Source organism: Budorcas taxicolor, chromosome 11 (assembly GCF_023091745.1).
Source record: "Budorcas taxicolor isolate Tak-1 chromosome 11, Takin1.1, whole genome shotgun sequence".
NCBI classification, from domain to species: Eukaryota; Metazoa; Chordata; class Mammalia; order Artiodactyla; family Bovidae; genus Budorcas; species Budorcas taxicolor.
Genome location: NC_068920.1, coordinates 120,140,357 through 120,212,445, shown reverse-complemented (window position 1 = coordinate 120,212,445; position 72,089 = coordinate 120,140,357). Strand labels below are relative to the sequence as shown.

General features: G+C 44.5%; 1 protein-coding gene across 1 annotated transcript; it reads right to left on the bottom strand.

Annotated features, from left to right (window-relative positions):
* Positions 1-35,296: 35,296 nt before the first annotated feature.
* Positions 35,297-67,051, bottom strand: B3GNT2 (UDP-GlcNAc:betaGal beta-1,3-N-acetylglucosaminyltransferase 2). The gene is made up of 2 exons (XM_052648928.1): positions 66,869-67,051; positions 35,297-37,758 (listed from the first exon to the last, which is right to left on the bottom strand). Exon 2 carries the CDS (start codon positions 37,747-37,749, stop codon positions 36,556-36,558), a length of 1,194 nt encoding a protein of 397 aa, XP_052504888.1. The 5' UTR covers positions 37,750-37,758; positions 66,869-67,051; the 3' UTR covers positions 35,297-36,555.
* Between the last annotated feature and the right edge of the window lie 5,038 nt (positions 67,052-72,089).

The window sequence follows — 72,089 nt, the reverse complement described above, 5'->3', positions numbered from 1 at the left end:
AAAATAGCCAAATTTACAGAGAAAGAAGGGCTTCCCAGGTGGTGCTAGCAGTAAAGAACCTGCCTGTCAATGCAGGAAAAGTAAAAGATGCAGGTTCAATCCCTAAATTGAGAAGATCCCCTGGAGGAGGGCATGGCAACCCACTCTAGTATTCTTGTCTGAAGAACCCCACGGACAGAGGAACCTGGTGGGCTACAGTCCATACGGTTGCAAAGAATCAGACACGATTGAAGTGACCTAACATGCACACAGAAAGGAGAATGATAGCCTTGCCCAGTGGTCTAGTGGTTAAGAATCCTCCTGTCAATGTAAGAGACACAGGTTCAATCCCTGGTCCAGGAAGACCTCACATGTCACTGAGCAACTGAGACCCTGTGCCACAACTCCTGAAGCCTTAGCGCCTGGAGCACATGTTCAGCAACAAGAAAAACCACCGCAATAAAAAGCCCGCACGACAATGAAGAGTAGACCCTGCTCGTCCCACCCGAAAAAGCCCGTGGGCAGCAATGAAGATCTAGCACAGCCAAAAATAAATAAATACGTTTTTAAAAGAAAGGAGAATGGTGATTACCAGGGTCTGGGGGAAGGGGGAATGGGAAGTTATTGTTGGAATTTCAGTGTTGAAAGAGTAAAAGAATACTGGAGAAGGATAGTGGTAATGGTTGTACAACCATGTGAATGGACTTAGTAGCATTGGACTGTACACTTAAAATGGTTATGATGGTAAATTGTATATTTTATTACAATTTTTTTAAAATGCTAGATACTAAATAAATAAAAATGCTAGATACTATCCAACTGTCTTCAAAGTGGCTTTAGCATTTAACTCCCCCACCCCTCATACATAGGGCAGGGCTGGTGTTGCCTATAATTGGTTGAGACCAGTGCTAGGTCAAGGGTTCCCAAGTGGTGGCACAGAAGGTCTTGGTGGATATATACAGACCAGCAGTACCTTTATAGGATCCGTAGCAGAAAGGTCTGGTTTTAGAAACAGAAGGAGAATCCCCAAGAGGGAGGGCTAAATAGCCATTCCCTCATCTTCCTGGAGTTTCAGCCACCTTGGGGCTTCCTGTCCTGTGTCAGTCACTTCACCCCCATCATCATGCCTCAGGACCCTGCTGCTCCTCTTCAGTTGTCTGACCTAAGTGAGGACAAAGGTCTAGGGCTCTGCTTCCCCTTAAGATGATCCAAAAATTGGAAATTCAGCAGAAAGTTTACTGTATGACCTTTCAAAGCCACATGATTCTGTGTAACCACCTGCTTGTGAGTCATCTGATTTTCCTAAGGGATGTAACTTGTTTGACCTTCAATTTACAACTGATTAGGCCAGGCTCTGTGAAGTTATACCTAGGGTGAAAGAATATGTTTTGCAAATAACCCTTTCCAGTAAAGATGTAAATGACGTCTGTCTGGCAGAAAAGATAGGCCCAAAGTTTGACTACACTATGAGGACGTTAACCTGCTTTGTGCCTAACTCAGCCATCTTATTTCAGCATTTTTCTTTTCACTGGCTGTATATACTTCAGATAATCCTCCTTTGAACTAGCTTTGCCATCACGCTGGTTTCATCCTTCATGAGCTAGATAAATATTCAACAAGGCTCACCGTATGCTCAATGAAGAGCTGTTTCTAACTTTTTAAAAATCATACTTTGACATTCTTAGCCCAGCTGTAGCAGGCTTCCATGATGACTTTGCCAAACATGAAAGAAAGAAACAAGAAATTCAAGAAGTATAGTATCAAAACCACCTGGCTTCTGGTCTTACATCTGCTTCATGATTTGCCTTGTCCCCAAAGACAACAAGTGGTTGCTGCAACAGGCCACAGTGGCCCACCTGGGATTCCATCCCAGCTCCTTACCATCTGAACAGAGAGGAACATCTGACCAGCTGCCAACTCCAGCCCCTTTGGTAGCTCCAACATTAGACCACGAAGAGTGTCAAAGTCTACCACCCAGGTTGGGATGCCATTTTGAGATCTGGGGCTCAACTCCTTCTCAGATGATGAGCACTGTGAAGACTGATCCTGGCTGGGTCCTCCCTCCTCTGAACTCTGGCTGGGACTCTCCCAGCACCCAGCAGTAAAACCACATCCTCATTCACCTGACTTAAACATGGGCTGGACATCCTCCACCTCAGAGAGTGGCCTTGTCCTTAACCTCTGCATCTTGGTGGTTCACCCTGTGCCTTCCCAGAGTTTTATTCCCTCTCCTGACCTCATTCCAGTTTCCTATTTCCACTGAACACCTTATGTCATGCGCCACAGTTGTCCCATTCTCTGGGTCCTACCCCTGGAACCCAGCTCCCTGTTGATTTCGAAGAGGTATCACTTGCCCAAGGCAGCTGTATGCACCTGCATGCATGCTAAGTCACTTCAGTTGTGTCCGACTCTTTGTGACCCTATGGATCATACCCCACCAGGCTCCTCTGTCCATGGGATCCTCCAGGCAAGAATACTGCAACCTAATACATGGGCTGACATGCCCTCCTCAAGGGGATCTTCCCCACTCAGGGAGTGAACCCACGTTTCTTACATCTCCTGCATTAGCAGGTGGGTTCTTTACCTCTAGTGCCACCTGGGAAGCTGAATACACAGGCCTTTATAAAGGCTGGGGAGGGGTCACCACATTCACATCTGCTAGTCGAGTTGGTGAGTATTCCTGCGCTTTTGAGTGTTTTGCTGAGTTCTGCTTCCCAGGCCTCACTCTGTGCTCTCTGGACATTAAGTCCTCCATCCTCCTTTCTCTAAAACTCTCTGCCTTCCCTCCCTTCTCTTCTCTGCCCCTCAGCCCATCCTCCAAGGCTGCCTCTACGGATTCAAAGTCCTTCCCACCCCACTGGGGAAGGCGTGGCCCCACGCATTTGGCCTGGACCGGAGTGAATGCCCACCATGAACACCGAGGCCATCCAGGGACTCACCCAGACTGAGAACCAATTCCCTCTCAGACAATAAGACATACTTCTCAAGAATGAGAAGGTAGTAGCAGTTGTTTCTTGTTCTAAAAAGCAAAATTTTTGTCTCCCACCACACAAACAGAAAAATGGAAGAAGGGAAGAAGAAATTTTTCTGGCTCTCAGGGAAATTACTCTTTAATTTGCCATATTTAGATATGCCGAGGAAATCCGAGGTCATTCGTATCCTACCCCAGGCACATGGACTTTAGTCTTTAGCTGAACCAGGGGACCCTTATTCTGAGAAGCTGCTGAAGCAGTCAATACCCACAAAGCAGTGTGAAACCTGCTAAAACAGCAAAATATCCTGCCCTGGGTATGGCCTCATCATCTCCATCTTTTAGCCAGCAAACATATCAAGGAACAATCAAGCAGCATGTTGCTATTTCTTAAAACTAATTCTGCATCTCATCAAGGCTTCATGTGCAGTACAGGCATACCTCATTTTATCGCATTTTGTTGTACTTCGCAGATACTCTGTTGTTTACAAACTGAAGGTTTGTAGCAATCCTGCCTTCAGCAAGACTGTCTGATCCATATTTCCGATAGTATTTTCTCACTTCCGTTCTCTATGTCACATTTTGGTAATTCTCCCAATCTTTCAAACATTTTCACAGTTATTATGCTTGTTATAGTGATCTGTGATCAGCGACCTTTGATGTTATTACTGTCATTTCCTGAAGACTCAGGTCATAGTTAGCATTTATTACTAATTAAGAATCTCTAAAACAACAAAATTCTGTAAAGCAATTATCCTCCAATTAATAAATAAATAAGAATTTCTAAATTAATTTATGTACTTTTTAAAAGACATAATGCTATAGCACACTTAATAGACTACAGTATAGTTTAAATATAGTTTTATATGTGCTGGGAAATAAGAAAAATTCATGTGACTCTCTTTATTGTGGTGATTTGGAAACCAACCTAGAATATCTCCAAGATATGCCTATATTACACATATATTCTTTACTACTTACATTGTCAAATCTTTCAAAAAGGAGACTTACTTCCCTTGCATGGAGAGGCTGGCCTAAGAAAGCTCCATGTTAACCTTCCTGCTGATTTTAAATATGGGAGAAACCAGACCATATTAGTTTACTTGAGCTCCATAACAGAATACCATAGGCTGGGTGACTTAAACAGAAATTTTTTTCTCACTATTCTGGAGGCTGGAAAGCTCAAGACCAAGGTGCTGGCAAAGCAAGGTTCATTCTGAGCTCCTTCTCTTGCCTGTCACTGGCCAAGATGTTTTCTCTTCTTTTTCAATTTCTACCACTATGTTCTCTCTTCCTTCTGTGCACACAGGGAGAGAGAGTTCTCTGGTTTCTCTTACAAGGGCACTAATCCCATCATGAGGGCCCACTCTCATGACATCATCTAACCATAACCACCTCCTGAAGGCCCCATCTCTAAATATCATCAGGCTAGGGGAAAGGGCTTTAACCCATGAATTTGGTCGGGGGGCACAATTCAGTCTATAGCAGGGTCTCAGCCTTTAAGGCAGTCTCTTCAATTCTCAATCACATGATATGAAATGACAGCCAAGACCATGGGTTGCATTTTAAATTACATGATTAGAAATGGTACAGCATCTTAAATATTATTACCCTACCTTCCAAAGGTTTTTTTATAGTTCTCTTAGGGTACTTCATTAGAATAATAGGTAGTAGTATTCCTTTGAATTTCAAAAGGTCTGCCAAATGGCCTTCTTCTGAGAAAAAGAAATGTATGCTAGCAACAGGAAGATGACAGTAAGTTCCTCTCTGTGATGATCTAAAAATATCACATAACGCTACATGTTAACATGCACTAAAAAAGTGCAGTGACTTTCTTTTCACCCTTTTATATCTCCATTTATAGACTGTGATTCATAAGAATGCTCTGTCACTATAAAAGTGTAAAACTCAAATTTCAGTGTGACATTTTTATGATCTTTACCAGGAAAATAGGTAAAGGTAAGACAGTAGGTGATTCTTTATCTTTGGTCTGTTTTTTCTTTTGTTTGTGGTTACAATGTTGACTGCACAAATCATTTATAGAATGAATGAGTGACTGAGTGGCTCAGTCGTGTCTGTCTCTTTGTGACCCCATGGACTATACAGTCTATGGCATTCTCTAGGCCAGAATACTTGAGTGGGTAGGTTTTCCCTTCTCCAGGAGATCTTCCCAGCCCAGAGATTGAACCCAGGTCTCCCACACTACAGGCAGATTCTTTACCAGCTGAGTCACAAGGGAAGCCCAAGAATACTGGAGTGGGTAGCCTATCCCTTCTCCAGCGGATCTTCCCAACCAAGGAATAAAACAGGGGTCTCCTGAATTGCAGGTGGATTCTTTACCAACTGAGCTATCAGGGAAGCACATTTATAATAAGAGTAAATAATGATAGCTGACATTGATTGAATTATTAATAGCAACTTACCAAGTGTTTGCATTCCCTATCTCTTCTAATCCTCACAAAGCCTCCTGAGGTAAAAGGTATTATTATCTATTAAACCACACACAAAAAATTAAGTGTTAAGTATTTATAATTGCCTCCTTGCTCTTTGCCTTCTAAGAAGGTACATTATTTGGCTGCTCTTGGGAACAGGAAATAGAGAAGCCGAGAGAAGGCTAAATTCGAATAAAAATATGGAGACTCTGAGAGGCTGTAGGGAGCTGAAGATTAAGAGGGGAAGGAGAAATTGAGAACAGCAACTAGGGGCTAGAAGAAGCCTGGCAGGGGCCGGTAGGTTGGAGAGATGGCTAAAGATAAAAGAGGAAAGTGTCAGGTCACTACCTATCAAGGGGAGGAGAATTTGGGGAAAGAATGGGATATTTGGAGAGGATTTCTCAAAGTTCTAGTACATGAAGTATAACCTATTCCTTTTTCTATAGCTTCAGGAAAATCTCAGAACACAGAATCTGCCAGATTTCATCTAATCTAAAATACCGAGTATCACATGTAATCAATGGCAACATACATCATTCATGTGCTAGGAAGGAAGGAAGGAAAGCTATCAATTACAAGTTCCCATGTGTTGAAAACACGTCCCAATTTCTAAGAAAAGGGTAAATTATTCTTTAATCCTTTTACAGTCAGATTTAAGTGGTTTTTCCCCTTGTTTTTCTAATGTGCCATTATTTGATGAGGCCAGATCTGAGCTTCCCAGGAAGGCTTGGTTATATTTTAGTGAGATCTATTTCTCAGATGAGAAAATTGAGCCTCAGAAAAGCTGAATTTACATACCCTCAAGTTCATGACTCATAAATGGAGAGCCAAGATTACAACCCAAGTCAGCTTGACTCTGAAAACTGTGCTCTCTGGTTTTCAAGAACAGTCAACAGTCGGCCAGCATTTTATTAAATCTGTAGTTGTTTTCAGTCACTTAGTTGTGCCTAGGTCTTTGTGACCCCATGGACTGCAGCACACCAGGCTTCCCTGTTCCTCACCACCTCCCAGAGCTTGCTCAAACTCATGTCCAATGACTTGGTGATGTTGACTCAAATCTCCAGTTAGTAACAAAAATAACTTTTTAATGAAAAAATAACAACTTTATATAACCTCTTTTACACATTGCTGTAATTTATAACCTCCTGCCCCATCTGGAGCAAATTTGAGAAACTGTGATTTGGGTTTTGTGGCTCAAGAATTTCTTCTCTTCTTCTCAAATTGTTGTTGTTGTTGTTCAGTCACTAAGTCATGTCCAACTCTTCTGTCACTCCATGGACTGTAGCTGCCAGGCTCCTCTGCCCATGGGATTTTCCCAGGCAAGAATACTGGAGTAGGTTGCCCTGCCCTGTTCCAAGGAATCTTCCCGACCCAGGGATCAAACCCACGTCTCCTGAACTGGCAGGTGGATTCTTTACCACTGAGTCAACAAGGAAGCCCCTCTTTTCAAATTATCTTGAATCAAATAAGCATAGGATGGTTAAATGTCCACATAGCCATCAGGAGGTTCGAAAATCAAAGAAGATTCTGTACCTCTACTATGCAAGCATTTTCTTTCCAAGATAATGAAAGGAAAGCCTTTATGTGATTCACAGAAATGGAAGAACATCAAGCTAAGATCTAAGGATGAGTTCTAAGTCCAAGACCAAACATATAAAATGTCAATAGATGAATAGACCATGAACACGGGGAAAACTGTTCAACCACACCGATAATTACAAAACTCTTGGCCTCTCCACTTCCAAAGCAGGCACTTAACAACATGGTTTTCCAACACGAACTGGTGCTTTTAGTAATTTGTGGATCTTTGCTCACTTTCATCTTCCATCCAAGCATGCAATACATTCTGCTTATTAAAATCCTTCAAGGTGGGATCAAAAGCTGCCTTTTGTGAAAGTGAAAGTGAAGTCACTCAGTTGTGTCTGACTCTTTGCGATCCCATGGACTGTGGTCTACCAGGCTTCTTTGTCCATGGGATTTTCCAGGCAAGAGTACTGGTGTGGGGTGCCATTTCTGAGTCCCTCCCACATGCTCCAACAAGATTGATGGCTCCTTTCAGAAACTCTTGTTGTGATTCTGATACTCTTCCTCTTTGTTTTACAGGGAGTTGATGAAAGACCTATATCTCTCAAGTAGATTATTAACTCTCTGAAGGCAGGTCTGAAGAATCATTTCCATGTTTGTTGGCATGTTTTTAATAATTTCATGTTTATAAAGCTTGAACACAGTGACTACTGAGTCATAGGGGAGCTGACTGGGGTACAGAGCAGGGGCCACAGTAAGAGACTGCAACAGTTCAGTTCAGTCGCTCAGTCGTGTCCGACTCTTTGCAACCCTATGAATCGCAGCACACCAGGCCTCCCTGTCCATCACCAACTCCCAGAGTTCACCCAAACTCATGTCCATTGAGTCGGTGATGCCATCCAGCCATCTCATCCTGTGTTGTCCCCTTTTCCTCCTGACCTCAATCCCTCCCAACATCAGGGTCTTTTCCAATGAGTCAACTCTTCGCATGAGGTGGCCAAAGTATTGGAGTTTCAGCTTCAACATCAGTCTTTCCAATGAACACCCAGGACTGATCTCCTTCAGAATGGACTGGTTGGATCTCCTTGCAGTCCAAGGGACTCTCAAGAGTCCTCTCCAACACCACAGTTCAAAAGCATCAATTCTTCAGCGCTCAGCTTTCTTCACAGTCCAACTCTCACAACCATACATGACCACTGGAAAAACCATAGCATTGACTAGACGGACCTTTGTTGGCAAAGTAATGTCTCTGATTTTGAATATGCTATCTAGCTTGGTCATAACTTTCCTTCCAAGGAGTAAGTGTCTTTTAATTCCATGGCTGCAATAACCATCTGCAGTGATTTTGGAGCCCCCCAAAATAAAGTCAACCACTGTTTCCACTGTTTCCCCACCTAGTTCCCAAGAAGTGATAGGACCAGATGCCATGATCTTAGTTTTCTGAATGTTGAGCTTTAAGCCAACGTTTTCACTCTCCTTTTTCACTTTCATTAAGAGGCTCTTTAGTTCCTCTTCACTTTCTGCCATAAGGGTGGTGTCATCTGCATATCTGAGGTTATTGATATTTCTCCCAACAATCTTGATTCCAGCTTGTGCTTCTTCCAGCCCACCATTTCACATGATGTGCTCTGCATATAAGTTAAATAAGCAGGGTGACAATATACAGCCTTGACGTACTCCTTTTCCTATTTGGAACCAGTCTGTTGTTCCATGTCCAGTTCTAACTGCTGCTTCCTGACCTGCATATAGGTTTCTCAAGAGGCAGGTCAGGTGGTCTGGTATTCCCATCTCTTTCAGAATTTTCCACAGTTTATTGTGATCCACACAGTCAAAGGCTTTGGCACAGTCAATAAAGCAGAAATAGATGTTTTTCTGGAACTCTCTTGCTTTTTCCATGATCCAGCAGATGTTGGCAATTTGATCTCTGGTTCCTCTGTGTTTTCTAAAACCAGCTTGAACTTCTGGAAGTTCACGGTTCACGTACTGCTGAAGCCTGGCTTGGAGAATTTTGAGCATTATTTTACTAGCATGTGAGATGAGTGCAATTGTGCGGTAGTTTGAGCATTCTTTGGCATTGCCTTTCTTTGGGATTGGAAGGAAAACTGACCTTTTTCCAATCCTGTGGCCACTGCTGAGTTTTCCAAATTTGCTGGCATATTGAGTGCAGCACTTTCACAGCATCATCTTTCAGGATTTGAAATAGCTCAACTGGAATTCCATCACCTCCACTAGACTAGCTTTGTTCATAGTGATGCTTTCTAAGGCCCACTTGATTTCACATTCCAGGATGTCTGGCTCTAGGTGAGTGATCACACCATCGTGATTATCTGGGTCATGAAGATCTTTTTTGTACAGTTCTTCTGTGTATTCTTGCCACCTCTTCTTAATATCTTCTGCTTCCGTTAGGTCCATACCATTTCTGTCCTTTATCGAGCCCATCTTTGCATGAAGTGTTCCTTTGGTATCTTAATTTTCTTGAAGAGATCTCTAGTCTTTCCCATTCTGTTGTTTTCCTCTATTTCTTTGCATTGATCACTGAGGAAGGCTTTCTTATTTCTCCTTGCTATTCTTTGGAACTCTGCATTCAGAGGCTTGTATCTTTCCTTTTCTCCTTTGCTTTTCACTTCTCTTCTTTTCACAGCTATTGTAAGGCCTCTTCAGACAGTCATTTTGCTTTTTTGCATTTCTTTTCCATGGGGATGGTCTTGAGCCCTGTGTCCTGTACAGTGTCACGAACCTCGGTCCATAGTTCATCAGGCACTCTGTCTATCAGATCTAGTCCCTTAAATCTATTTCTCACTTCCACTGTATAATCATAAGGGATTTGATCTAGGTCATACCTGAATGGTCTAGTGGTTTTCCCCACTTTCTTCAATTTAAGTCTGAATTTGGCAATAAGGAGTTCATGATCTGAGTCACAGTCAGCTCCTGGTCTTGTTTTTGCTGACTGTATAGAGCTTCTCCATTTTTGGCTGCAAAGAATATAATCAATCTGATTTTGGTGTTGACCATCTGGTGATGTCCATGTGTAGAGTCTAGATGAGCTACCGCATGCCCGAGGTTAGGGGAGGTGGCCAAGAGAAGCAACCCCACGTCCAAGGAGTGGTGGCTGTGCAGGTGCAGGAGGGCCACGTTCAAGGTCAGGAGGGGCAGCCATGAGGAGATACCCCACATCCAAGGTAAGAGAAACCCAAGTAAGACGGTAGGTGTTGTGAGAGGGCATCAGACGGCAGACACAATGAAACCATAATCACAGAAAATAGTCAATCTGATCACACAGACCACAGGCTTACCTAACTCAATGAAACTAAGCCATGCTGTGTGGGGCCACCCAAGATGGACAGGTCATGGTGGAGATGTCTGACAGAATGTGGTCCACTGGAGAAGGGATAGGCAAACCACTTCAGTATTCTTGCCTTGAGAACCCCATGAACAGTATGAAAAGGCAAAATGATAGGATACTGAAAGAGGTACTCCCCAGGTCAGTAGGTGCCCAATATGCTACTGGAGATCAATGGAGAAATACCTCCAGAAAGAATGAAGGGATGGAGCCAAAGCAAAAACAATACCCAGCTGTGGATGTGACTGGTGATAGAAGCAAGGTCCGATGCTGTAAAGAGCAATATTGCATAGGAACCTGGAATGTCAAGTCCATGAATCAAGGCAAATTGGAAGTGGTCAAACAGGAGACGGCAAGAGTAAACGTTGACATTCTAGTAATCAGTGAACTAAAATGGATTGGAATGGGTGAATTTAACTCAGATGACCATTATATCTACTAATGTGGGCAGGAATCCCTCAGAAGAAATGGAGCAGCCATCATGGTCAACAAAAGAGTCCAAAATGCGGTACTTGGATACAATCTCAAAAATGACAGAATGATCTCTGTACATTTCCAAGGCAAACCATTCAATATCACAGTGATCCAAGCCTATGTCCCAACCAGTAATGCTGAAGAAGCTGACGTTGAACGGTTCTATGAAGACCTACAAGACCTTTTAGAACTAACACCCCCAAAAGATGTCCTTTTCATTATAGGGGACTGGACTGCAAAAGTAGGACGTCAAGACACACCTGGAGTAACAGGCTAATTTGGCCTTGGAGTATGGAATGAAGCAGGGCAAAGGCTAATAAAGTTTTCTCAAGAGACTACAACATGCCACCCCAAATTATGCCTCTGTGGTTTAAGGACTACTTTGAGAAAAAGCAGACAGAAGAGATGCACTGAAAACAGAGTAGAAGTTGCCCTTTCATAAGAGAAATTAATGTCTATAAAGGAACTCTCTCCATTCGTACAGGTGTCTTCCTCTCCATAAAGAGGAAGAGGGCACCCTCCAGGAAAGAGGGTAGACATAGATCACAGGACACTTATCTGTGAAGAAGGCACAGACTCGAATCTGCATGAAAAACCTTACCCTTATTTACTTACCTTTCCTGGCCACTTCCCCATAACTTGCTTCCTACACAGTTTTATTCCTCTGTTTTAGCTTAAGATGGTATTTATGCTCAAGTTCTAGCCACCTCTTTGAGTTACTCTTTCCTGACTTACTCTTCCTATATATATATGAGATACATGTTAAGAAACTTCTGTTTCTCCTGTTAACCTGTCTTTTGTAGCAGAGGCCCAGCTCAAAACCTAGAAGAGTATTAGAAAAAGATGTCTGTCCCCGCCCATATCACCCAGTTAATGGTAGAATCAGCCAAAGCAGAGAACTGTTACCCAGTCTTCCGTGGAGCACCAACTCCAGATGCCGCCCCTTGGGTGCTCCAAGAGCTATTCTTGCTAGCAGTCACGGCAACAAATACATAAAACACCCCAAAACTTAGTACCTGAGGAATAAGAGGAAACGTTGAGAGGAGCAATACTCTAGTTCCTTTTTTTTCAAAAATTTTTATTGAAATTATCAACCTATTGGTTGAAACGGAAAACAGAATGAAATCAGTTGCTAACATTTTGGCCCTTTTTTGGAGGGGCTGAACAATTTGAAAATAAATTGCACATCAAAACACTCTATCACTAATTATTTCATCATGCACCTCCTAAAAATAAGGACATTTGCCTGTATAACCATAATAATATTATCAGTAATAATAGGGAGGGGATACCTATATAATTACAACTGATTCCCATTGTTGTTTGCCAGAAACCAACACAACAGTACAAAGTAATTATACTCCAATTTTTAAAATTTTAAAGAAAATTTGGTAATAATAAAAATAAATAATAGTGATTTCCTAACATCATCTAACATCCAGTTCAAATTCGAATTTTCCCCAACTGTCCCTCAACCTGTCTTTCACAGTTAGGTTTTGTTTCATTTTTTCCAACTAGGATCTAACCAAGGTTTATACCTTGCATTCGGTTCTTTAGCTTCTTTTAATACAGAATGATCTCCATTGTTTTATTACATGTGACACTGACTTTTTGAAAGGTCATGTGTCCTACAGAATGCCCCCTGTCTCTGTGTGAATTATACAGTTTAACCTGTTCCTTTATCACCTCTGTTTCCTGTTGAATATAGGTTGAGTGACTTGGTTAAGCCATTTTTGGTAAAATTGTCTCACAGGTGCTGCTTTAGATTTCAGAGAATCCACCAGAATACAAATGTCAGGTGTCCCAATCTTGGTGACTAGTTTGGAATGCAAGGCTGAGTCCTGATCAGCAGATACCTACCTTGCTTTGCAATGAATAAGGATCTTGTGGAGTGAGTGACACCTTGTTCTACCTTGTTCATTTCATGTGGTTCTCAGTTCCTAGCACAGGCCACATCCAGCAGATGGATGAGTTCTACCTTGGTCCTACAAACTACCATTGAGCCCAAGCACCCAAATCTCATCAAAGGCATCTCCTTAAAGGATTATTCTGGAGTGAAGGAGACCCTGCAGCCCTGAGGGAAGGCAGGAGAGAACTCTGGAGCAGGTGCTGAGGGCTAACAAAGTTTCTTCTGCCAAGGCCTTGGGCTGGGTTCCCAGATCCAGCTAAGAGCGTGGGAGGAGCTGCCTTCTTTCAGAGACTGCTGGGGGGAGGCCACCCAGAGCTTGGGAGAAGACAGAAAAACAAAGATCTAAAAGTTGGGATTTCAAAGCTGGGAATAGTTTTCTATCCGCAATAAGTAGACTTGGAATCTCCCCTTTTTCTTGGAAAACCACCTGCCTCAATCATTAAAGTTATGCAAATGTTAAGCAGGAAATGTCGGTGATAAATTACTTATCATAATGTAAAAGGATGTCTCTGCTTTTGCAGAGTCAAATTTCTTCAGAGCTTGTTCCCTTAGGAGAAATACCATTTTGTTGTTGTTCTAGGGTGTGGATGTGTATGCCTCTGTGCTGTTGCCTAAGTATGGTCTGAAAATCCTCTGTACCTTAGAGTGAATCTTTCACTGTGGTGAACACATTATCCAAAAGTTTCTTGGTTCCTGGAATTCCTAAATACCTTAAACCTCTTAGCAATAAGGATGGGGAACGACCCACCAGTCTCTACTTATCTTAAACAACCATAAGTCCCTCCCCAAGTTCCCAGGGATAGACAATGCATGCTAAGGATTTGCCCTGTGTGGGGTCTGGGGAAGCACTGGGACTGATTCTGCATGGAAAGGTGTGGTTATAACCCAGGGCCCTAGACCTCAACGTTTTGTCCCTCTTGTCATCTTTATTAATTAAATATTTTTGCCTTGAAAGATTATCTATTGCAAACTAAAATATTTACTGCCATATCAGTAAACAAAGGTGGTTTGCAGCCATCAAGCCACTGCCCTAAAAGAACTCAGGTAGAAACCAGATGCCCACCATCCACAGCCAACCACTGCAGCCACCCCCCTATGCCACCTGATGGTGTACCTGAGGAGAAAGCACAGGATACTGGCCCCAGATAGCTCAGGTGAATATCAAAGGAATGATTTCAGTGAGTCCAGACGCTTGCATTTTTCCATACATAGAAAAGCACTAAAGTCCTTAAGATATCTGGTTTTGGGGTTTCTTTCCCTTCTTTTTTAGCCTCACTCCAGGGCCTGTGGGATCATAGTTCTCCTGACCAGCAACTGAACCCACACCCCCTGCAGTAGAAATTTGGAGTTCTAACCACTGGACTACTAGGGAAGTCCCTCTGGTTTTCTTTAATTAACAATAATCTTTTGATGTTCCAATTATGTGGTCTTCTGTTGCAAAAAATCCAATATATCCTGGCTCTCCCCCTCGCTTCTTCGGAGCAGTCTCTCTGAATTATCTGAGATGCTGTGTCCTAAACTTAAGTCCTCAATTCTGTCCACCAAATAAAACATAACTCTTAACTTCTGGGTTGTGCATTTTTTTCAGTCAACACTATTAAGATAATCATATAGCTCTTTTGCTTGAATTTGTTAATATGGTGACTTGAATTGACTCATTTTTCAAATGTTAAATTAATCTTGCAATGCTCGGATAAACCCTACCTGGTCGTAATTATCCTTTTCAGATACTGTTGGATTTCAATTTGTTAAAATTTTGTTTAGAATTTTTGTACCAATGATTATGATAAATAGTGGTCTGTGGTTTTCTTGCAGTGTCTGCCCAGTTTTGATATTAGAACAATGCTGACCTTACAAAATGAAATGGAAAATGCGCCTTCCTCTTCAATTTCCTTGAAGAGTTTATGTGGAACCAATATTATTTCTTCCTTAAATGTTTGGTAGAATTTACCAGTAAAGTCATTCAGCCCCGAATCTTTCTTTGTGGGAAAGGTTTTTAACTACAAATGCCATTTCTTTAGAGAGCTTTTAGGGTTGTCTATTTTTTTTCTCGAGAGAACTTTTGTAGTTTGGGTCTTTCCAGGAATTTGTTCTTCTCATCTGAGTTGTCAAACTTGTTGGCATAAACTTGTTCATAATGTTTTCTATGTTCCTGCTAATATCTGTGGAATCTAGTGATGTTATCTCTTTCATTTCTGATTGGTAATTTATGTTTTGTTTTCCTTATGGCCTGGTAGGATGTTTATCAATTGTATTGATCTTCTCAAATAACCAGGTTTTGGCTCATTAGTTTTCTCTCTTATTTTCTGTTTCATTAATTTCTGCATTGATCTTCATCATTTCCTTTCTGTTAGTCATTCTGGCTTAGTCTCCCTTTTCCAGTTTCTTACTGTGGAAGCTGGGGTCACTGACCTGAGACCTTTTTTTCTGAAATGAGTATTTAGGGCTACAGATACTGCCCCCCCAGAGTGCTGCTTTCACAGTGGCCCACACATTCTGATAGGCCACGTTTTCATTTTCATCCAGTTCAAAGACTTTCTAATGTCCCTTTTGATTTCTTCTATTACCTATGTCTTATTTAGAAGTGCGCTATTAAGTACTGGGGGATTTTCCAGAGGTCTGATATTGATTTCCAACTTAATACCATTATGGCCAGTGAAGATACCTAGTATTTTTAAAAAATATTTATTTGGCTGCACCAGGTTTTAGTTGCCGCATGTATGATCTTCGATCTTCCTTGTGACAGGCAGGATCCTTTTTCAGTTGTGGCAAGTGGAATCTTTATTTGCAGCATGCGAACTCTTAGTTGCGACATGTGGGATCTTGTTCCCCGACCAGGGATTGAACCCAGGTCCCCTGCATTGAGAACTTGGAGTCTTAGTCACTGGACCACCAAGGAAATCTTGATACCTAGTATGATTTTAATCTTGTAAAATCTGAGACTTTCCTCATAGCCTAGAATATGGTCTATGTTGATAAATATGACATAATCACTTGAAAATGTATGTTCTGCTGTTATTGAGCGGAATGTTTTACATAAAATTGGTTGATAATGTTGCTCAAATCATCTATATCCTTAATAATGTTCTATCTTTGTACGTATGCTTAGTCGCTCAGTTGTATCTGACTCTTTGTGACCTCATGAACTGTAGCCTGCCAAGTTCCTCTGTCCATGGGATTTTTCAGGCAAGAATACTGGAGTGGGTTGGATCTTCTTGTCCCATCAATTATTGAAGGGAGAGTACTGAAACTTCCAACCATAATTGTGGATTTGTCTGTCTCTCTTTGCTGTTTTACCTGCTTTTGCTTCATGTATTTTAAAGATCTGTCAAGTACATAAATATTTAGAATTTTTATATCTTCTTGATGAATTGACCCCTTTGTCATCATGCAGTGACTTTATTTCTATGAAATCAACTTTGTCTAATATTAATATAGCCACTCCAGCTTTCTTTTTTTAGTGCATGCGTGTATATTTTTTCCATTCATTTTTACTTTTACCTTATTACCTAGATATTTAAGTGTGTTTCACACAAGGCAGCATATAGTTCAATCTTGATAATCTGGTAAGATTGAACTGATAAAGTTGAATCTTTGAAAATCAATCTGACATCCTTTATCTTTCAATTGGGTGTGTTTAGACCATTTTCTCTTAAAGGAAATCAGTCCTGAATATTCATTGGAAGGACTGATGCTGAAGCTGAAACTCCAATACTTTGGCCACCTGATGCGAAGAGCTGACTCATTTGAAAAGACCCTCATGCTAGGAAAGATTGAAGGCAGGAGGAGAAGGGGACGAGAGAGGATGAGATGGTTGGATGGCATCACTGACTCAATGGACATGAGTTTGAGTAAACTCTGGGAGTTGGTGATGGACAGGGGGCCTGGTGTGCTGCAGTCCATGGGGACATGACTGAGCGACTGAACTGAACTGAACTGACTGAGACCATTTTCATTTAATGTGATTATTGACATAATTAGGCATTAAGTCTATCATCTTGCTGTTTGTTTTCTATTGTTTCCTTTTTCTTCTTTTTCTGCCTTCCTGTAAATTAATTGAGCATATTTTATTATTCCATTTTGTCTTCTTTATTGGCTTATTAGCTATAATTCTGTTTCTTTAATGGTTACTTTAGGGTTTATAGTGCATGAGTACATGCTCTGTTGCTCAGTCATGTCCAACTCTGTGCAGTTCTGTGAACTGCAGCCCGCCAGGCTCCTCCATGCATGAGATTATTCAGGCAAGAACATTGGAGTGGGTTGCCATTTCCTTGCTGTTGATCAGTCGTGCAGTCATGTCTGACTCTTTGCAACCCCATGGACTGCAGCAGGCCAGTTTTCCCTGTCCTTCTCTATCTCCTGGAGTTTGCTCAAACTCAAGTCCATTGAGTCGATGATGTCATCCAACCATCTCATCCTCTTTCGTCCTCTTCTCCTCCTGCCCTCAATCTTCCCCAGTATCAGGGCCCTTTCCAATGAACCTGCCCTTCATATCAAGTGGCCAAAGTATTCGAGGTTCAGCATCAGTCCTTCCAATGAATATTTAGGGTTGATTTTCTTTAGGACAGACTGGTCTGATCTCCTTGCTGTCCAAGGGACTCTCAAGAGTCTTCTCCAGCACCACAATTTGAAAGCATCAATTCTTTGGCATTCAACCTTCATTATGGTTCAACTCTCACATTCGTACATGATTACTGGAAAAACCATAGCTTTGACTATATGGACCTTTGTCAGCAAAGTGATGTCTCTGCTTTTTAATACACTCTCTTGGTTTGTCACAGCTTTTCTCCAAGGAGCAAGCATCTTTTAATTTCATAGTTGTCATTTCCTACTCCAGGGGATCTTCCTGACCCAGGGTTTATATCTTTAACTTATCACAAGCTACTGTCAAGTGACATTATATCATTTCGCGTATCATATAAAAACTTTACAATAGTATACTCTTATCTCTCTGTTTCCAGGCTTTATGCAATGGTTTTCATGCATTTTACTCTTACATATGTATAAACCTACAACAGATTGATACTGTTTTTGTTTAGCCGATCATCTTTTGAGATGTTAAGGCATACAGCCCTGCTAAAAGAAACTTTCTCAGCCTGTGATCTGCAATCTATATTGGGACTGACAGGAAATGACTGAGGCCCCAAGCCTTTCTCAAGAGCTTCCTTTTGATATTTCTCAGACAATATGAAAAGCTTGAGAGGCAGCATCATCAAAAAGATCAGATTAAGGACACTACCTTTCTCTTCAGTCTATTGTTTCTGATGGTCTCAAGTAGCTGCCCTTATGCTAAGGAAGAGAGAACTGCAGAGAACATCAACAGGTAAACGAGATTTTAGAATTTTTAGGTGGATTCATGTCAATGTATGGCAAAGCCAATACAGTATTGTAAAATAAAATAAAGTAAAAAATAAAAAAAGTCAAAAAAAATAAATAAAATAAAATGCTTGCCTAACTCCCAAAAAAAATAAAAAAATAAATGACGTGAGATATTTCACTGTGGTTACTTGCTCATATAGCTGACTTGAATTGCCAATGAGACCACAAGTCAGGCCTGCAAGCTGGTCTTGAACCAGGGGATTCCATCTGATTCTCCCAAAGTCTGGCATTTGACCTTGTTTCCTTCAGCACTATCCCCTCCCCCAGGCTGGGCTTCTGATTTGCTTAGAGCCCAACATCTGTCATACTAACCTGCTCAGCCCTCCTCCTCACCAGTCTCCTATTCCAAAGCTCCAAATAATCCTCCACCACTCCTAACAAGGTCTTCTTGACACCATTCTTGGGCCCAGAGGTCTACCTGCTGGACTAGACTTACAATAGGATCTGTGCCCCAGAGTCCACCCTGCCCCAAGGCCAAGTCCAATCTCCAGGTACCAACTCCTCTAGTCAGGCCTGAACTGCCACCCTCAGCATCCAGGTGTTGAAAGAGGAGACTTCAGGTGTCATGGAGTCCATTTTGCCTGGCCAGGTAGGGTCCTCAACATAGGGTCAACTATTAGAAAGGTACTTCTCACAATTAACTGAAGTGTCTCTGGTACAACTTCCACCCGAGATTCTGATTCTGCCATCTTCTCCGTTTAAAGGGAACTTCCCTCTTTCCTACTCTACCTGATCACCTTACAGACAGAAGATCCCTTTCATCACCCGTTCCTTTTGCCTGCTCTTCTCAAAACCAAAGCACTTTTAGTTGAATTAAATTTAGAAAAAAATATATATATATTGCCCTTCTAAGGATATGTAAGATACAGTTGGACTCAGAGCAGGGAGAGTAGAAAGAAAGAATTTCAATCTTTCCATCAAGAAATTCTCTGTCCTACTTGATGGGAACAGGAGCAGAGCCAAACTTTCTAAACCCTGAAGCTGCTGCAATTTTGTGACCATCTTAGAGAACACAAAACATCAAATACACACACACACAATTTCTTGAAATAAGAAAATTTCAACGAATTTAAAAATTGTATATAGCTTGGAAATAAAAGGATCATAACATCCCCCCAAATTACATACTTTTATAAATTGCCTGAGACACCTCTATCGTACTTTTTCCCTGTATTTTTTGGTCTGTACACTCTGATCATACGTCACAGAATAATAATTTTGTGAAATGATTTTTTATAGAGAGAACAGAAGGATAACTCACTCAGTCTTTCTCAGCATGTTTGATGAAAACTTGCTTTATATTGATAGTTTACAAAAGTCTCTCCATAATGCTATGTATATTGTTTGATTTTTTTCCCAAATGTGGGGAAAATTATCAAGTTCCTTTTATATAGGAGCTAAACTAATTCCAGGGACTTACAAGTTTTCTTGTTCAGTGACTCACTTTATGCTTGGAATTGACTACATTCATCATCCATTTTGCTATCAGTATCTTCATAGAGGCTCAATATGAGTTTCATGTTAACATCAGTTTTTCATAGCAAGACAGCCAAAACTTAGAAGACTATATAGGTGTGTTTGGGAGGGGTCAGTTCAGGCTGAGGGAGAAGTATGAGCACAGGCAGGCCCAGCAAAGAGAAGTTCCATGGATCATGCAAAGGGATCAGGGATGATGTCAATGAGTGATAAGACTAGGCTGTTAGACCAGGTTGGAAGGTAGAGAATAGTGTCAAATATAGCAAGTATCTGAAGGCAGATTCTCATGCCTTCAAGAAATCAAGTCATTGATGAATCACTGAGAATATGAAAATCAACCTAGTCTAGCATTAAATCCATGAGATGAACCTCAGATTGAATCCTAACTCTGCCAAGCACCAGCCTGTGAAACCTTGCCAGCAACATGGCTTGACACAGAAGGGACTGCAAGTCACATGCATGGACATCCCCAAGTCTCACAAAATGTATCTTCAAATCAAATTTCCCTTAGTCAGTCCTCAAAACGTCCTCACTTATAGCCACACAGCCAGGCTCAAGAGGAAGGCTGAAGCAGGAAGAAGCCCCAGCCCTAACTGACTGCTGTTAAAATACTTCCTAAACTTTACAAAAACATGACTGTGTGAACACATGGCTAGCAGCAATCCCAGAGCTGTGCAAGTGAGGAGCCCACAAACTCAAATTTCACTAGCTTCCTAGTAAATTTATCTCTTGGTGGAGAGCATAAAACAAAACACAAACACAATGTATTAGTTATCGCCTGTAGAATAACAAATTACACCAAAACTTAGTGCTTTCACATACACTTATTATCTTACAGTTACTGAGGGAGAGGAATCAAGGCTGCAACCATAATGTGTTGGCCTGGGGTCTGTAGTCTTATATGGAGGCTCAACTGGGGAAGGAGCCAGTTCTAAGCCCATGCATGTAGTTGTTGGCAGGATTCACTTCCGTGAGGGTTTTTAGACTAATGGCTCCATTTCCCAGTTGGCAGACAGGCCACTCTCAGTTTTTTGCCACATAGGCCTTTCCAACACAACTTGTTCCATTAAAACTACCAAAAGGAGGACATCCCTAGTGGTCCAGTGGTTAAGAATCTACCTGCCAATGCAGGGAACATGGGTTTGATGGTCTTGGAAGATCCTACATGCCAAGGGACAACTAAGCCTGAGGGCCACAACTACTCAGCCCACTTGCTGTAGCTCCTGAACCCACATGCCCTAGAGCCCATGCTCTGCAACAAGAGAAACCCACAGACTGCAACTGGAGAGTACCCCCCCACTCACTGCAACTAGAGAAAGCTCGAGTGAGGCCAGAAAGACCCACTGCAGCCAAAAATTAATAAATAATTTTAAAATACATCTTTCCTTTAAAAAAAGAAAAGCTATTGAAAGGAAGGTTTGCTAACAGGAAATCATTTATAATCTAATCATGAAAGTGACATCTCCATATCTTTGTCACAGTCTATTAGTTAGAAGCAAGTCACTAAGTTCAGACACTTGGAGGCGCCAAGAAGCAGCTGGTCTCTAGAATAATTTTCTATCTCCCTCCACTGGCAGGGACACTGGACAGGACACAACATGGCTGGTTGGCCTACAGGCTGGGGCAAAAATTAGAAGTGTCTCATCCACTGTGACCATAGGCAGGGTTGGAGACTGAATGCCAGACCCCAGTCAAATGCCCCAGGCTAAGATTCAGGTCTCAAAATGAGTCATTAAATGCAGGACTGGGACAGATATCAAAGCTAAGAGCAGAGGCAAATGGGAGCTGGAAGACTGGACAAGAAGTGATACAGGTAGTCAAGGTAAGTGATTGGCACCTACGGCCAGGTATTTATTATTTTCAGGTTATCCTTGTGCAGGCAGCTTGAGTCCATGGAAGGGGCCAGGATGGGCTTCCCTGGTGGCTCAGGTGGGATGGTAAAGAATCTGACTGCAATGTGGGAGACCTGGGTTCGATCCCTGGGTCAAGAAGATCCCCTGGAGAAAGGCATGGCAACCCACTCCAGTATTCTTGCTTGGAGAATTCCATGGACAGAGGACCCTGGTGGGCTGAAGTCCATGTGGTTGCAAAGACTCAGACAGGATTGAACAACTAACATTTCACTTTCCAGGGGCCAAAATAGGACAGATGGAAAGGACACAATAAAGAGTTAGCCAGAGGGGAAAGGAGTGGGGGAATGAGTGAAATAGGTGAGACAGATGGACAGATAAGAAGTACAAACTTCAAATTAAAAAGAAAATGAGTCATGAAATGTATAGTGTGGGAATACAGTTCATATGATGATGTAATATCTTTACATGGTGAAAGATGGTAACTAGATTTACGTAATGTATAGAAACAGCCAATTACTATGTTGTGCACCAGGAACAAATATAGTGTTATAGTTCAATTATACTTCAAAAAACAAACACACAAATAAACTCAGAAAAAGGGATCGAATCTGTGGTTACCAGAGGTAGGGGGTGGGGAAAGAGGGAGCTGGATGAGGTGGTCAAAAGATTTAAACTTCCAGTTATAAGATAAATAAGTACGAGGGGTATAATATACAACATAATTTTTATAATTAACTGCTCTATGTTATATATGAAATTTTTTTTTAATTTTTATTTTTACTTTATTTTACTTTACAATACTGTATTGGTTTTGCCATACATTGACATGAATCCACCATGGGTGTACATGCGATCCCAAACATGAACCCTCCTCCCACCTCCCTCCCCACAACATCCCTCTGAGTCATCCCCGTGCACAGAAAATTTTTAAGAGAGTAAATTCTAAGAGTTTTCATCACAAGGAAAAATATTTTTTTCTTTTTCTTTTCTTTTTTGTATATATGAGGTGATGAATAGTCAGTAAACTTATTGTAGTAATCATTTCATGATGTATGTAAATCAAATCATTATGCTGTACACCTTAAATTTATATGGGGCTGTATGTTAACTATGGGGCTTCCCTGATAGCTCATTTGGTAAAGAATCTGCCTGCACAGGAGACTCTGGTTCAATTCCTGGGTCTGGAAGATCCACTGGGGAAGGCATAGGCTACCCACTCCAGTGTTCTTGGGCTTCCCTTGTGGCTTAGTCGGTAAAGAATCCGCCTGCCATGTGGGAGACGTGGGCTCGATCCCTGCATTGGGAAGATCCCCTGGAGAAGGGAAAGCTACCCACACTCCAGTATTCTGACCTGGAGAATTCCATGGACTATACAGTCCATGGGGTCACAAAGAGTCAGACACGACTGAGCGACTTTCACTATGTCAATTATATCTCAACAAAACTGGGGAAAAGTCAAGTGCCACCCCCTCCCAAATAAAATAAAAAATGAAGAGTCAGCAACTGTGTGGAAAGAGAAAGGCAAATACCACAAGACAGCACTTATAATGTGGAATTTAAAATACGATGCAAATGAACTTTTTGGTAAAACAGTAACAGGCTCACAGAGATAGAAAACAAATTCATAATTTCCAAAGGGGAAAGAGGGTGGGGGTGATAAATTAGGAATTTAGGATTGGCAGAGACAAACTCCTATACATTAAAATAAACATCAAAGTCCTACTTACAGTATAGGGAATTATATTCAGTATTGTGTAATAATCCACAATGGAAAAGAATATGAAAAAGAATAAAAGTATATATATGTGTGTACATTATGTATGTATATGTGCTGTGTGTGGTTAGTCACTCAGTTGGGTCCAACTCTTTGTGACCCCATGGACTGTAGCCTATCAGGTTCGTCCGTCCATGGGGATTCTTCAGGCAAGAATACTGGAGTGGGTTGTCATGCCCTCCTCCAGGGGATCTTCCCAACCCTGGGATCAAACCCAGATCTCCCACATTGCAGGTGGATTTTTTACTATCTGAGCCACCAAGGAAGCCCAATATGTGTGTGTGTGTGTGTGTGTGGGTGTGGGTGTGTATAACTGAATCACTTTGCTGTACACCAAACACTAACACAACATTGTAAATCAACTATATTTCAACTTAAAAAAAAAAAGTTAGCGACTGTGTGGAATAAACACTTCCCTATTCTTTCTTCCTTTCCTCTCTGGAGACTTTTTGCTTGTCTCATTACCTTTTCCTCCAACAAATATTACCTGTTCATGACGACTCTATTAAGCTCCTACTATAGACAAGATACACAAGTAAACAACAGAGATCTGCCTCATAAAGCTTTGTACTTACTTTCACTAGAAAACTAAGGGGAAGAGAACAAAGATTGAACTCAAATCAATCAATCTGGATAGTAAAAAAAAACTTAGGATAAACACTTTGGAATCTGAAACTATTACCTATGCACTCACATATGTCTTCCTTCAGCAAATATTAGTTCGCATATTCACTAATCCAACATCCACCTCTTGAACTGCAGTTATGTGCAGGTTCAGAGGAAATTAGGATGGACACACCTCTGTCCTGTGGGTGTGTATGGGAGACAAAGTGCAGACAAAGAAACCAGTTCTTCAAAGTCAGTAAAGGGGAGGAACAGGACAGCGGGCTCTCGAGACTCATGGACAAACAAGCCAGCGCCAGCCTCCTCCTGGGTGAGCACCTAGTCTAACAGGAGGAAGGACACGAGGTCAGAGGCCGACGGCCTCTGCCCTGACTGTACCCCTGATTCCAAGCAACCAGCTCATGGAAAGACAGGGACCTCATGGCCTCATGAAAGCAGAACTATAGAATTTCAGGATCAGAAAGTCTTAGGCCTTGGTCTGCAGAATCGGGAAGGAGTGTATGGACAACTGGGGTGCATTCGCATGCTCACGCCACTCAGTCATGTATGATTCTTAGAGACCCATTGGACTGTAGCCCACCAGACTCCTCTGTCTCTGGCATTTTTCAGGCAAGAATACTGGAGTGGGTTGCCATTTCCTTCTCCCCAGTGGCTCAGTGGTAATGAACCCGCCTGCAGTTTAGGAGCAGCGGGAGATGTGGGTTCAATCCATGGATCAGGAAGATCCCCTGGAGGAGGAAATGGCAACCTAGTTCAGTATTCTTGCCTAGAGTCGCAAAGAGTTTAGGTGTGACTAAGCATGCATAGGTGTTAAGAGCCCACTGGACAAGTGGGCAGGAAGCATTAAAAGGATACACCTAATAGGCAGTAACAATCATAGAGTCTAACGTGTCCGATACTAGTATTGGGGAAACAGTCTGAATCAACTGATTTGCTCTGTTTCTGTGCAAGATTTGGAAACTTTTTTTTTTTTTTGGAACCTTACCTTTTTTTTCCCCCTTAGATTTGGTGAAATTTAATTTTTTTTAGCAGCAACGCTATTGTGATATAACTCACATGCCACACATTTCACCTTTCTGAAGTGTGCGATTCAGTGGTTTTAGTATATTCACTGAGTTGTGCAACCATCACCACAATGAATTTGATGGTTTTCATCTAAAGAAATCGTATACTCCTTAATAGTCACTGCCCGGTTCCCCGTTCCATCACCTCTAAGCCCCAGGCAGTCACTAACCTGTGTGGCCTTTTAACTACCTATTTGAAATGAAAAGGTCACATGCTCTATGAGCCTCAGTTTTCTCCTCAACTAACACATCTTCATCAACAAACACTGTGGGTCTTCAAGTAGAGCCCCAGTACCTGCACAGCGGGAGACCAGGGTGGGGCTGTGTCAGACCCTCAGACGACAAACCTGAGCACAGAGGCTGACGAGGGGGAATCTCTGGACAGAGGCGTTGAAGTTCAAAGGGCAAAGAGACGCTCCTCCAGGCTGGGGACCTAGACAGGGGTGTCACAGCACTGGTGGCATTTGCTGGGGACAGTGATAGCCTTACACATGCTCCTCTGGAAGGCCCAGGGAGACAGTCTCACAGCACAGTAAAGCCCTTATACTTTGAAGTCAGATACCCCAGGCATAAGTTCTGGGTCCCGAACTTGGGTTGACATAACTTCTTAAGCCTCACTTTCCTCATCTGCAAAATGAAGGAGGAAACCAGGACTCAATGGAGGATCAGTGGATCCATGGCTCAATGGATTACATCCCACTCAATGGGCTCAAAGTATCATATCCCACAGACGCACTGAACTTCCCTCCCTGCAGCCAGAGTGCTCCCCACAAAACCAGACTCCTAACACTCCCTCCAGCAAGACCTGGAGGTCTCACCTCCCCACATCTGACAACACCAAGCACGCTTTCAAGAATGATCACATCGATTGGAACAATCAATTATTCCAACCTCAGCAGCTGAGACTCTGCTCACTCAGTCCCGGAAAGCCCCGTGCAGCTTGGAGCACAGAACTTCCTAACGAGCACCCATCCACCTTCTCCTCCCAGCTGGACCCAGCTGCTTGCTAACCCCTATAGAGCTGCCAGGGTCTCCCTCCGTTGACTGAGAGCCCGATAGGGGACCTGCATCCCACGCCCTGGTTGTAAAGGCAGTAAGCACCTCCCCCTCCTCAATCTTCTCCCAGCCCACTAGCATCTTCTCACAAGGAACTCAATTTTACACATGCAAACACACATGCTTGCTCACACACATCTCTCCCTTTTATTTTTCTGGCTCTTCACATGTCACCAGACCTCTCACTTAAAAACTGAGCTGTTAAACTTGACCCTGAAAGAGAAGTTATAAACTGTCTCATCCAGGGTCCTCCAGACTGATGCTGAACACATCCTGGGAGAAAAGAAAGATTACTTCCCTTCCCCACTGCCTGATTCCTAAATTTTTTCACCCGGATTCTTTGGCCTAAGACAAGGACATCAACTCCCACCCCCAGCTGCCTCCTGGGAGCCATCGACTTGCAATTGGGAGGCATGGACTTGCCTTGGAGTAAGCACCTGGAGGCATCCACAGCTGGACTCAACCTAGAACTCAGGGAAGGAACTAGCCTTCATCGTTATCAACCTTGACCATGAAACCCACTCCAGTGAGCTTGAGAGGAAAGGGAATGCACTGGCTCGCAGAGCCAGGGAGGCCAGTGGTGGATGAGCACCCATGGCTCAAAGTCTCCCGTGTGTCACCATCACTCCCTCCACACATCTTCCTGCTTCACACAAGTCTCCCCTATCCTTGTCCTCTACTGATGGAAAGATTCCAGGGGAGTCAGGGAGCCAACCAGGCAACTCCACTAGCCATGAAGAAGAGCACCCTTCTCCCAGCTCACGGGACCTGATTGGCCATGTGCTCAACACTCCAGTCCTGGGGCTCAGCCTGGCTCCAAAAAGAGGAGAATGGAGGAAAGCGTGCTACAGACAAAAACAGTAGCTACAACGTCCTCCACATGGCAGCTATTCTCAAACATGGAAACTTCATCTCTGCATCAAAATAGAGTTCAAGTGCTCTAAAGTAGGGGAAGAGTCTGGGAGGTCCAGAAGACTGCCAAGGAAAGCCATTCTGTAAACAAAGCTCTGTGTGTTGGGACAAGGAACTTCTGGGACAGCACTTTGTAGCAGGCAACCTTGAGTACATTGGCATCTCCTGACCTTGGCCAAGGACCCCCTGCTTTCATGCAGTGGGAACCAGCATTGCTTTACTTGGGCCTCCTTGTCCCATGCAGGAAGGGAGGGTTGCTCAGGGCTCCCTCCACCCCTGACCAGACCGTCCACTCTGGGATGACCCTTGAAGATGGCTCAGTGCCAGGCAACCCACTGCCTTACTGGAGTAAACTTCACCGACTTCTTTGAAGGAATTTACTTCTAGCTCACTCCTATTTTGGGCTTCCCTAATGGCTCAGAGGGTAAAGCGTCTGCCTGCAATGTGGGAGACCTGGGTTCAATCCCTGGGTCAGGAAGATTCCCCTGGAGAAGGAAATGGCAACCCACTCCAGTATTCTTGCCTGGAGAATCCCATGGATGGAGGAACCTGGTGGGCTACAGTCCACGGGGTCGCAAAGAGTCGGACACGACTGAGCGACTTTACTTTCACTTTTCACTTTCACTCCTATTTCAAGCCTCTGCCAGGTGGGCCCTCCATCATCCTGTCCCTCCAGGTCCACAAGGAGTGTGACCGTGGATCTTCAGGTCCTGGCCAAGACCTCTACTACGAGGGCTATGGGCCAGCTGAGCAGCCCCCAGCCAAGGCCACTTCTATAAGCACATATTATAGAACATTCTAGAAGTTCTGTAAGCACATCCCATAAAGAGAGATACACTCTCCTGTTAGCAAGGCTTTCCCCTTGCCCTGGAGTAACAAGAGGCTCTTGCGTCACCCCAACCCCGTGAGCCAAGACACTGCTAGCTCTTCCCTGCCACAGATATTTTGAGAGCCAGCCCCAGTGTGAGGAAGTAACCAGTGCGGGTTGGATCGGCAGGGGATGCAGAGGATAATGAAGGGAACAGTAAAGGTAGCCAAGACCAGAGGAAAACCAGGGATAGACATGGGACAGAGGCAGCAATAATAGTGATGATGAAAAAAAAAAAACAGCTATCTTCATTAAGCACTTACTGCACACCAGGCTTTAAGTGCTTTACCTGCATTAACTCAGATATTTGTTAGTTTTAAACGTAGAAACTTTTCAATGTACAAATGTCCTCCAAGGCATTTCTTAACTACAAAGATAAAGAACCTTACAGAGAAGAAATCCAGTGAACAAGGTTAAAACTGCCAGGAATGGGACATCTTGACACCAGGAGCCCCAGCAGGATGCACTGAGGACAGAAGAGCACTTCTGTGGTGTTATTGCCAAAAATGCAAAACCTCATGCTAATCGTGAGTAAACAATCACAAGACAAGTCCAAGCTGAAGGTCACTGTACAAATATCAAGTACTCTTCAAAAGGATTTAAGTCAGGAAAGGCAAGGAGAGGTTTAGAAACTAATAGATTGGAGAAGGTCAAAGAAAAACAACAAAATATAATGTGGGCCCCTGAATAGGACCCCAGTGGACATTAGTGGAAACAACTGGTAAAGTTCCCATAAGGTCTGTAGTGTAGGAAATAGAATTAGAGCAGTGTGGATTTCCTGTTGTTGGCTGGCTCAGTGTTCATTTTGATCACTCTGATGTGGTCATGTCAGAAGCTGGGCTTCCCTGGTGGCTCAGATGGTAAAGAAACTGCCTACAATATGAGGGACCTGGGTTTGATCCCTGGGTCGGGAAAAACTCCTAGAGAAGGGAATGGCTACCCACTGCTCCCTGGTGGCTCAGATGGTAAAGCGTCTGTCTACAATGTGGGAGACCTGGGTTCGATCCCTGGGTTGGGAAGATCCGCTGGAGAAGGAAATGGCAATCCACTCCAGTGCTATTGCCTGGAAAATCCTATGGACAGAGGAGCTGGTAGGTTACAGTCCATGGGGTCGCAAAGAGTCAGACATGACTGAGCGACTTCACTTCACTTCACTTCACCCACTGCAGTATCTTGCCTGAAGAATCCCCATCAACAGAGGAGCCTAGTGGGCTGCAGTCCATGGGGTCCCAAAGAGTTGGGCACAACTGAGCCATTAACACACACACACACACCCAAGATGTTAACATTATGGAAAGTTGGGTGGAAATGTACAGGTACTCTCTGCTCTACATTTCTGTAAATAAAAAATTAATTCAAATTTTTAATTTTAAAATTATTTTTGAACTTGATGTCTTCTAAGTGCAAGAGTCTCCAAACAAATCAATCCCATCTCAGAAGAGTAACTTTTGGGGCTGGTCTAGCAGCAGTGAAAAATGCCCATGCTTTGAATAAAGCAGACACTATTTTGTTTGCAATATTATTAAAAATCTGCCACAGCTGGGGTTTTTAGGGCTCTAATAGGCCCTCTTTGTTGAACAAGTACTCAGTTGCACGGACCATGCCAGCTCATTCCGCAGTTTCTGGAGGTGTGACCAGCAAGACAGAACGTGAAATGTCCCTCCCCGCCTCACAGGCCAATGGGCTCTCCACGGGGTTGTTCTGGATCTTTCTGTTCATCTTGTTCTTCAATCTAGTAGGGCTCAGTGAGAGAGAAGTTTCTCTAGCTTTTCTGACTGTGCATCACACCCCCTCCTTCTTCATTCCTTCCACAATGACTCACTCTGGGAAGCTTTTGCAATCAAATAAAAAAGGCATTTCCCACCAACTTTAAATGCGACAACTCTACCCCTCAATACTCATGTCTCACATCCCACAAGAGCAAAGACACACGTGAGACACTGCTATTTAAGAGGTTCGGGTTTATCCAGGTTTGATCAGTTTCTTGGTTCTTTTCTCTTTGTGCCTCTTGGGGGTTCTCCCATCTTGCTGGCCGGAGGATAAGAGTAGATCTGAGGCTGGGGAATCTGGGGCTCTGGCTTCTGGCTGCTTGCTGCTCCAGGTATGCTGGGCCTCAAGGTTTCAACGGGCAGAACAGGCAGGACTTAAGCCTGGTTGCTCATCTGGACCTCGGTACCTGTTGTCTGACCCTGCGCTTCTGCACAGTGAAGTTCCTGCCAGGCCCCTCCAAGGCTCCCCGAGGCTAACTCTTCAATGTGCCAACAACGTTCAATGTTTCCATTCTCTCCTCTAACCACAGACTGGAAAGAAATCACCCAATGATTAGTTAACGTCTCATGACTGTATCCTATTTTGCAATGAGGTAGGACAAGTGGGAAAAGGCATTCTGAACCCAAGGCCTTGAACCCTTGAACAAGAGGAAGAGTCCAGAGTGCCACTGATGCAGAGGAGGTGAGGGCCAGGTCTTTGTCCAGGGAGATCTTGATTAGGGCCAGAGCAAGCTGGGGAAGGCCTAGCCACTTCTCCCCTACCCAGGAATTTCTGGCAGCTGAGGGGGTGCTGTCTGCACAGGGTCGGGTGTCTGTGAACAAGCCCCCTTCCCCAGGTCACCCCCACCCCCATCCCACCCCTCAGCAGCTTCAAGGGACAGTGTGGAGGACAGAGCAGGGGGAGACAGCTCTGTCCCAGGCCCTCTCAGGCCAGTTCCAGTTGTGACCCTCAGGAGAATACAGACAAACAAGGAAGGGAAGGCGAGGCCTGCCATGAAGGCAGTTGGGGGTGCTCTGAAGGGAGCACAGGGCAGATATCAACAGACAGGGCAAGGCAAGTGCTCTGACCCCAACAACAAAGGAACTGACCTTCCATACTGATCTTCTTGATCCCAGGGGCATTCACAAGTCTACCACACTCGTGGGCAACTGAAGGTCTCTGCACCCCACTACCTGCCCCAGACGTAACAGCATTCAGAGAGATCAGAAGCCAGGGCCTAGTCCTTCTAAATCTGGGGGATATTCACCTTAGAAACCATAAAATGGAATGCCTTCCATTTCATAAGGCCTCTTCCAGACCTGACAACCCAGAGACCCCTTTCCCTAGGATGGCAGTGGGTGCCAGGAGGACATTTTTGGGGCCTGACTGTGACCCTAAGTCTACAAAGTTGACAAGTGTGACCCCGAGAGTCTGTGCCAGGTCTCAAGGCAGATCTATCCCTACAGGGAGAAACAAGGGATGCAGGTTCTGCAGAGGAAGGAGAGGAGAGGAGGGTGGAAGAGGAGGGTGGCAGAGGAGAGGTGGATGAGAAATGAACTTGGAAAGGTTTCCCACTGGTTTCTTCACTAGACTGAGGAGTGGGGCTTAGTGATGGAAATACTGGGGAGGGGGACAGAAGGGAGGAGGCTGTGGGGGCAGTATAGGAAGCTCAGAACCAGGGAGCTGGCAGCACTAAGGGGCAGGAGGATTTCATGATGGCATACATGGATGAGGAGCGCCTGTTGCACAGGGCAGGAGGGACAGCGTGGAGTGAGATGCTGCAGAGGTCGGGGAGGGACAGTCAGAGGACCCTGGTTCAGAATAGCACACAGGCAGAAGTGTTAGCCTCCTCCCACTACTAAAATCACCTTGAAATGACAATAAGGGAGACAAAAGGGAAGAAAGAAACCCCAGCAGCAAAGAAGAGAAAGTTTTCATCTCTGAAAAAATAGAAAATATACAGAATTGTATTAGTAAGCAAACCAGGAGAGCAGAGTCCAGAACATGAGTAACAAAGACGCAGGGGATATGTGCCCGGCCTTCCCAAGGGAGCCCCGTAGAAGCTCCCAGCATGGAAGAGGGAATGGGGGTGATCTGACCGAGGGCCTGGCTGTATAACAGCTGGGTCAACATCGCCCCACAACCACAAGCATAACTACACACAAAACAAGTTCAGTGAGCATAAGCTCAGCTTACAGGCTAGGAAATGTTCCCTAAACTGAGCAGGGATGCAGGAAAGGCAGCTTCAGCATCTAGGGTCAAATCTTCTGCTTCCCACCTGAAAGGACATCAGCCTAAACTGGGACACACACTTATTATAGATCCTCACTCCAAATGCAGGGAAGTGGCCTTTTGGATGAACAGCCCTGAAAAAGACATCCTTCTCAGGAACTTATATACAAGTCAGTTCAGTCCTTCATTCATAAAAATGGCAAGTAATCACTTTACTATTCTCTTCATAACCAAGCCCTGAGGAAATCCATGAATTACCAAAATAAAAGTCTATTTTCTTATAAGAAGTCATCGCATCCATAAAGACAGGCGGCTACAGAAAGACGAGTAATTAGAGAAAAAGACTATTTTGGAAATTTAAGGAAAAGAAAAAGTACACAGCCAAAATTTAAACATTCTATAAAGGGCTAAGTAATAGAATGGTTACCACTGAAAACCTAACTGTTTCCATCCCGGACCATGCTAATAGTTACAGCACAACCCTACTCAAAATCACTGTACACTTGAATGTCTCAACAGAGCTGTTACCGAAAAATAGCTGAGCCCCCTCAAGCCTGAGAAGTGATCCTGCAGAGGCACGCTTTCTGGACTATTCTTTAGAGATGCCCCAGGGACTTAACTCCAGTTCTGTGGTGCCAGTTGGCTTAACACACACTACTGTTGGCTGTCTGCCTTCCCAACATCACTTCACCATGAACCATGCACCTACACTTCCCTACACAACTTGAGCTGGAATCCTCCTAAGATCTGTTTCTGGAAGAGCCCCAACCAAGAGCAGGATAATACTTTTTTCATTTTGATAAAATTATTTTAAAAGAAGAGGTGGTTGCAGTTGGTACCAGGATCAGGGTTACTGATGACCTTTCAACAGAGTGGTCAGGGAAGCCAAGCTGGGGGAGGACTTGGATGATGAGATGAAGTGTCAGTTGAAGACAGGTTAGGGATGGGTTCTATACAAGATGGTAGGATTCGAGAGTCATGAGCAAGCCCACGCTGACACTGAGGATGCAAGCTCCTGGTGCAGTCCGCTTACTGCTTGTGTAAGATGAAAGAGCATTTCCTTGATACAGGGCAGCTGTCGGGAAGCTGCAAGCACCATTGTTCAACCGCCTGGCCCCTGACTTCAAAATAAGCCCTTGGATTACAATCAAATTAAAAACTCTACTTCTGCTTCTTCAGCACAATCAATACATCCCCTTTCACAATGCACAATGGAAAGGAAGAAAACAACTGCCAAAGCTCAGAAGCCACTACTATGATTGCTTGGGTGAAAATTCCTAAACACAGATCAAAGTGAGAGAAGCAGGAAATAAACCTAAATGGGCTCCACCTTTCAAATAAACCAAAACAAGGCTCCATCTTTCAATTTAAGGGCACACACATACACACTAAGGCGGTACTTCAGTTATCCTAAAATGTAGTATTTCACATTTTAACACCTCCCACAACTGAGGCATATCCTACAATTGATACAAATCATATTGAGTTTTTTAGTGGTGTATAAATAGTACTGCACCTTATAATTAATAAATATGGAATGTCATATGTAATGTGAACAAATAAGATTTTAGGGACTCCTTAAAGACAAAAGGGCCCAATTTTTGGCCTCAACCTTCCGAGATGATATTAAGGGGGAAAAAAAACTTTCCTTTCAAATTACTTTGAGACCTGAATACATCATGATAAATATTTTAATTTTTCACATTTACTGTTAATGCTAATTAGGTAAAGTTTGGTTTCAAAGTTATTTGGCAGGTGACTCAGGCATCAGAAAAGTAAAGCCAATACAGAATTAACATAACAGAAAAATCAATGTATCCTATACTCTACACAGTCCAGCACATGAACTATTTATTTTCCTGGTCTAAACAAGAATTTTTATTTCATCTGACATTTTTCTTAAGGCAAATCACAGAGAAGTTAACTTTTAGCCCAAATAAAGACTTCATTTCAGCTTTCCTTAGAGTGAAAATAAGCCATCCTTTACTTTAGTAAGGGCAGTCTTCCTTTCTGCATCTGAGAGAAAACAAGATGACCCAGTACATATCAGACATCCCAGACCATACCAATCACGGGCAGAAAAGTAGGAGGTGGTCACACTTTGGGTGCCTTTATTTCTGGATTCAACTTCAAGCATGACTCAAACTTCCTGCCCTTCTTTTCTATTCTCCCCTCAACCAACTCAAGACAGGAAACCAGAGTCAGGGATGGAAACGAGCCATTCTGGTCTCCTTCATCCTTTTCCTCTTAAAACCTGGTTGGGTTGATGAAAAGTCCAAACTCTGGCAATGATCATTCAGCCTTTTTGACCTTCAAACTCAAAATCATCATGACTTGTGAATAAGCATGAAAAAGGTTCAAATACCAGTTTCCTCTGAAGCCTCAGTTATTGAATGTTTCTCTAAGAATGAATTAGATCTAATACTTACACCTGAGATGGACACTCAGGTAAGAATCTATCTCAAGGGCACCGAAAGTGCTTCCTGAGTTTAGGATCAGCCAGTACCAATGGTGAGCCCAATACTTAGGATCCCTTTGCTGAAAAAGGGCCATCCCATGAGGTCAATGACCTGTGTTGTGGGCTCAGGTAATGACTGCATGAGAACCTCGGCCAAATAAAGATCTGGAGAGCATCTCACCCACCAAACATCATCAAGCACCAAGGACTGATGTTCAAACGAAGCTACATGTGATGAGGAGGCTCACCAAAGGCCCTCCGTGGCTTTTCAAAACATGCTTCAAAACTTGCTGCATCTCTTCTTTCTCTGCAGACTTGAAATCTCAGTGAAGGAGAATCCCTAAAAGAAACAAAATTAAAAGGTATCTTCCTCAGGAGAGAAATCTGCTACTTGAGAGCACATGGTCACGGAAGCACATGCTTATAAATGGACACAAGCAATTTGTGAACCAACTGCATATGAATGTTCTGAGAGCTTCATCATTCTTCTCTAAACCTGACATGGTGGTGTGGGCCACTACCCTTTACTCACAAGCACTGGAGCCGAGAGGTCAGATGCCAGCACGTGAGCCCTTGAGAAGCACCAAACTTACAAGCCTTCAAACCCCACAGTGAGTGAGTATCTGTGTCCTCACATCCACTCACATGTATGGCCTCAGCATTCCCAGTGGGAGAGGACAGTGTGCTATGTGTTCTCACAATAAGCCTTCTGTTTTTTGAGTTTCATCCAATGCCTACTTGTTTTTAACTGAACGTTAGCAGTTTCTTCTCAACACAAGTCCAGGAAAATAACGGGCAGTCAAGGCTGCTCTGTTTCATCACAGATGGAACATACATCTATGTTTCACAGAAACACACAAACCCCAAAATGGATATGGCTTAGGATGATACAATCTTTAAGATGCTGCTTCATCTCCTAGTTATATTCTTCATGCTACCAGGAAGTGGAAGCATAAATAAGTACTCATGCTCCTCTCTAAAGATGCTACATGGGGAAGCACTTTTAAAAATATTAAATGCAAAGACAAATGACCCACGGAGACAGAGAAAAAGGTATAGCTCAATGTTACTACTGTAGTCAACAGTTTCTGGGGGGGAAAAGTGGCCTTTTTGGGAAAGGCCTTTTGGAGAAAAATGTAATTAAATACAGGAAACAGAGATCATAGATGACACGTTACACATGACAATTAAAAATATGGTGACTTTATTCCTATCTCCTTACAGTCCCCATTATCACATCTGTAAGAATCTTCATCTCTATAACACAAAAATATCTCAAGAAAGCATGTCACAAGATAGTATATATAAGCAACAGTTTGGCAGAATTATAGTTTATATTCCCCCCAAAAAGAACAGATTTTAAAATTCAAAAATAACCATTAGTTTTATTTAACATGTTACTTTACTATTTAAAATACCATGCTCTAGTTAAATAAGTCAACAACACTGTATACAAATAAAATATTACACAAAATATATTTAAGAAAATGTTTGGTATTTGATCTGAACAATAAATAAAAACACAGGTACTTCTACACTGAAACAGGAAAGCAGTCACTACTTAGGACAATAATTTTGTATAAGTAATATGTAACCATACGGCAAGAATAGAATCCTGCAGTTTCAAACTGACAAACCATTCATGACAAGGTCTGCAATTTCAATCTTTTCACTTAAAGTTCAAAAATGATATATGCTTTCCTGGTCCACAATGAAAAATTATAAATACAATATGGTTGCCAGGGACAATTCAATCTTCAGTTTGAAGATTATGGAATCATACTCATTATTTTCAAATACTAAAAAAGAGAACTATCATGATACCATGCAGGAGACCAAATGCAAGATAGTTAAGCTTTCTCATGATGATCATAAGACCACAACATGATACACTGGTTAAATGTCATCCAGTGATACTCATTTTGCAGAACTGATTGATTTGGTTAACACAAGGAAATACTGTTGGGGTGGCAGGGCAATTCTGACAAAAGTCAATTTTTTCTAGATGATTTTAAAACTTCATCTAAATTTCATGAAAACAAATGTAATTGCATTTCACTAAAACCATTGAGTCATATACAGCAATGTCTCTTTTGCCAATAGGTTTATGAATACCTAAACTGATAATGTACTCATTATAATGGGAAACAGGATTATCATCATATGAGGGCTAAACAAAAATATGGTCAAATTCTAGAAACATGATTTCAGATGATGAGGGGGACAAGTTAGAAAATAATGACCACTGGCTAACAGGAAGGGTCAGAACCATTCATTTTGTCTTATTCTACATAAAAAATTAGCATCTTCTGCTTTCCCTCTTCAGGAAGTACCACACTGAAGAGTTTAGGGGCCATCAAATGGACATGACCTATAAAGGCAATTTTGATGGTTTTACATAGAAATGACCTCTAATGGAAGAGAACACAAATGGGAACTATTTGAGATACATTTCTATGTAAAATGTAGTTTGCACATAATTCAGCATTTTAAATGAGCACTCTGCAACCGAGACCAAATATCAATCATCTCTTGAGGTTTTCTACTATGTACCAACATCAAATCTACATAGGAACAAATGTTACTCCTGCTTTTCTCTTCTATATCAAATGTCCTGAAGCCTTTGTGTCTCTCTGGAGCGAGGCCGAGTTTCTGAAGGCACATTCCAGTATAAACATCATCAATGGGGTAGAGAAGGACCCGGTCAGTTACATTGTACAGTCTCAGGGCCAGGTGGCCGGAGTACAGGAATCCACCTCCTCCTGCATAAGGCGGGTAGACGCCAGTGTAAACAACTTCCGGGATGTAGTACTTGAGTTTCTTATCCCGATGAGGTCCAGCATTATGAATCACATCACCAATAAACAAATCTTTGGCTTTGTTCCCAGATAAGCTATTCAAGTAATTCAGGAGATGATGGGTGTTCACAAAAACATCATCATCGCCCTTGAACACGAACTCAGCATTTGGGCAGGAAGTGCTCACCCACCTGAGAAAGAGTACTTCTTTCAGAGACAAGTTGAAGAATGTATCTCTGTAGTTCCACAAAAGAATGTCTTGGTGCTTCTCACTCTCAAATTTCAGCATATCTGAAAGGTCAGGATGGTTGTCCTCTGCGGGGGTCTGGCCCAGTAAGAAAACTCGCACCACCGTTTGGTTCCCCACATTGGTTTCTTTGCCCCAAGATTCCCGAATCGCTTGCCTTCTATCGAAATGTGAAGTTAGGGACTTAATCGCCAGCAATAAGAAGGGCTTCTTTGCACACTTATCTGGTTGGTCTATAAGCAGTGAATAATTTCGACATCTCAAATATAGCAGAAAATCTTTAAATCTGTCTGGCAAACTGTTGAAATCTGAAACTGCTGACATGACCCTCAGGTCAGGTTCACAGTAATTTAGATGGCTTATATTGGAGAATCCGTATGCTTCTCCTGTCTGGTTGGCTAACGTGTTCAAAATGGGATTGAACCTCCTGTTCAGCTTTTCTTGTTCCTTGTTCCAATATGCCCGAGGAGGGTCAGATATCTTCCAGAACCTTTCTTTAGGTATTATTACTTCCCCCTTTGCATTTTTTTCTTGGCTATTGCTTTTGGAGACTTCCAGGATCAAATAAATGAAGACATTTACCATCATCAGGATTCCCAACAACTTTATTCTTCGACGTCCAACACTCATTTCTCATATCTGAAATAAAAGAGAGGACCATGGTACTGATTAGATTATTATTCACTGCATTTGCTCACATGTCACTTGTCTCTTTCATGTCCCCCAGAACAGTGGTTTAGAGCACAGATTCAAGACCTGCAGTACCTGGGTTCAAATCATGGCTCTACCATCCTCGATTTGAGCTCTGTGACCTCAGGCAAGTTGTATAACAACTGATGTCTCAGCAGCTTCTCCATTTATAAAATGGTGATAATAACCCACTTAAGTCAGGAAGCAACAGTTAGAACTGGACATGGAACAACAGACTGGTTACAAATAGGAAAAAGAGTACGTCAAGGCTGTATATTGTCACCCTGCTTATTTAACTTATATGAAGAGGACATCATGAGAAATGCTGGGCTGGAGGAAGCACAAGCTAGAATCAAGATTGCCCGGAGAAATATCAATAACCTCAGATATGCAGATGACACCACCCTTATGGCAGAAGTGAAGAAGAACTAAAGAGCCTCTTGATGAAAGTGAAAGAGAAGAGTGAAAAAGTTGGCTTAAAGCTCAACATGCAGAAAACTAAGATCACGGCATCTGGTCCCATCACTTCATGCCAAATTAGATGGAGAAACAGTGGGAACAGTGGCTGACTTTATTTTGGGGGGGCTCCAAAATCACTGCAGATGGTGACTGCAGCCATGAAATTAAAAGACACTTACTCCTTGGAAGGAAAGTTATGACCAACCTAGACTATATATTAAAAAGCAGAGACATTACTTTGCCAACAAAGGTCTGTCTAGTCAAAGCTATGGTTTTTCCAGTGGTCATGTATGGATGTGAAAGTTGGACTATAAAGAGGGCTGAGCACAGAAGAACTGATGCTTTTGAACTGTGGTGTTGGAGAAGACTCTTGAGAGTCCCTTGGACTGCAAGAAGATCCAACCAGTCCATCCTAAAGGAGATCAGTCCTGGGTGTTCATTGGAAGGACTGATGTTGAAGCTGAAACTCCAATATTTTGTTCACCTGATGTGAAGAGCTGACTCATTTGAAAAGACCCTGATGCTGGGAAAGATTGAGGGCAGGAGGAGAAGGGGACGACAGAAGATGAGATGGATGGACTGCATCACTGACTCAATGGACATGGGTTTGGGTAAACTCCAGGAGTTGGTGATGGACAGGGAGGCCTGGCATGCTGCAGTTCATGGGGTCGCAGAGTCGGATGCGACTGAACTGAACTGAATAGGAAAGTTTCGAGGGCTGTAAGCTTTTAAAGTACTGGCTGGTCCACAGTGAGGTGTGAGTAAGTGACCCTTAACACTGTGGCTGTTTTAGATACCTGAGGGCAGAGATACACATTAACTAGACAACTCACAGCTTAAACTTCCTTGCTTATACAAGGACATATACAAACTAGTGTGCTGCAAACAGATGTGCTCACAATTCAAAATGACAATCTATATTTGTTATCATGTACATACCTGTACACACATAGCTATTCATATGTGGGCTGCAGTGTGTGCAGTTCCATGTCATCCACTGTAATCACCTATTTTATTCTTTTTCCTTTTTTTTTTTTTTAATAAAAAATGGTGGCCACGACTTTGAATTATTTCCCAACCTACCATTTCACAGATGAAGAAACCAAGGCAGAAAGACTAAGACACTTGCCCAAGGCTGCAGGGCTAAGAGGAGACACTAACCACACCGAGTGTTCAGAGAGATAAAAAGACACACACCAGCTTCATCCGAATCACCCACAATTGAGACCAACCCAAATGCCATCGAGAGAAGAATGGATTATGAAACTGTGGTACATTCATACGCTGGAACAACTCCCAGCTATAAAAAGGAAAACTACTGCTAGAGCAAAAATAGTATAGTGAGGGAGAAGACAGGCCTCATACTCCCTTTATGTTAGTTTAAGAAGGCAAAAATTAATTTAGGCCCTAGAAATCTGAAAGTGATAGGGGTGGGGGTTTTGAATGGAGAGGGTCAGGAGGGGCTTTCTGGGGTACAGAAATGTACTTTGTATATCTTAATCTAGATGATGGTTTCATGCATGTATACATTTGTCAAAACTCAAACTGTATCCTTGAGAACTCTGCTATTTATAGCAAGAAGGAAAAGAGAACTGAAAATGACATTTTAGTGAAATATCAAAGGCCAAGAACAGACTTCAGGCTGTGGGCAACGCAAGAAAGAAAGAGTAATGAGACAGTTTGCTGGTGCTATAACTGCAGAGTTCTAACACTACTGAGATGGATGACCACCCAAGAACAACTAGTTAGATATGCCTGACATTAAGAGACAATCCTCAAAAGTGGAACGGCAATAACCGGTAAAGAATTTTCTTATCAGGTTAATTCTAGAGCTGAGAACTCATCCTTGAAAAGAATCCTGAAGGATTGCTTCTCAGGTGCCAGTGCATTATCTTGTTACAATGAACCTCTGCAGTAGATACTGTTACTTTTATTCCCAATTTATACTTGAGGAAACAGATTTAAAGAAGTAACTATGTTAATGGCAGAGCTGGAACCCTAACCACGGTGATGGGGTTTCAAGACCACCATGGCAAATGGTAGCCACTCTTCTCTGACCTCTAGAACAAAGAGGGTTTGGGCGGGGGGCAGAGGGGTGGGTGGGTGGCAGGTTGCAGTTACTAAAGATTGATTCTTCTAAAATTTCAATACGAAACGTGGAAGTTCAAAAAGAATGACGTAGGACTTCCCTGATGGTCCAGTGGTTGGGAGGCTGCCTGTCAATGAGAGGAAACACAGGTTTGATCCCTGGCCCAGAAGAATTCCGTTAAGTCATGGGACAACTAAGCCCGCATGCTGCAACTACTGGGCCCAGGGTCTACAGTCCACGTTCCACAACAAGAGAGCCCACCACAGTGAGAAGCCTAGTCGCCACAACTAGAGAGCAGCCCCCACTTACCACAACTAGAGAAAAGCCCGCATACAGCAGCGAAGACCCAGCACAACCAGAACCGAAAACCTAAAAACTAAACTAGTAATAAAAAAAGAATGGTGTAAAGGAAACAAGCTTGGTATTATTGGAGGAGCACTGGATTTTGTTTTTTTAACTGAAGCATAGTTGACTTATAACGTATTGGTTTCAGATATACAGCATAGTGATTTGATATTTTTATAGATCATACTACATACAAAGTTATGATAAAATATTGACTATACTCCTTGTGTTGTACATTACATCTTTGTAACTTATTTATTATTTATTATATATTTTAATCAAGAGTAGTATTTACTTTTTACTGTAAGATTTTAAGATTCCCTCGTTCTAACAAATAAGCCCCACGGTAGAAGAGGTATTTGTCATGCTGAGAATTCACAAGCTTTTTGTGTCTCTTAAAAGTCTGTCCAGTAGATTCTAATCTAGTTGTTTGTATTTATTACTGCTGGATAGTTCTGGCTGAGGACATATAAGTGAAAGATGTTTTCATAAAGCCAGTCACTATGTCATACCTTCACTCCCCCAGAGCTTTTACACACCTAGAGAACGCAGCAGATACAAAGGTATGTGCATGGTCTCAGCTCACCTGGTAAGCAGTGTCCCATCACCTCATTCTTCCCTCCCTTCTCAACCACTACCCGCCCTCCAGCCCTCAAGAATCCCACTACTGAGCTACCAAGGGCCTTCTTAAACTTCCTCCAAAGAAAGTGATAAGAAAAAAAACCCATAAGGTATTTCCTACTCCTTAATTATAGTTTCAAAGGGCGCCAAGCCACATACAACCTGAATAATTCAAAATGTCCACACTAAGTCTAAGGGCCATGCCCTCCTCCTTAGGTCAGCTCCTTTCAAAGAGCCTTTGAACACACCTATGAGCAAACTGAAGGTCTCAGCCCAGCACATCTTTGGCAACCTAAACCTCTTTGCTATGGGACTGACTTGCAAGGACAGGAGAGTGTGAATGTGTCTGTGCGGGTACCTGATACAGTTAAAGAATCAGTCATCCTATTAGTAAATAAATCATGGTCTCATTCTTTTTTTTTTTTTTTTTGATCTCCAGATTCCAGACAATATGCTTTCTAAAACCAAACCTTTCCTCTAAGTCAGGATAACTCTCGTAAAGTTAAAGTAGCACTTGACCCAGTATCACTGATCCGGAGGTCTTGCCCTTCACGTGGACAGGCTGAAAGGAGGACAAGGAAAGGTATGAGGGGAAACAGAGAAAGCCTACAGTGAGGAAGATCTGGAAGGAAAACAGCACATGCTACAAACAGCTAACTACTTGACAAAAATTTTCAACTCAGAAAAGGAATATGGATATTCCTGAAATTCCTAGAGTAGAAGAGGACAGCTTAAGGAAGGGAAAAAGAGAAGCACAGTATTTTTTGCACAGACTGTGAACCTCTAAGTTAATTTTCCTAGAAAAAGATTCAGGGTGAATAATATGATTCCAAATAAAAAAGCCAGTTATGCATCCTGACCTACGGATACCTACAATTCAACTAGAACCATCTGAAGTGATGATGTGGAGTTTCTTATCACAGAAAGTACCAATACTTCTTTCGGGAATACTCTGAGGAATACTGATCCTGGCCAAGGTTTCCAGCTTCACTGATGCAATTCAGGCTTTTCCATCCGTGATCAAGAACCAGGCAGGCAGGACGTCCTATCCCCTCAGCCAAGACAGGGCTTCATGGCTCTCAAAGGAACACCATCCTCCCCTTGTTTCAAGGATTCCAGAACATTTTCCTGTCCATTTCTCATTTGTGCTCCCTAAGGAAAGCTGAGAGGATACCACTTTCCCAGGGAGAAAAACGGGAGCTGAGAGAGGGTTAACTGGGCAAATGAGGGCTTCCCAGGTGGTGAAGTAGTAAAGAATTTGCCTGCAAGGCAGGAGATGTGGATTTGATCCCTGGGTCAAGAAGATTCCCTGGAGAAGGAAATGGCAGAACACTTTATTCTTACCTGAAAAATTCCATGAACAGAGGAGCCTGGCAGGCTACAGTACATGGGGTCACAGAGTCAGACACGACTGAGCACACAAATGTCACAGGGTTAGGTGATAAGGCTGAGATGAAACAGATTTCTGGCTCCCAGCCAGGGCTCTTTGGAGCTTCTCCTTTTTCTATAAGGCATGCCCACAGTATTGTAACTGGTTGAACTGGTTCAGTTCAACAGTGAAGTCTCAAAGGCTGGCTCAAGACTGAAAAGACCCAAGGCACCGGATCATGGTACATCTGGTGGTTACCAAGACTTTCCAAAGAAAGGGAAATGGGAGCTTAGAAATGCCCAGTCCTGCTTCTGACAAGCGGCCAGTCTTCCTTTCCTAAATTCCCCAAAGTGCAGCTTGGGCCAACTCTTACCATTATTTCTAAAGGGCATTTATTCCAAACCAACCTGGGCAGGAAGGGTAGGAAAACCACCCAGATTCCCAACTTGACATTTCTATCAAGTTTAAATGTCATCTTTCATTTGTGACCAAGGCACAGTCCCTCGCATGAGAACTAGACTATTACAACAAACCAAAGTTCATGGAAAGGAGGAAAAAGCAGTGACCTCCATAAAAATATCTGTGGGAAAAAGCTCTCTGAATATCTGACTAAATATTCCCATTACAGACATAAAACCAATTCCGTGTCCTTTTTTCAGCAGGAAGTTACACTGCTCAAAAAGAATTTGAGTAAGAAAATCTACCCTGCAGCTAGGGAAGATGATATACAACCCTCACTGTGACACACAGAATTTTTACTGTGACTAACAGAATCAGAAAATCCCATGTGCAAACAAAGAACAACCTTAGCTTTCACCTTGTACTTGGGAGTAAATTCTCCCCAACAAAGACTGAACAGTCTTGAAATTTCTAAAACACTACAGCTGATTTTGTTTGGTAGCAACTTCCTTCTTTGCTTCCCTTGTGGCTCAGCTGGTAAAGAATCTGCCTGCAATGTGGGAGATCTGGGTTCGATCCCTGGGTTGGGAAGATCCCCTGGAGAAGGGAAAGGCTACCAATCCAGTATTCTGGCCTGGAGAATTCCATGGACTGTGTAGTCCATGGGGTCACAAAGAGTCAAGCACGACTGAGCGACTTTCACTTCCACTTTCCTTTATTTTGCAATTAAAATATTTAGAAAGGTAGAGACAAACACACCAATTTATGTTAGCTGAAGATGGACTATAAAATAGTACAGATGCCACGCTTAAACTATGTGCAAATCCAGATAAAATACCACACAAAACCAAAACCAGTGTAATCAGAGTGGCAGGATGATAGGTTATTTAATTCTTTAATGCTGCCGCACCATCTTTTCCCTTCAACATCCTCTACTGCACACATCCAGACTGCTGGGATGGGCGTGGGGAACATGTCACACACAAATCCTAATATGAGGTCCCCATTTTTGCAGCCCACATCACTAGCGTGGGCCGTGGTCCCACAGTCCCAGACACTCCAACCCTGTCCTGGACCCTGCAGTATTCTGCACAAGTTCTGTCACGAGGTCCACCCCTAGATCATTGCACATCCTTCCCTGGGTCCGTGCTCTCTGCCTGAAGCCATGTATTAGAGAGGACTCTTGAAAATAACAGTAAAATATGAACATATAGGCTTTAATAAATACTTAGGTACCACTGGCTATATGCTAGGCACCAGTGATGTTATGAGGCAGGTACTCAGAGAGGTGACTGAACTTGTCCAAGGTCACAAAGCTGGCAGATGGCAGAACCAGGATTCAAATCTAAGCAGTTCAGCTCCATTATCTGAGTTTTAAACCACGATACAAGCGAACACTGCAGCACAGGCTTATGACGAAAGGGACTAAAAAGATGACGGTCTGGTTTTCAATGGTTTATCTTCTTAAAAAATTATTTTAAAATGTTAAAGCTTTATATGTATACATTTGAACCCTCAAAACTACCATCAGACAAAGTCAGATACGGAAGGTAGGGTGGGGTCATAAGTAACCCTTACTGAATGATTATGCTATAGACATTTTATTCCCCTATAAGCAGCTTAAATAATCCCAGTGTTTCATTCCTGGATGCCAGACTGGCACCACAAAAGAGGATGATTCTAAAAGGTTCCCTCCAGTTCTAAAAGCAAAGCACTGGCCAGAAGACATTTTAATGTGGCCATTGCCAGACACAAGGACTTATTCTCACAAAACTCTAAGTCAGGGACTCACTCACCCATCCCAAGGGGCTCAGGTATGTTAGGTAGATGGTCACCAACAGCTAGTCAGAGACAGAGGCAGCAACCACACTGAGACCAAATCCAAAACCTATGCCTATGCTCCCCCATCCCTAGAACCAATGTTAAGGATAAAAGAAAGGCAGGACCTTCTTGTAATCATGAAATGAAATGACCAGTCATTCAATCCAATCAGGCTGAGGCTTAGAGGCTGGAAATCCAAGTTGCTGATTCAGTCACAAGAGTTTGGGCTAGCAGCCTCTGTGTCCAGGGAGGATCCTGCTTCCTGCTCATTCTCCTCCCCAAACAGGATACACAAATCCTTCAAGGATCTAGAGCCCAAGCCTGCTGCCATATCACAAGGAGACAGGGGACTTGGACGTCAATCAGCCTGCCCAACCTCCTCCGTCCTCACACCAGAACCCCGGCGAGAGTGGCTTTCCTAAATCCTTACCTCCCAGGCTGCTAACATCTGTTGCTTGGTCCTTGCCAGACCTTTTCAGGTTCTGCTCAGACAGAGAGAGGGATAGCTTGCAGCTAAGTGGTTCTGGGGGAGACAGGGAATACCTTCCAGTGCTCAGGGCAGACAGCTGAGTGATAAGCGTGTAAGTGCAGCATCTTGGTGGGGCCAGAGGAGTGGGCCCGTACCTAGAGCTTGTTCCTTAATGGAAGCAAGAAGCCTGGCCACAGTTCTTGTCAGGACTGGAGCTGGGGAGCCCCAAGATGCCCTCAACACCCTCACCTAGCGAGAACATATGTCTGACATTTTCTGGTCTGTAAGTCAGAACAACAATCAACTGAATTCAAGGAATCTGGTTCATAAGTCAGCAGTAGTAGCTTCACATTCAAAATTTAAAGGGAAAAGTATACATGATGAATCTATTCACCTATATGTCCCCACAAGCGACATTATACATCTAAGTGTCTGCAGAGCAAGTTCTGATCCCCACTGATTACAGTTCTCCCAAAGCCCAGTGTGGCTGATTTTCTCAAATGGTGTGTATTTAGCCGCTCAGTAATGTCTAACTCTTTGTGACCCCATAGACCGTAGCCCATCAGGCTCTTCTACCCATGGAATTCTCCAGGCAAAAGAACTGGAGTGGATAGCCATGCTCTTCTCCAGGGGATCTTCCTGACCCGGGGATCAAACCCAGGTCTTCCACATTCCAGGCAAATTCTTTACCGTCTAAGCCACCAGGGAAGCCCCAGGGAAGTCTCAAGTGGTACTTACCATTTAAAATAAAATCAAACACTAAGATCATTCTTCACATAAACATGTTCAGATTTTCAGAAAAGGAGAAAGAAGAAAATTTAGTAAACAATGATAGGGATTAACCTTCCCACAGGCCATCTTGCCCCTGCCTTTACTAAAACTGGTAAGGGTTCGCGATCTTCAGTGTACAAGATTGTGTCATTATAAAACAAAGCTGGTAGATGTTTGAGGACAGGTATGTTCCAGACCCACCTGCACTTTGGAAAATTAGTATGGCACCTGGAGCCAAACAACCCAGAGTTAAATTCTGGTACTGCTACCCTACTATTAGCTGTGTGACCTAGAAGTTACTTGACTTGTCTGAGCCTCAGTTTCCTCACCTGTGAAGTGATGATATAACCTGCCATACCAGGGTGTTGTCTAGTGTAAAACAGGCATTCAATAGTTTTCTTTGATGGGTTTGGTTCCTCCACCTAACACTAAGCACATTTCTCAAGTTCTGTCGTTCACTGCCTCTTTATAAATATTCTCCCTCTAGAAACCATTCTATCCATCACCTTAAATGTCACTCCAAAAGGAGGCCCCCCCCCCAAAAAAAACCCAAACCAACAGGGCTTCCCTGTTGGCTCAGCAGTAAAGAATCCGTCGGCCAGGGCAGCAGAGACACGGGTTCGACCCCTGATCCAGGAAGATCCCATGTTCCACGGAGTGACCGAGCTTGTGTGCCACAACTGCTGAAGCCTGTGCACCCTAGAGCCTGTGCTCCGCAAAACAGGCCACTGCAGTGAGAGGCCCACACACTGCACTGAAGAGTACCCCCCACTCGCCACAACTAGAGAAAAGCAACAACAACGAAGACCCAGCACAGCCAAAAATAAGTAAAGACAGCAGCAGCAAAACAAGAAACCATGGGTCCCATGTTGAGCCAGCTAACTCCAGATACTCAGTGTGTGTGGAGTCCCTCTTCCTGGGTCCTGCATTCACCATGGACCGACTGCCCAGGTGCACGCCCCAGCAGCAGTGAGCTGCTTCTTCCTTTGCTCTCCACATCTGTGTTCCCACCTCAGTAATGTCACCGCCTCCTCAGCTCTCCTCTATTTCAGTCAGGCTCTGCGGCTGGCGACTGTAGGAGCCCAAGGCCTTATTCCCCGCAGCTCCCGAATATCCCTGTTTCCCAACGACTCAGTCTTCAGCCTTTGCACATGCACCCCTGCTCCTGCTGTTCCTGGTGTGGTCACCGCCACCACCGTGGCACTGCATCCCCACAGCCTAAATATAACTGTGCTGTCTTCTAAGACGCCTCTTTCCTCCACTCCCAGAGCTCAGGGCCGCATGGCCTCTGCCCCTCTTCTGTAAGACCTCTTGCCCAAGGATATGCCCCAGCCTCAACACCAGCCTCACCCCTCCATCTTCTCACTCACATGCCCTCTAGTCCCTTTATGATGCTCTGTGCTTCCTCCGCAGCCCCTCCTGCCAGCATCCCCCACCGCCACACCATGGACACTTTCACCTCCAACCACAGCAAACACAGTCTCTTCCAGACTGTCCCAGTTTCCCTCTGCCATCCGCAGAGTGCCCTCTGTCTGCCATGCCTTCCTGAGGAGCTTCTTCTACTCCTCAATTCGGTCAAGTGTCACTCCTGAAGCATCCAGGAGCGAGGGTATCCTCTGTGGTCAAGGTCTTCACCCTGCAACGCCATTACCCCAGGTTGTAGCATCTGAGAGTTATTCTGCATTTGTTGAACAAACAGGTATTTTGGTCATGTGGTTGAGTTCACTGAATATAGCTGTTTCAGTAGAAATTAGATTAAATAAATATACATGACCCTTCTCCAAAGAGAAGACACTGGGAACTATATTTGTGCTGCTCAATGACCTATGTATTTATAAAACCTGTCTCACTTTTTTAAGTACTAGAGTAGAAAAAATGCAAAGGCTTTTCTAGAGTTATAGGTGATAAGACTATTAGTAGTGAGTGCATATTAGACCTGGGAGGGTAGGGGCTAGATCTGAAGAGGTAAACTGTGGTGAAAGCCCCACCCAGGCCCACAGGCAGCCCTGCACCCACCTGAGTGGGAATGCAGGCATGTGGGATCCAGCAGAGAGTCTATGAAGGCTTCATCCCTCCACTAGCAGAGCATCCAGGCAATCCCCTCCACTCCAGCCCCAGAGGGACCTCCACACTCCTTTCTGATAGGGGGGTGGACCTCCAGCAATTGCTAGTTCCACCAAGGCCATAATAGCTGAGGGACAAAGTGAACATGCCTAAACAAAGGCCCCTGGTACAGACTGAAAGCTTGGGGGCACCTATTTACCCAGGCGGGAAACCATTAGAAAAGAAATGTTGCAATGCAGGCAGTCACTTCCTGGGGCACTTAACATGTTTCAGAAGTCCTTGTTAAAGAGCCTGTACATGGGTATGGCTTGCGAAGTTTTTCCATGTCAAGCTCTAGAACCTATGTACAAACCAGCATAGTCTGGCAGGCTCTCAACAAGTCCTCAGAGAAATTCCTAGACTTCTCTCTGGCTCATCCATATGTTTGCTCAGTTGGGTTACATGGGATGTATTTCAGTCTGGGTCCAACCAGGAGGCAGAAACCCCATCATAATTCAAGCAGGGGAAGTTTAAAAATATGATAATTGAGCAACTATAAAGACAGAACTATAAAATATTATAACTGATAACTCTAAAGGGCCTCCCTGGTGGCTCAGTGGTAACGAATCTCCTGCCAATGCAGGAGATGCAGAAGACGAGGGTTCAGTCCCCGGGTTGGGAAGATCCCCTGGAAGAGGGCATGGCAATCCACTCCAGTATTCTTGCCTGGAGAATCCCATGGACAGAGAAGCCTGATGGGCTATAGTCCATAAGGGTGCAAAAAAGTCAGACATGATTTAGTGATTAAACAACAAAGATTGAATAGAACTCTACAGGTTGCCTTATACTAGATGAAAGGTACCCCAAACAGGACAAACATGGAAGCAAGGCTTGTATCTTGTTGAAGAAGGTACAGGGGGCAGTTCCTGGGTGCCCAGGATGGTCCAGTCACCAGAAAAGCAGGAATAACCCTCTAGGGTGCCGGTACAAAGCCTGAAATACAGGAATCTCCATGCGGAGGGAGACAGGAAGCAAACTCTGGAGACTACTGGGAGCTAGGCGGAGAGAACAGGGTGCAGAGGGAGTCCTGTCCACACAGGAAGTCCAGCTACCACTGGACCCAGGAGCTGGAGAGACCTCCCTCTGCAGGAGCTTAGCATGACAATGCATGGCCTGGACAGGGAGTGCTCAGGGCCACTGCTCAGGACAAACATACGTGGCCAGCTCTCTAGATGGTCAGGACCACCAGGCTCCCATATATACACGTGGGGACTGAGGAGAAGCAGCAACCTGCTGCTCAGGCTCCCCAGTCTATCACAGCCATGAGAGCTGCAGACAGGACAAGGCGGGCGCACACTGCAGAAAGCTGCAGCCTGCAAGCCCACGGGAAAACCAGCAGGCTCTGTGGGAGCCTGGTTTTACACTCTGGAGAGCAGGAAGGAAAACCTCCTTCTCCTGCATCATCCTCTTCAGAGCCCTCAACTTGAGAGAAGGCAAAGGAAAAATATCTGAAGAGCTCTGATCCATTTTCATAGATCAGACAACAAAGGGTCGACTGGGAGCTGACAGACAATAGTTAAAAACTGGTACAAGTTAGAGATCTCTCTATCAGCCACCTGAAGTCATTTCCAACCATGAACATCATTATTTGAGTCTGAAGTTAGGTGGAAAGTGTATAAAACATGGGTCCTGTACAGCAACTAATAAATAAGTAATAAATACGTGACAGTACATTTGTCAACAGCAGAGGATGAGGCAGGACCTGAGTGGAGCTTCAAACAGGGTAGATTTCAGAGAAGTGAGGAGAAGCAGGGCAGGCAAGCGGTGCGGTGGGGCTACAGTGTCTGCTACTAAAGCAGCAGCCAGTCTGTGGCCAGACAGGTTCTGAGGCGACTGGAGAAAGCAGATAAGCCCAAGGGCTTTCCATGGGATAAGCGTGCACCATGCCTATATCTAAGTAACAAGTGCTGTTGCCAGAGAGAGAGCCACAATGTGCTTTCACAGCCCCTCTATCTATTAAAAAAAAACACCTGACTAAATCACACAGGAATATGAAATAAGGGAAAAAAGGAAGAACAGCTCCAAATTTGACCTCCAAGTTCATTACAAAGACAACTGGCTATTGTGTTCAGAGATTTAATTTTTGTAAAGCAGATTTGGACAGGCGAAGGCAGCATGATCTGAGTGACTCACCTTCTATCATGCATGCATGCTTAGTTGCTTCAGTCCTGTCCGACTCTTTGTGATCCCATGGACTGTAGCCTGCCAGGCTCCTGTGTCCATGGGATTCTCCAGGCAAGAACACCTGAGTGGGTTGCCATGCCCTCCTCCAGGGGATCTTCCCGACCAAGAGATTAAACCTGCATCTCCTGCACTGCAGGCAGATTCTTTACCCACTAAGCCACCAACAGATCTCTAAAGTACCTCTGACAGAGTACAGGCATTTGACCTGTCTTCCCTGTAGCTCAAATGGTAAAGAATCTGCCTGCAACGCAGGAGACCCAGGTTCTATCCCTGCATCAGGAAGATCCTCTGAAGGAGGGCATGGAAATCCACTCCAGTCAGTATTCTTGCCTGAGAATCCCATGGACAGAGGAGCCTGGCAGGCTACAGACCATGGGATTGCCAAGTCAGACACAACTGAGCAAGTAACACTACTACTACCCAATCACTAACCCATGAGTTGTTTCTGACTTTCCCTGCTGCTGCTGCTGCTGCTAAGTTGCTTCAGTCGTGTCCCCGACTCTGTGCGACCCCATAGACGGCAGCCCACCAGTCTCCCCTGTCCCTGGGATTCTCCAGGCAAGAACACTGGAATGGGTTGCCATTTCCTTCTCCAATGCATGAAAGTGAAAAGTGAAAGTGAAGTCACTCAGTCGTGTCCGACTCTTAGCGACCCCATGGACTGCAGCCTACCAGGCTCCTCCGTCCATGGGACTGTCCAGGCAAGAGTACTGGAGTGGGGTGCCATTGCCTTCTCCGGACTTTCCCTATAATTGGGAGAAAAAAAAAAATATCTGATGAACAACCTCATTTGTGTGTCTTTGTACACTGTCTTATTATTTCCTTTGAAAAAAATTACAAAGAGAACAATCAAGTTATTCCATGTCCTTCCTCATCAAAAAAAACAGCCAGACTGTACAACACCAGAGAACACAGAGATCTCCACACTGACTGTGGACCTTGTCCTTCTTTTAAATCTTCACACAAAAACAACCTCTGCCATGTTTTAACTGTACTTCCCTCCTGACTTCCCACTCCTCACACCCTTTGCCCATTTTTTACATCAGGATTTTCTCAACTAACCGTCACAAGCTCAAAAATATGAAACCATTAGCCTGAGGTTACAAAGCTAATCTGAGTAGAGCCAGGACTTGGACCTTGGACCCTGACCCCGAGTCGAAACTCTTACTCCTTCTACCATACAACCTTGTTGCTCAGAAGATTTCAAGAATCCTCAAATAAAGCTGCAATTAAAAAAAAAAAAAAGACTTAGGAAGTGAAGTCACTGCATTTGTGGATACCCGGGAACATGCAGGTAGTTCCAAAGAAAGCCAGGCAGTCGAGTTTCTTGAGAAGCATGAGAAAGGAATAATGCAGACAAAATCTCCTGCTGGGAGCCGGTCCCTAGTTGAAGGTGCCCAGAGATCCTGGTCCGCTCGGGCGGGCACCGCCCCTGCTGAGGGTGGAGTCCCGGCCGCTTCCACGGCAGGTGTTAATCCACACTGAGGAATGAGAGACTGGCAGCGTTTGCACCGGCCTAGTCTAACAAACCTGTTGGGCAAACCCTTTTGTCAAGAGCTTTTACAAAGAGAAAATTCTGCCTTTCCTCGTCCTTCCCTTTACTCTGGCACCACAGCCAGAAACAGCAGGGATTCCAGCCTGGTCCTCCCACCCGCCACCTGCCAGAGGTGAGCTCCCAGCCGGCCAGCAGCCCAGCTCCCCAGGCTCTGTGAGGAAGGGACACTAGTCTGCATCGAAAAAAAAAAAAAAAGGTGATGGAAGAGCAGTGTTGGCCACAAACTGCACCCTCTCTCCAGAACATGCACATGCATTCCGCACACAGACCCTATCCTGAGTTTGTTGCCCACAGAAGCTATAAGGATTTCTTTCCCAGGGCCTTAGACCTTAGGGACTCCAACCTTCTCCTGCAGAGAAGAGGAAACCAAGGCACCGGAAGGCACAGAGCCTCGCCCGAGGTCAGCACAGGGAGGAGGCCAGCACTGAGAATCACCATCACTGACAAAGTCGTCTTCTCACCACTTTGATTCTGGGCTATCAACATAAAAAACACAGCCAGCACCACCTCCTGTGGTGCCTTCCCTGAACAGAAACACCCCCACACCCCACACCCCCGCCTCCCCCGCCCTCCGCCTGTGGTTTTCTTACTTCCTCTTTGCGTCTTCACACTAAATACACCTTTATTTGACTTATCACACCTCGTGGGGAAGGTGTCTGACACACCTTACAGGGCACTAAGAGCAGGAGCTGGGCCATTCCATTTCTGTCTAGCGTCTGGCTGACGACTGTAAAACTTGAGGACCAGAAGGACATGACCAGGAGGGGCAGTAAAGGAACAAGGACTAAATAAAAGCTTTATTCTTTCACCATTTTCCTCTTTCGCTCCACACAAAGCATTGCTGAGTCATTTCACACACAGGCCCCGTATCTCCAGGTCCCCCAGAGACCCTCCCTGGCCCCTGACTCTCTGTGTGTCAGGCCAGGCCACTTTTCTTCACAACTATCATCCTGGGGTTTCCCCTCCGTGCCTCGTCCACGAGGACAACATCACTGGGTGTCATCTTGACACAAGACATCACCTAAAAATCCGAGGAAAACTTCCCTGGAGGGCCAGCCATTAGGAATCCACCTGCCAAGGCAGGGAACATGGGTTCGATCCCTAGTCCAGGAAGATTCCACGTGCCACGGGGCAACTAAGCCCAAGTGCCACAATTACTGAGCCTGCGAGCCCTGGAGTTTGTGCTCTGCAACAAGAGAAGCCACCACAATGAGAAGCCCGTGCACGCAGCTAGAGAGTAGCCCCGGCTCACCCCAGCTACAGGAAGGCCACACATAGCAACAAAAACCCAATGTAGTCAAAAGTAAATGAATAATAATTTTAAAATTGTTTTTTAATTTTTTAAAAAGTCTCTGGAAACATTTGTCTCATACGACTAAACGAATCTGTAAACAAACACAGGTCCAAGGGATGGAAGATGGGGAAAAGGTAATTAATAAAAATTAATAAAAATTAATAAAAATACTGGACTGGAAACTAAGTTATCATTATTTAATATAAGGTATATAAACTAAGTTATCAATCTGACCTTGTGTAAGTGCTTCTGGAAATAAGCAAGCTGTCAGCCATGGCCTGGTGATCTAGGAGGACAGAGATGGGGTGGGGGAGAGAATCTGGTGCATGCTATGTGGGCTCCTGTCTACAGGTATGTATAGAGAAAAGCTGATGAAATCAACTGAGAAAGAATATTTTCACCTATCACTGAAAAGACATCATTGTCATTTTACATAGTAAAATGCATGAAAAGCTCAAAGACTAATTTAACAAAATCAAAAACTGACTCTCCTCAAAGTTTCTGGACTTTCAAAATCATATCATTCCTCACCACTTAATTTCATGGACAGTAGTAAATGACCATAAAGTAAAACTTCTAGATTTTTAAGACAATCACTTTAATGTTAAGTATTTGAGCAGCCAAATTCAATCTACCACCATCACAGAGATTCACCTGTATCACTTCCAAAAGGTACTCTGTGCTGTGCTGTGCTGAGTCGCTCAGTCGTGTCTGACTTTTTGCAACCCCACAGACTGCAGCCAGCCAGGTTCTTTGGTCCACTGGGATGCTCCAGACAAGAATACCGGAGTGGGTTGCCATGCTCTCCCCCAGGCAAAAGGTACTCTACAAACTTTCAAATCAACCAATGCCCTTCCCAATTCTATTAAATTTGGTAATTATTGCCCCCATGAATTGTAGGGTTTGAAAGCATCTCCATCAACTCTTGCAAAACCAAAGTTTACATCTGTTTACATTTATTTCCAAAATAAAAATATAATCTCCCAAAATAAATATTGTTTGAACATGCTTCAAGTTGGGACTGCATTAATACTAGTGACATTCACTGTGTTTAACTTAAGTAATTTAATAAATTGCCTTGGGAAGTCTCAATTTCTTGGCTGTTTGTATGAAGGTTTCCCAGTGACAAATTTCCTTAAAGAGTATTTCCCCTTGGGCACAATGAAGGGGACACCAATGAGCATAAAGTACCATGCTTCAGGCTCCAGGACTCCCTGCTTAAACATTTGGAGTGTCTTAAAGAAGCAGCTTTGAGATAACTGCCTGAATCACTCAGAATTGTGATTGCCATGTAGTGAACAGTACGAGCTTGAACTCAGTAACACTGGTCCATTTGCCTGGAAGTGTGCCCAAGGCCCAAGAGTAAGACACAACTTTGCAACTAAATCACAACAAAAAGAATGTTGCCTATAGCCTGAAATATACAGGATAGCCTATTCTCAAAGCTCTAACCCTTAAAGGCATAACACTTCCTAATCATACAAAGATGAAAAGTTGCAGAACAGAGAATACAGTTGTCTTGCTGAAGGTCTGCAGAAGCATCATGAACTTCAAGACACCTATGTGGACAGCTGCACAAACAAAGGATTCTGACACCATGAAGTCTGCAATAACCTACCACATCCTCTTCCCTTTTACTATGAAAGAAGCCCAAATTCTAACTTGGGTAAGATGATTCTCTGGGACACTAGCCCACCATCTTCTCTATCTGCTGACTTTCCATATAAAGTAACTACCCCTTGCCTCAGCATCTTGTCTCTCAACTGACTGCCCTGTCATGTAGTGAACAGTACAAGCTTGGACTCAGTAACACTGGTCCATGTGCCTGGATGTATGCCAAAGACCCAAGGGGATATACAATGGTTACTGAGGTATCCTTATTTTACAGATAAATGATCTGCTTCCAGAAACTTATTCAAGGTTCCCAAGATAGAGAGTGGAGGGAGGGGGCATGAACAGGGAACCCAGATGGGCTGCTCCCAGCCTGCAAGTCCATCTAAGCTACTGCCAAACTTGAATTCAGGCACGGAGCTGCAGGGTTGGCACAGCCAGGACGGAGGAGCGTGACACAGCCCTTCCTCCTTAAGCACTCTCACAAAGACCCCATCCGAGACCCAAGCATGCCATCCTCAAAACCTCCTGGGACACAGCACCCCTTAAAAACAATTGTGGTCCTCATCCACACCACAGCTCATGCTGGCTTCTCCCAGCTGGAAACATCCATTCTCTTACTTCTCAATCCTTCCCCCAAGCTTAAAAGTACAGGTTCAAATCCCACCTCCTCTTCCATGAGGACAGGCTCAGTTCCCCCAGTGCACTGTATTTAATCTACTCTCCTTCTAGCATTTGGGACTCCCCAAAACTGAAGCCCCTCAAACGGAGTACCAAGAGCTAGTTGTCCAGAACCACCCCACCTCCAACAACATGTCCCAACCTGAACAGTGCCAGGTAAGCTGAGAGCCATTCTCCTCAACCCTGAGGGAGGCATGAACAAGAGGCTCCCCAACCTGCAGGCTGTAACTGTGAGGTCAAAGCACCCCAAATGGTGAGTGCCAGGCTCTGCCACTTGCACACAGCACATCCAATTAAAATGCAAGCCCCCTGGGATTTCACTTCTGAGTCAGAGGCAGTCTCGTCCCAGAAGACAACCTTTCTAGTGATAAGTGGCCCTCGGGTGGCAACTTCAGGACAGGATACCAAACAAGCACAGTGGTTCCCCTCTCTTCCAGCCTCCATCTCCCAGATTTCTTTCCTGCCTCTTCTCTGTTTCTCAAATGTTGGTTAATTGTCAACAAGTTACTAACAGGTGCCTGAGGACTGTTTTTAGGTTTTTTAAATATCAAAATAAATCATACGGATTTAAAATATACATCCTCAAAACAGTGACATTTTGGCCTTTTGTCCAAATGTTCTATTAAAGGAAAAACTGTTCAACCAAGACTTAATGTGTACATATTTAAAGAAGGGATGAAATAGTAACATCGCTTTCTCTGGCCACCTGCCAAGAAAAATTTGTGTTGCCAAAATAAAAGAGAACATGTTGTTTGCTCAGTATATGAGCACGCTGCTGAGCAGCTTAGAAATTGGGCCTCTTTAACCAAGCAGTTTAAATCACTCAGTTTTATTGTATTTTTACTGGAATATAGTTGATTTACAATGTTGTGTTAGTTTCAGGTATACAGTAAGGAGAATCAGGTATGCATATATCCACTCTTTTCTTATATTCCTTTCCCCTATAGGTCATCACAGAGTATCAAATAGAGCTCCCTGCGCTATACACAGTAGGCCCATCTATTTTGTATCTGCTGCTGCTGCTGCTAAGTCGCTTCAGTCGTGTCCGACTCTATGCGACCCCATAGACGGCAGCCCACAAGGCTCCCCCGTCCCTGGGATTCTCCAGGCAAGAACACTGGACTGGGTTGCCATTTCCTTCTAGTAGTATGTATATTATTTCCCTGTAGCTCAAACGGTAAAGAATCTGCCTGTGATGCAGGAGATGAGGGTTCAATCCCTGGGTCAGGAAGATCCTCTGGAGAAGGGCATGGCAACCCACTCCAGGATTCTTGCCTGGAGAATTCCACGGACAGAGGAGCCTGGCAGGCTACGGTCCGTGGGGTCGCCAAGAGTCGGACACGACTGAGCGACTACACACACACACAGTGTGTATATGTCAATCCTGATCCCTCAGTTTATCCCTCCACCCCCTTACCCCTTGGGAACCATAAGTTTGTTTTCTTAAATCACCTAATCACCTAATTTTAAGTGTCTCTGTGAATGTCACCTTCGTATACCATAGATTACCACCACGTCCTTGAAAACATCTTGGACACAGCAATCCAGGCATTTCTCAGTGCCATATGCACCCTGTCCTCACTCCTTTCTCTCTCGAGGTGTCCAGTCACTCCCAGAACGTCCACCACCCCCACACCGATGACTCCCAGTTCCACCATCCCGACACCAGTGACTCCCACACCCACACCTGGAGGGCCACAGGAGCTTGCCCTCTCTCTCTCAGTGGTGCCCACACAGCATCTCAGTCGCCTATGGGGCAGGGACCGAAAAGGGGAGACCATCTTGCTGAAACCAGTGATGGCTCCCTGGAGCTTCATTATGTCACTCTCTGTATCTGCACCTGTTTAAAAGTTTCTATTATAAAGAGGCTTTTTTTTTTTTTTTAAAGAGGATCCATCAGAACCTTGAAAAAATTCAAAAGAGAGAAGCAGGCAGTTAAAAATAGGAGTATTCATGAGAGATAGTTTAAGTTCATTTGAAGAAAAATAACTCCTTATGTCATGAAGGGAGAAGAAAAATAAAAGGGATGCATCTCATTTACTTTAAAGAATAAAACCTACATTAAGTTCCTTATAAACAAGCATCAAATTTAGCCATAAAATAAAAAAATGTAAAATACATGTTATTAGTTCCAAATGTTAAATAATAGAGAGAGGATGGTATTTGTAACAAACCCACTTTGACCCTTTCATTGTTAGGTACACAGACTTGATCCTGAAAACAACACCAGGCTTCCCACTGAACAATCTACACCCAGACATGAAGCTGGTTTTTGTTTTGCCTTTTTTAAAAAACAACTGTGTTACTTCCTGATCAGGATTCAAAAAAACAAGAAGCACTTTAAGAAGCATTTGGATGTTAAGTGCTTTTCAAAGAAAATAAACAACAACAGAATTCTGAAGCACAAATTATAAGACTTAGCAAGTTTATGGTCCATGGAAATAACCTTACTGGAGTGTTAACACTTTCATATTGGTGGCTGCATAGGATTCAAACAATCCACACATAAGCCTGGCTGCGCAGGTTTTCTCTTATTATGCAGGAGGTGGGGATGAGGAGGGAACAAGCTAAGTGGGTTGCTATGGATACAAAGATACTTAATATCAGCTCAGGGACCAAGACCTACTTCTTGTTCTCCACATGGACCAGTCTCCCTTTTCAGTAAGTCACTCCCCAGCCCCCACAAGACCGCCCTCCCCTGCGACAGCCCTTGCTGCTGCCTGGCTCCTGTATCAGCGACAATCTCCACTTCATCCCCCACCTCGACGTGCTCCCTCTCCAGTGGCTCCAGGCACAGGCTGCGCTTTCCCTTCTCCACCAACTTGCAGAAAATGTTCTCTGCCTCACCACACCCCTTTGTTGTGCCTTGACTTTCCCATCCCCTTCGCCCTCTAGAAACTTCAGAGTCCACAGCCTCTCCTGACTTCCCAGAGCACCTAACACTGCTGGCCACCACTCCTACCCCACCACAAGTTCAAGACCATCTCCTATCCCCAATTCTCTACTGGTTCTTGTGCATCTTGGCAGCCTCTGATCCTGGCCCCATCGCCCCAAGTGGGCCCTCTCCACAGTTCTGGGCTCAGGCCTATGCTGGTCTTCCTTCACCTTACAATCCTGTCCTCCAGGCCCTCTGCCACACACTACAGCCTCCGGTGTCCCGCTAAGAAACGTCCAGATGTACTCGGGTGTGGAGCCCACTTCCTTCACACCTGCCTTCCTAATCTCCAGCCATCCACTATGAGAATCTTTTTCTCTCTCACTTTCAAATAAATCTCACACACACACACACACGCGTACTTTAATACTGTACCATCCCTGACCTGGTTTGGGCCCTCCGTCTTCCCCCAGCAAGACTGATGAAGTGACCTAATTCAACATATATCAAGCACCTAGTTAAACCAAGCAATGTTTCAAACAGACCAAGAAGAATGAAGTTATGTGGCTGATTATCACAAGGTTGATAGTGCTTAGACGAAATGGAAGGCACAGCACGGGGGAAAGGAAGAAAAGGGTTAGAGATGGCCTCTCTTTTCAGAGAGTAGGCTGCGGGGCAGGAGCAAGGGGAGGCAGTTCCAAGAAGAGGGGACAGCCGGCGTAAAGGCCAGAGACAGGAGAGCCCGAAGGCCAGCATGGCTGCAGAGACTTAAGTTGGGGGAGAGCTAATGTCACCAGGTCCAAGCTTGTTCTCCTCGCCACCACACAGGCCAATAAATCCAAGAGACGAGGTGTTGGGCCAAGGAACACAACTTTATTCCGAGGGCCGGCTGATCAAGATGGCAGACTAAAGTCTCAAATAACCATCTTGTCAGGTTGGGATGCCAGGTTCTTTTATGCATCCGAGACGGGGGGAGGGAGGGGAGGAAACAAAGTAGAAAGGCAAACATCTTCTAGAATGGCAAGCCTCCGACAGGGGGATGTGTTAATTTCTTTCCTCCCCGCCATCTCTAGGCGGACAGGATTCTGAACAAAGGCACTTTAGCTTAACAGTCAGGCAGAGGGGCAGGTTTCTCTGAGACAGGCCATCATGTATGATTACAATAACAAAAGCAAAGGAAAGCAAGTCAAAGAAACGGTTTCAACTGACTTCCAGCTGCAACACTAGAAGAGGAGGTGAACTGAACCAAGGGCCCAACAGGTGGCAGAGTGTTGGCTTTACTCTGAGGGAGACTTGGGGCCACCGGAGGGTTCCAAGTAAAAGTTATGTAATACAGTTTCCGTTTTTAAAGATGCCCCCAGCTTCTTCCTGAAAACAGACTGTTGTGGGGCAAATGGGAAGCAGGGAGCCCCATTAGGAGACCATGAAATGACCTGGGCCCACAGTCACAACTCCCTCATACCCACCTCTCTGGCTCAAGCTCATCTTCCTGATAAACGCACGCCTTACCATGACATGTCCTCGTGTCCTCTCTGCAAGGACTTTCCATGGCTCCCCACAACCTCCCTGACCAGGCACCGCTTCTTCACACTGTCATCAAGGCTGCATGGTGTCCTATGACCTCTCCCTAAAGGACCCTGACCTCCAAACCCACGGGATTACCCGCTACTTCCCTGAAAAAGGGCCACAAGCCTGCGATCCCCACCGCCTCTGCCCTCCTTTCTCTGCCCCTAAGTTATTTATTCATCCATCAAGGCTAAGCCCCAACTCAACTTCCTTCGGAGCCTTTCTTGGCTGCCCCCAACTCTGCACTCTTCTTGCACCTCTCTCTGTCAGAGTGCTCCTTCAACAGTTTCTGGTTAGAGTTCCAACCAGATTGCTAACTCCTTGATGGCAGGCATTGTGCCTGGCCCATTGAGGAATATACAAGGAGCCAAGCACCGTGCTAGGCATCCACTAAGTGCTCACTGCATGCTGGCTAAGTGAACGAAGTGACCCTTTTGTTATAAATTATCTTGAGATCGTGGGTGGTAGGTGGTGGGACTGTCCAAGGACAGGTTTTCCCCTTTGGCCACTGTAATCTGGAGACCAGGGGTCTCCATGATGGAGCCTCTGGGGACTGCATGGTCCAGACACAAGTAGGGCCAGAGTGAGGATGGATCTGAATCCAAGCCTTCAAAACCTTCTGTCCTCTCAGCCAGGCACCTGCTTTATATTTGACTAAAGCACTGGCAATGGGCTTTTCCTAGTCTCATTCTGCAAGTACACAGATGTAGGAAAAAAGCACCTAGAAGGATCTCAACCAATTAACAGCAATTAACAGTATTAAGAGATGGAATTAACTTCATTCTCTTCACTTGATCTTGATTGCTTCCCTAAATAAACATAACAAAAAGTCTTTTAGAAAGAATGCCATAGTACCATCAAGATACACTTAAAAAAATGGTTCCAAAAATACAAAGTATATATATATATATATATATATTTTTTTTTTAAAAGCACAAACACTGGCAACATGAGACCATTGAATATACAATATCATTCATAAAGGAAGACTATAAAACTTGAAACTGTTTTAAATGGGTTGTCTGAAGCATGCAATTAACAACTGGCCCTGTGCTTTCACTCTGAAATAATTATTTTACAAAACATAAGGCAGTAAAATATTGTTCTGGATACCCCGGGCACTTAATGATGTCTCTTATCTAAATCAAACTCTTCCACGGGTTTCACAGACATGTGTGAACCAGCTGTCATTACTGCATCTTAGCTCACAGCACACAGGTGACTAATCCGCTCTAAAAGGGACATTTCAAAGACTGTTACTTTATGACTTACAAAGGAAATATCAAAAATGATAGGTGATCAACTATTAACAAATAATAGGTCCCATTTAAGCTGAATGCTACACCACCAATGTGTTGACTCAACAAAGATCTGGCTTCTAACTTCCAATAGAAGACTTACACAGCTTTTATTTAGTGAAACAGTATATTAAAATACAGAAGATATAGTTGCTTTAGTTACCGTCTTTTTAAAGAAATAAAAGGAGGACAAAGAAAACTGTATGTCAGGCACAGTGCTAGGTATTTTAAGTGTATCATCAAATTAATTTTCTTAGCAAATCTGAGGTAATCTCCCCTATTTCTCTAATGAGGAAACTGAGGCTTAGAGTAATTATCACACAGTAATCACATCAGAGTAAGTGGCAAAAATGAAACTCAAATCCAGGTCTGTCTCACAAGACTACACACTGTGTCAGCCTGGAAATGCCACTTAAGTGGAGTTTAAGAACAGGCAAAACCAACATATGATAATATGTATCACATTTAAGATGATGTAAGTCAGAATAATGGTTCCCTCTAGGGGCTGGAGACTGACTAGAAAGTGGCACAGGGACCTTCTGGGGTACTGAAATAATTTTCTTGATTTAGCAGTGGACACATATGAGCTGCACACTTAATATTAGAGCACTTTACATACTTTAAGGGTTTCCCAGGTGGCTCAGCAGTAAAGAATCCATCTGTCAATGCAGGAGACACGGGTTCAATCCCTGCGTGGGGAAGATCCCCTGGAGACAGAAATGGCAATCCATTACAGTATTCTTGTCTGGGAAATCCCATGGACAGAGGAGCCTGGAGGGCTACAGTCCATGGGGTCCCAGAAAGTTGCACATGACTTAGCAACTAAACATCACCACTACCTCCAAGTTCATGCTCTTTAACCACTAAATATCACACAACCACTTGACAGAACTGACCACACTCTAGAATTGACTCCCTTGGACAGTCAGTTTTTCAAAACATTTTGGTAAATGAAGTACATCCTAATTCCACCAGAGTGGAGGCATTAGAACAATAAATCTATTTTTAAATGTTACATAATGAAAAGTAGAAAGTATCAATTTCCTTACTAGTGGGAATTTCCCCTCTGTAGCCACATCAGAACGAAAATAATTTTAAACCTTGCTCTAAAGGAATGTTCATAGATACAGAGAAAGTAATTTGTAACAAAATCCTTAGAGTTATCTATGCTGTTGCTGCTGCTGCTAAGTCGCTTCAGTCTTCAGTCCTTTCCGACTCTGTGCGATGCCATAGACGGCCTCCTACCATGGAAGTACCTAAATAAAACTACACAAAATATTTCAAGACATATGTTGTAACTTTATCAACAGTGCTGACCCCCAAGAGAAGTTTGGATTCTGTTACAAAAACTAAGACAAGGCAAGAAGACAAAGTTGGTGGGCAAAGAGCATAAAACTCACAGTAGGGGCATTAAGGCAGTGAGTGTAAAATCTCAATGCAAGTTGTAACAGAAAACTCAAACCACTTTTCCCAGCAGTAAAGTCATTGTGCCGTGTATGTCTGATTAATAAACTCTCCATCAAGTAACAAGTTCTTCCCACCAAAGCTTTGTTCAGACTAGCAAAGTCTCATCATCAGCTGGTGATGATGAAACTGTTACATCAATTTGCTCCAAGCCTTACCCTACCCATCCATGTTCCTCTTTAGTCAAGAGGTAATTGCCTCTCCTGAGAGAGGAATTTATTCACACGCAATTTGGAGACAGTTTGGCAAGCGTCTAGTTACAGTTATCCCATCTCGGGGGAAGTGGGGAGGGACAGCTGACTCCACACGTGTTGGGTGTATGTCTTTACTAGGTGCCATGGATTATGCAAGCCAGGAAACCCAACCTTCAAATTCAGATCCCATCTTAATTCATGTTTTAAGAACCTGTACACACCAAAAAGGCCAGGCAATTGACTGAAATGATTTTAATTCCTCCTGAGTATTTGTAAATAAGACCAAAAGGACTTTATGAGAATTTTTCAGCATTGGTAACTCATGCATCACTGTTGGGCATGCTGCAAGATTACATAACCCAATATTATCCCAGATGCAAGAACTGCAACATTTCTAAAAGTAACCATTTGCATGTATTAATTTTTCAAGTCTTTAAGAACCTGCCTAATGAAACTGTTAAAAAAGAAAAGAAAACCTAAGTAGAGTCAAATATGGCCAATTAAGCCTGAGTTCTATGCCTGAGTTGGGAGGATACCCTGGAAGAGGGCAAGGCAACCCACTCCAGTATTCTACCTGGAGAATTCCTAGGACAGAGGAGTCTGGTGGGCTGCAGTTCATGGGGTCGCAGAGAGTTGTAAACTGAGCGATTAGGCGCAGCCAACAGGCCAGCTATATTGAACGAAATGCACTGACCCAGTATGTTATGAACAGGGTGTGCCTTAAATACATTCGCAGCCCTGGTTCAGCATTCCTAAATTATGCAGTTCATAGGGTCCCAAAGAGTCGGACACAACTGAGCGACTGAACTGAAATTACGGTTGGGGAGAAAAACCAAAAAAAAAACAGCATTGTTAGAAAACATTAAAACTTTGAAGTTTTGAAGGGGAACAGAATATGCCACCCTTAAATATGTCAGTTTGACACAATGATTATTTTGAATTAAAGTTACTTGAGAGACCAGCCAGTGTAAGGACATACTGATTCCCTCTGTTCCCCTGAAAGCAGATCAATCTTCCATAAGAAGGTCCCCTCCCTGCACCAGGAGGGTAGAAGGCATCTTTATCACCAGAGATAGGGAATTCAGGGCTCAGAAGGTTGCACAAACAAACCTTGTTACTCCTTTGCTGATTAGTTACCCTAAACCCAAACCCCTTTGTTTTGTCAATTCTTCACAAATTTGTTTCCTTATTGAAAAGGTATGAAAGCTGCCTGCTGTGGTCACTTCTTCGGGTCCCTTGTTTTTAATCCCCGTACATAGAAATGTTTTTCTCCGATTAATCTGTCCGAGATCAATTTAATTATTAGATCAGCCAAAAAACTTAGAAGGGAAAAAAAAATTTTCCTCTCCTACAGTTTCCAAGTTTGTGAAACAAAGGATTCACCTTTTCACTTAACGCTGCATCAGCTGAAAAAGTGCCACACACTTCTACCCAGAACATCTTAGTTTTATACCAACAATGCATCAGGTAAGATAAAGCAAAATGATTATTAACTTTTTTGGATTCTCATTCATTTCCTAGTGTAACCTTAAAAAAAAAAAAAGCCACACATCTGAGTAAATTGTACAATGAAAAATCAACCATGAATTATCAGTTTCACTTTATTTTTAGCAAACCTTTAGCATCTCAAAGAAATCTAAACTGTGGGCTTTAAAAAGCAAAAAACAAGGAAATCTTCAAAATTACAAGCCACCTATGTACACTCAACTCTCCCATCAGAAACCCAGAAAAAAATTTTTAACTTTTACAAGCGTATTATGCTTATTTTCCTCAAAAGATTACCTCATTCCCTGGATTTCAAAAACTATTTGCCATCTGCCAAATTTGGCTGATTTCAGTCTCCAACAAATCTAAATGGTTACTGTTTTTGTTAAGGGGAAGTTGGCGCCTGGAGAAACTTCTGTACTGATTATACACTGACCACCACTTACTAAGCATTTCTTAACCCCCCATGATGGGTTTCCCAAGTGGCTCAGTGATGAAAGAATCCGCCTGCCAATGCAGAAGCCACAGGAGACATAGGTTGGATCCCTGGGTTGGGAGGATCACTTGAAGGAGGAAATGGCAATCCAATCCAGTATTCTTGCTGGGCTAATCCCATGGACAGAGGAGCCTGGTGGGCTACATGCAGTCCATGGCTTCCATTGACTCTCACAAGGAATCAGACAACACTGAGCAACTGAGAACACACACAACCCCCCATGATGTAGAGCGAGGAGTCTGGCAAACATCATCCTGTTGTTGTTTAGTTGCTAAATTGTGTGGGCCTCTTCCCTGGTCTTAAAATCTAATCTGGTTTAAGAGCCCTGGGACTCTGTGTGACACTCCCAAATTCCACCAAGCTTATTAATAACTTCTATTCAAAAGAAGGTGGCTTCCCTGGTGGCTCAGACGGTGAAGAATCTGCCTGCAATTCAAAGGAAACAGAAGAGGGAACTAGGACTGAGGGAAGAAGTGACGGCCCTACCCTCCCTCCTGGTCAGCCGTCAGATCCACAGGGAGAAACCATGAGACCTCAGGGCTGAGCTGGGCTGGGTCTCAGCCTTCCTAGTTCCAGTCCAGGCCCTATCGGCCACCTCTTTAACTATCCCCTTACCTCCTGGGGCTACATTACACTGGAAGGATTTGTTTTAACAAGTAGAAGCCCATATTCAACAACTGCCTTTGCAATCTGAAAATCTACAGCAAGGCTACAACAGGAGAGCGGCAGGAGACTGGTAGAATTGTTCCAAACTACCGTTCTGCGAAGTTAGGGAGATTCAGGAGGCCATGGCTGGAGAGCAGGAGAGAAAAGGCAAACCACCCCTCTGTTTTACGGAAAGGAGCCTCCTCTTCAGTCCAGGTTTAAAATATATACATTATTTTCAGAGATGTGCTTTCATGTCGTGACACTCGTGCTGAGTATCTCGGCCGCTCCTCCTCACGTGATGGGGAGAAAGTGGGTTCTGGGGCTCCCCAGCCCTGAGTGGAAAATCCCGTGGCCTGGAAATTAAGGTGACTCGGTTTTAAAGGCTCCGGAAGGGTCCGCCTGCCGTCGCGGGGCAGCCTCCAGGACCTGCAGTCGCGGCCTTCGCAGAGTCCGCACCCCTCCACGCCCACACCCCCACGCAAGGTGGTTCGCAGAGGCCGGCTAGACCCGCTCCCGCAGCACCCACCCTTTCCCCCCGCCCCCCCTCATCCCAGACTTCGGTCAAGTAGCCTGGTTAATCATTCGCCGGCAGCGTGGAATATTTCTGTAGAGGTCAACGCGAAAGGTTTCTCCTAAGTTTCACAGAAACCAGCCTTTAGGGACCAGAGGTTGGCCGTGGCGGGTGGATGGGGGTGGGGAACGACTGCTCGCGGCTCTCGGAACACCTGATCTCCCCATGCGGCACGGGAGGCAGCGCAGTACGAGGGTGGGGTGCGGGGGTGCAGCGTGAGATCAAGCAGGGACCCCTCCCCAAAACACCTGTGCAACCCAGATGAGGACGCCAGGGCCTCTGACGCCCCGCTTTCCCAACGCCTGCATCACCCGGCGAGGGCTCCCCCGGAAGTTGGGGTGCAGCGGGGAGGAGCGGGGGATGTTCCCGAGTCCCAGGAGGGGAGGTGTGGAATGGGGCAAGAGGCTCGAAAGACACGCTGCCGCGGGTTTCGTTAACCTCTTCGTCTAGGACCAGGAAGGTAGCAGGAGAGGGGGGGACGAGGGGGAGGACCGGGACGCCAAGATGCGGCAGGAAGACAGCTAGAGTCTGATTCCTCCGCTGGGGCGCCAGTGCGAAGCCGGCACCCTCGAGGAAGCAGACGGTGGAGGGAGAGAGGAGGGTCCCGTGGCGGGGAAGCCGGGGACCACAGAGAGAGGAGGGCGCGCGGCCGGCCTGCGGAGGTGAAGCGTGCACACCCGCCCGGCCCTACCTTGTCCGGGAGCAGCTCCTGCTCGGCGGGGCGGGGGCGGGAGATCGCGGCTGCATCCACGTCCCGGCCGCTCCGAGCGGCTCAGCCCGGCGACCACCGCCGCTCTCGCTCCATGCGTGGCGCCCGCTATGGGGCAGCCCGGCGGCGGGGTGGCTCCGCCTCTGCTCGGCTCGGCCCCAGCCTCGGCTCAGCTCCGGCACTTGTTGCCGCCTCGGCCGCCGCCTGGCTCCCGGCTCCGGCCGCGGCTCCCGGCTCCGTCGCCGCCGCAGCGGAGCTCTCCTGGCCCCACCCCCACCCGACGCACCAATCAGGCCCGGCACCGCCCCTCACGTCGCCGCCCCGCCCGGCCCGAGGCCCGGCGCCCGGAGTTTGGGTACGGCTCAGCTCCAGCCTGTCTAGCTGTGCGCGCCCACGATCAGCCGGAGCTCCGAGTTCCTCCTGATTTCCGGGGAGCCTCGGCGCCCTCACCTGGAAAGCAGTCTTAAGCTGGGGGGAAGGAGACTCCCCCTCCGCCCCCGCCAAGAACTAGACCCTCGGTGGGGAAAGGGCAGCTCTCAGTTCAAAAGAACTATTTTCCTACTCCAGTCTAACCCAAATGCCTCGTGTTGTCGCCCGTGTTGTAATACATCCGGTGTTGGGAAACTAAGCGCCTGAGCGAGGACTCCAGTGGCGTCTTCTGGCCGGAGTCAGTTCGCGACAGGTCCTAGACCGAACCCCGGCGGCCCAAACGCCTGGGCTGAACTTGGGGTTCCACTATGGAAGATGGGGGTAGGGAGAAACAAGGCCAAAAGGGGACTTGACAATTGCTCTCTGCCCATCCAGTACCTGCCACTAACTCTTAGGTGCCCGAATGACGCCTACTTGGCACCGGCACCGGATCTTCGGTTTTATGAAAGCCGCCCAGGACGTGGGGAGAGGAGTTTTGGTGGTTCCTCCAGGTCCCATGGGAGACTTGGGAAGCCAGAGACACAAGATGTCCAGACGCTGTGCCTCGAACCCGCGCCGCGGCCCCAGGGGGCAGGGCGGACACCTAGGTGCAGCCTTAATGGCTGAACTGTGACACACATCCCTCCGGCAAGATGGGGACTTGGCGCTAACCGCAAGCACCCGCCGGAGTTCCGGGGACCACTGACCCACCCTCCTATCCCAGCGCCCCCGCCGGCTTGTCAGCGCACTGTATTCTTAAGTGAGTCTAAGTTGCTATTGACACAAGTTTGAGGGCCCCAGATAAACCCGGCGCGACCGGATGGAGAGGTTGCGCTGGTTTGAAAGGGCCAGCACAGGCAACTGGTCCCCTTGCACACCGCCGGGAGGTAAGCCTGCCCAGAGGCGCACCTGAAAGCGCCCTCCTCCCCCCAAGTATTTAATCTCTCCAGAAAGAAAGCAATCCCTCTTAGATAATCAGACTAAGAAATTAAGCACACCACACCCGCAATTATGTGCATTTTCCAGGAGGCCTTCGGAAGCTAAATTACCTGAAAGTGAAGGAATTGCGGAAGTAGTCATTTCAGGCACCTTTGAGCTCGGCCAGCTCAACTTGTGGGCCCTTACTTTTAATCCAAACTCAGAGCAAAAGGGCAGCTGGTTGCTGCTGGATGCACTGAGGCTCACCTCATGGGTGCGGTCCTCCACAAACAGGAATTCTGAGTTAGATCTGGGAAAGCTTTGATTTGCAGCCTTCGGTCCTTTTTGCGTTTACGTTAATCGCATGATTCTTCTAAGACTGGGACATAAAGTCCAAACAATCAGACTTTTGATAATTCATAGGAAAACATCTGGAAGCATGCAGACGAGCTGTCAACATACCCCAGATGTGGGGTTGAGGTGTCAGAAGGAAGGGAGATGAGTTCTATAACCTTACTGACTGAATTTTTTTTTTCCAGTTATATTAACTTTCATGGGGTTTCCCTGGTGGTAAAGAATCTGCCTTCAATGTGTAAGACCCAGGTTCAATCCCTGGGTTAGGAAGATCCCCTGGAGAAGGAAATGGCAACCCACTCCAGTTTTCTTACATGGAGAATCTCATGGACAGAGGAGCCTGGTGGACTACAGTCCACGGGGTTGAAATGAGTCAGGCATGACTAAGGGACTAACACACATATTAACTTTCATAATTTAGAAAACTAATAAAACATTTTTAAAGAATTCAAGATATTAGAAAAATTTTAAGAGCTCTACAGAATATATAAATTAATAAACAAACGAGCCTGTGTCTTTCATTCTGTGTCAAAATACTTAATTCCAAGTCCATGTTCCTGGGAAAGAAATATGTTAAGGCTGTCTATTGTCACCCTGTTTATTTAACTTCTGTCCAGAGTACATCATGAGAAATGCTGGGCTGGATGACTCACAAGCTGGAATCAAGATAGCCCGGAGAAATATCAACTACCTCAGATATGCAGATACCGCTTTAATAGCAGAAACTGAATTGGAACTAAAGTGCCTCTTGATGAAAGTGAAAGAGGAGAGGGGAAAAGCTGGCTTAAAACTTAACATTCAAAAAACTAAGCTCATGGCATCTGGTCCCATCATTTCATGGCAAATAGATGGGGGGAAAGTGGAAACTGTGATAAGTTTTATTTTCTTGGGCTCCAAAATCACTGTGGATGATGACTGCAGCCATGAAATTAAAAGACACTTGCTCCTTGGAAGAAAAGCTATGACAAACCTAGAGAGCATATTAAAAAGCAGAGACTTCTCTTTGCAGACAAAAGGCTATAGTCAAAGCTCAAAAGCTATGGTTTTTCCAGTAGTCATGTATGGATGTGAGAGGTGGACCATAAAGAAGGCTGAGCACCAAAGAACTGATGCTTTTTGTGGTGCTGGAGAAGACTCCTGAGAGTCCCTTGGACAGCAAGGAGATCAAACCAGTCAATCCTAAAGGAGAGCAGCCCTGAGTATTCATTGGAAGGACTGATGCTGAAGCTGAAGCTCCAATACTTTGGCCATCTGATGTGAAGAGCTGACTCATTGGAAGAGACCCTGATGCTGGGAAAGATTGAGGGCAGAAGGAGAAGAGGGCAGCAGAGAATGAAATGGTTGGATGGTATCACTGACTCAATGCACATGAGTTTGAGCAAACTCCAGGAGATAGTGAAGGATAGGGAAGCCTGGTGTCCTGAAGTTCATGTTGTCACAAAGAGTCAGACACAACTTAGTGACTGAACAACAACCATGTTTATTGGTTTAGATAAAAATATCTCTATGCTGCTTTTCTGATCTTTAAAGGCTGTGATGGGACAAGACTGACATTTGAAGATTTTTTTCTGCCATCGGATCATTATATTGTTTCTACACATATGCCTTCCCTTTAAATGCACTCTTAGTAGTCACAAACGTATTTCCAGGGACTGTCAGCCAAGGGGTTTTAGTAAAGGAGCTACTACAATGTCAGCTGGCAACCAACAGGAAATTAAGCAGTATCCTCTGCAGCTGCCAAAAGCTGCCCAGGCCCTGAAATTTAAAAAATAAGTGCATTCTCTCCCTAGTGCCATTAATTAACACAGCTGGGAATGTATCTGTAACTATTATACTGTGTCTTGGGGGAAATTACTCAATGCTGAATTCTACTCTTCCGCTAAATTACTCAATGCTAAATGCCCGTTTGGCTGCAGTCTCTGCCCTAGGGTTGGGGCTTGGGTCCATCATGAGTTAGGTAAATATGTATTATTCATTTATTTAACAAATATGAGCTGACCACCTACCAGGTGCATGACACAGGGCTAGTCACTGTGTGACTAGCAGAACACAGACACAGTCTTCCCTTTTGGAGCTCACAGTCTAGCAGGAGAGAGAGGAACTTAACAATTAAATGCACCACCAATTGTATGATTACAATGGTGATATTGGTCAAAGAGACTGCAAGGTGGAGGGACCATTTGTCTGGGGAACCCAAAAGGAGGTAACATTTGAGTTGAGCTCTGAAGGGTGAGCTGGATTTACTCAGGCAAAGAGGAGAGAAGAGTGGAGAAGAGTTCCTGGCAGGTTCAGGCTACATAAGGGGGTGTGGTTGAGGAGAAGGCTCGAGGTGTAATCAGAGACTAGTAGACAGATCATCCAGGGCCTTCTATACCATTTTCAGTGGGATCACTCTGACTTAGATGTGAAGAAGGAGCAGGGAAGAGGGAGAAGTTCTGTGGAGGAACAGTTCAGGGGCTGCTGCTATAAAGTAAAGGGCTGTTTGTGCCAGAGAACAAAGAGAAAGAAGTAGATAACAGACAAGACCACAAGACGTGGCAACTGCTCAGCTAGGGAAGAAGCAAGAAGTTCCAGGTCTCTGCTTCTTCAACCAGATGGGTGGTGGTGCCATGTTCTGAGTTGGGGGACCTTTGGGAAAGGAGGATTGAGAAAACCTTCCAAAGGTTCACATTTGGTCAAGGTGGGTTTGAGGTTCCTACAAGCTGTCCAAGTGGAGATGTTGAGTAGGTGCTTGGCTGTAGGGTCCGGTTCTCTGTGGAGAGGCTGGGAATGAAATGGCTGTTATAGAGGTGGCGGTGAAGTCCCAAGAGTGAGATGGCATCCTGGAAATGTGTAGAGCCTACCAGAAGAGGACCTACAACTGAGCCTGAGAAACCCTTATCTAAAGGCTCGTGCGCATGCTCAGTCGTTGAGTCATGTCCAACTCTTTGCAACTCCATAGACTGTAGCCTGCCAGACTCCTCTGTCCGTGGGATTTTCCAGGCAAGAATACTGGAGTGGGTTGCCATTTCCTTCTCCAAGGGATCTTCCGAACCCAGAGATCACACCCACGTCCCCTGCATTAGTAGGTGGATTCTTTACCACTGAGCCACCAGGGCTTCCCTGTCTAAAGGCTGGCCAGAGGCAAACTATCTGGCAGAGGTGGAGGAGCACCTGGAGAGGCAAGGGAAAAAAAAATAGGAGTTTGCCGAAGTGGGGCCATGGAGCCCAAGGAAAGAATGTGTCATAAAGAGGCAGTAGCCAGCAACAGTCAAAATGGCTGAGAGACCCAAGGGAAGTGAAATCTGAATACATGCACTGGATTGAGTGTCCTTGGTGTTATTGGGACTTTTACAAGCAATGACTGGTAGGGTGAAGGGATGAGAGATAAACTGGAGTGGATTGAGAAGTGAGTGAGAGGTGAAGAAATGGAGAAAGGGGCTAACTACAGGCAAATCTTTAAAGGTTTGACTGTGAAGGTTCAGAGATAGAAATAGCTGGGAAAGAATGTTATGCCAGCAATGGGTTTATTTTAGTTCATTTT

Bases quoted from the DNA above. Each gene is read 5' to 3' on its own strand.
- B3GNT2 (XM_052648928.1), bottom strand. From the start codon at position 37,749: ATGAGTGTTGGACGTCGAAGAATAAAGTTGTTGGGAATCCTGATGATG.